A 72,089-nucleotide genomic window follows, 5' to 3' on the forward strand; every position below is an offset into this window, starting at 1 on the left:
TAATCTAATTTATAGTTTTAAATATAAGAATATATTGCAAATTGTTTGCAAACACACAAGTTTCCTGATGAGGGCAGCAAAACATTCATGTTTGGTAAATAATCTAACTAAATGACATAATGCAGGATATAAATAACACGAATGTGAATTTCTTACTGATTCTTTACTGGTTTAATTTCACATAGTTTATGAAAACTAAACAAGCCTATTTACAAAGCAACAATATATTTAATATGATTAATATTTAATAGTATTACTTCACATTTATTTATAGAACACCAACAGACTCCATGGTGCTGTTACTAAAGATCCACAGCAAAAATTATCTTTAAAACTGACAATAACATTAACACATATTAAGACTGTACACAAGGAGCTTATAATGCATTTATATACTTTTAAAAAGTTTCTCTCGTGTCATCCTGGCTATGATCCATCACTGTCAGATTCAGATTTTCTAAATTTTTAAACTAATTAAAACTTCCATATAAAATACCTGACTAACCTCTGGACCCCTCTTTACAAATTCCTTGTGAATGGTACCTCTGACCAGTTCCTAGAAATGTTTATCCACTAATTACAGCCTAATTCCTTTCTTTGACCTATCCCTACTATCCCTTCCACCAACCTTAATGCCTATGACTTTGCCTCATATTTCAATAATAAAATAGTAACATGACATGTACAGTCACCACCCTGCCCTAACCCTCCCTCTGACTATGCGCCCTCCTACCCACTGACCTCTTTTCCCTTCACTACATTACATCAATTCTCTGCTGTCAAGTTCTCTTCTTCTTTCCTCTTGTCCAACCACATGCCCCCTTAACCCGATCCCTTCCCATCTCACCCAGTCTCTTTCATCTACTCTTGTCTCTACTCTAGCTCACATCTTCAACCTCTCCCTTATTACTGGATCTGTCCTTCAAGCATGCTACCATTACTCCAATCTTGAAAAAGCCCTCCATTGACCCGACTGATCTGTCCAATTACTGTCCCATCTCTCTACTTCCTCTCACCTCTAAGCTTCTTGAAATAATTGTTTATACCAAATTAACTAAGTTTCTTGATTCCAACTCCTTACTTGACCCTCTTCAATTTGGTTTTCGCCCTCAACACTCTACTGAGCCCGCCCTTAGTAAAGTTACAAATGACCTACTAACTGCTAAATCCAAGGGCCATTACTCCATGCTAATCCTGCTGGACCTTTCTTCTGCTTTTGACACTGTGGACCACCCTCTTCTCCTTCAAACTCTTCATGCTCTTGGTCTCCATGACACTTCTTTCTCCTGGTTCACTTCCTACTTCTCTGATCGTACCTTCAGCATCTCTGTCTCCAGTAACACCTCCCCTCTCAGTCGCGGTACCCCAAGGCTCAGTTCTAGGACCCCTTCTGTCTCTCTCTACACATCCTCACTTGGCAAATGAATTGCATCATTTGGCTTTCAATACCACCTGTATGCTGATGACACCCACATCTATCTATCTATCCTCTCCTGACTAAACGTCTCGCTTCTGTCTCTTCCTGAAACTCAATCTCTCCAAACCGAACTTCTCATCTTCCCTCCCTCCAACGCTAAAGTTCCCCCATCAGTTTCCATCAATTTTAATGGTGCTATCATCTCCCTGTCTCCTCATGCCCGCTGTCTTGGTGTCACCCTTGACTCCGACCTTTCGTTCACCCCCCACTTTCAGTCTATCTCTAAAAACTGCCGTCTTCATCTTAACAACATTGCCCGCATCCCTCCCTTCCTAACGTAATAGCCACTAAGGCTCTTGTCCATGCCCTTATTAACTCCCGCCTTGATTATTCTAACTCTGCCTTAGCTGGTCTCCGTCTCACCCCTCTACAATCCATGAATGGTGCTGCCAGAGTTATCTTCCTCTCCCATCACTTCACTAATCCGAGGGGACTCTGTCAGTCTCTTCACTGACTGCCTGTGCTCTTCAGGATTCATTTCAAAATCCTTCCTCTTACTTTCAAAGGCCTTCACAGTGGTTCCCCTACCTACATCTCATCACTCATCTATAAATACACTCCTAACCGGTCTCTCTGTTCATCCAATGATCTCATCCTATGATCTCCTTCTATCCTCTCCTTTGATTTCTAGCTTTCATGCACACTTACAAGATTTCTCAAGGGCTGCCCCTATCCTCTGGAATGCTCTCCCCCGGCCTATCCGTCTTTCTCTGTGCCTTTATTCCTTCAGAAAATCCCTCAAGACCCACTTCTTTAAGGACGTCCTCCCATATTCATTTTGCTCACCTTTCCTAGTCCCCCTCCTGCAATAGTTTTACTAGGGTGGCTGGTCCATCCCTAACAACACCACTTTTACCTATTGTGTAATATACCCTAAATCCCTCTAGATAGTAAACTCATTTGAGCAGGGCCCTCCTCACCTGTTGTCTCTGTAAGTCACATTGTTTCATACTACTTGTTATGTGCTGTCCACCCATTGTACAGCGTTATGGAATTTGATGGCGCTATATAAAACAATAAATAATAATAATTATACCCGAGCAATCTTTAAAAGCAGTAATTCATTTTTCACTTGTACAATTTTTTGGACAAAACATAATGCACACATGTTGCTCTTTTTATTATGATGGGAAAGAGATAAAAAGTAGAGAATTTTAGATCAAAAATCAAATTCTGCTTTAAACTATAGCATTTTAAAGTTCAACCATCTTTCAGCAAGCTTAACTAATTATTGTCAGCTGTTAAGTGTTAAAAGGTTAGAGTATTGACAAGACCTGGTTACCAGGGGATCAATGAGGAGAGCACAGATATGGGAAAACACTGAGCCAACAAGGTAGCATCAGAATACCTGAGCGCCCGCATCCAGGTGAGCTGGGTTTTTATAAGGAGGTGGGTAGTGACCACACCTTCCCCTCTATCTGGCCCTGCCCCCCGAGAAACCCCCATCAGCTGGGGGAGTAGGGTACACAGAGGAGGGTTCTTTCCCCTCCTTAGAACCCCCTGCCCTGCTATGAGCAGGAGGACAGAGAACCACGCCTCCCTCCAAGACGTCAGCGCTTCTCCTTCACCATGCTTCCCTGTACCCTGCGATGAAGCCATGACAACCTGCCAACGCACCCTCTGACCCCTCGCCGACGGGCACCCTGGGTGACAAGGGCTTTCTGGAGACCCTCTGGCAAACTTTTCCAACTTTGTTATTTTTTTTCCTGTCCTGAAAAAAGCTATATACCGTATTTGCTCGATTATAAGACGACCCTGATTATAAGACGACTCCCCAAAATCTGAATATTAACTTATGAAAAAAAGAAAAAGCCTGAATATAAGACGACCCTGTAGGAAAAAAGTTTTACCAGTAAATGTTAGTTCATGTAAACTATGTGAACAATTGTTTGTTAATAAAAGCTATGATTGAGAAAACTATTTTGTTTTTATGTCCTTTTTTTTTTTCAACCTGCCCCCCAGTTATGCACATCTGCCCCAAGGCTTGCCACTCTGCCCCAGAAATGCCTTATACCCCATATATGCCACTGTGCCCCATGATATGCCTTTTAACCCTCTAAATGCCACTGTGCCCCATGATATGCCTTTTGACCCCCTATGTGCCACTCTGCCTCCAGAAATGCCTTATACCCCTATATGCCACTCTGGCATTTAGGGGGTTAAAAGGCATATTATGGGGCAGAGTGGCATATAGGGAGGTAAAAGGCATTTCAGGAGGCAGAGTGGCATTAAAGGATCCAGGTCCCCTGCATCTGAGTCCCCAGTGCTTAGTCCGGGCAGCGTGTAGAGCTCTACGCGATTGTATCATGTAGAGCTCTACGCGATTATATCGCGTAGAGCTCTACACGCAGCCCGGACTAAGCAAGCACCGGGGACTCAGAAGCACCGGTAAATTGGGGGGGGGTTAACACAGGAGGATCCAGGTCCCCTGCATCTGGGTCCCCAGTGCTTAGTCCGGGAAGCGTGTAGAGCTCTACGCGATTGTATCGTGTAGAGCTCCACACACAGCCCGGACTAAGCACCGGGGACTCAGAAGCACCGGTAAGTTGGGGAGGGGGGTTAACACAGGAGGATCCAGGTCCCCTGCATCGCTGCGGGGGATCTGGATCTTAGTCTCATAATCAGACCTATTTGAGGTCTGATTATAAGACAACCCTGATTATAAGACGAGGGGTATTTTTCAGAGCATTTGCTCTGGAAAAAACCTTGTCTTATAATCGAGCAAATACGGTATATATAACTTGTGTGGGTACACTAAATGAGTGAGGAGAAAATTACAAAAGTGTTAAAACAGCCTTGGTCCCAAAGGGTACAAAAGGTAAAAAACAGCCTGATCCTTAAGGGGTTAAAGGTTCTCTGGAAAGCAGGTCTGAGCTGACCCAGTAAAAAGAATAGTTTAATTAAGGACATTATTTTCAAGAAATTTCCATACGTTAACCATGTGTATGGTGGGATTTATTCAGTAAATGTGAAAATAATACAGGAACGTTTGCAGGAGTGTTCTAGTTGTTTTTTTTTATTATTATTTTGTAGTAGTAAATTCCTAGGTTTCACTAAGTGTTATGAATAGCCCACACTGGTGATGATTTCCCATTAAAAGGGAAGGGTTTGCTCTGCATAACACACAGTAATGTTGGTCATTTATTTGAAAAACACCTCACTGACAGAACTATGGATTACATCGTGCCAATCAAGCACTTCTTGCAGTAGAACAGGACATAGGTTGCCTCTTCATCATGAAGCCTTGTCTCGGTGAGCTGAAACTCATGCAAACACTTAATTTAGTGGATAAACCCAATGGATTAATTTGTTAGAACTCCCAGTGACTGCACCTTTCAGAGGGGAGATGTTTGAGTGATTACTTAGTAAACATTTCAATCATTATTTTGAAGAGCCTGTGTATAGTTAAAAGGTTGATGGGCACAGTCCTCAAACTGTACATTAAGAAGCAACAACTTTCTCCATTTTACAACAGAACTATAGTTTAAGATGGAAAGTTTAGGCACATCTCAGTGACATAACTACAGAGGACAGAACTGCAATTGGGCCCTTCCCTCTAAGGGGCCCAGGCAACCCTTGGAACCACTTATTTCTGTTTCCTTGTGACAGTTCAAAATTGTTCAGAAAGGGCCCTTCCGAGTTGTACCAACTCTTTGAACCCCTTAATGACAAGACTGTTGCTTTTGTGTAGTACACTTGGGACAAAGGCTATTTTAACATTTCTGCGCTGCTCGTGTTTAGCTGTAATTTTATTCTTTCCCGTTTACTCAACCCACACAAAATATATATTGTTTTTTTTCAGGACAAGAAGGGCTTTCTTTATATGTCATTGTTTCGATTGTATCATATTATTTACTATAAAAAAAAGTATAAAATATGGTGAAAAATGTAGACTTTTTCTAACTTTTACTTGAAAAATCTTTTACTCATCTATGAAAGCTAATGAAAAAACCTGCTAAATAGATTCTACTCATCCTGAGTTTAGAAATACACAATGTTTTTATGTTTTTTTGCTTTTTTTTGCTACTTGTACTTATTGCAGGGCAATAAATACAAGTAGCGTTTTGCTATTTCAAAACCATTTTTTCCAAATCAGATAATTCTGCCATCATGTCCTATTTTGGGTATCTTTGAAGCCAGCCAATGCAATTTACCCCATCAAACCATATATTTTTAAAATCTAGACACCTCCAGGGTATTTCAAATGTAAGTATTTTAACTCTTTCCATGCACTAATTCTACCACCAGTCTTGAATGGGGTGTCATAAATAATTGGCCTGGAGGTGAAGAATGCAGAGAGGTAGAGCGATAACTAAAGGGCAGAACAAATAAACACAGGGAAACCAATAAACACATTAACACATCAGAGACAATAACAGCAATTAGACACATGTTGTACATTAAGATGAATGTTCATATGAAGTTCTGGTCCACATTAAGTCCCTCTTTAATGGTGTTGCAATACTCTGATTTGTCAGCATACGTTATATACAAACAGAAAACCAACAGCCTTTTTAAGGTCCCCCCCTTAATTCATAATGCACCTTACGTATAGATATGCCCCTCTGCACCCTGATATGCCACTCTGCCCCCAGATATGCCACTCTGTGACCTAGATATGCTTTATAACCCCTGATATGCCACTCTGCCCCCAGATATGCTTTATAACCCCTGATATGCCACTCTGCCCCCCAGATATGTTTTATGCCACCTAGAAGTGCCACTCTGGTTCCTAGAAGTGCCACCCCCCGACTTACCAATGCACCCCCAGACTCCCTGGTGTCTAGCGGGGCCGGCTGGTGGTTATGTCACGCCGGTGCTCCACCATAGAAGCCCCGGCGGAAGTGCCGGCAGCGGAGGTTGTCTATGCCCATCGCGCAGCTACCGGAGAGGAGGATCCAGGTTCCCTGCAGCGCTGCGGGGGATCTGGATCCTAACCCTGCTGCTTACCCACAGCAGGGATAAATTATTATTATTTTGTTATTTTTCATTTTATTTTACTAATCACATTGTGATTAGTGAGCTGGCCTTTATTGACCTGCATGGTTTAATGCAGTACCTGCAGGGGAAGCTCGAGAGTTCTCAGGAGGGTCTGGATAGACCCTCTGTGAACTCATTGATGTGACAGTTTGCGCGCCATCTTGTGAATGGCAGCAATGCCATTCACTAATGGCGCTTCTGGTTGCTCTTCTGAGCAATTACAAGGTGATCGGGGCAGGGAGTTGTGTTACTGACATGACTCGATATCGAGACATGTCAGCAACACCGATTATGCTCAGGAAGCGATTGCCGATCGCTTCCTAAGCACTGTTTTAGCCAGCCATTTTTTCAGGGGAGGGCTTTCCTCCTATGATCCACGTACATGCACGGGCTTTGTCGTTAAGGGGTTAAACAATTGTAAACCGGCAAGGGAAGACATGAACCCAGTGGGGTCACTTTACATTATGTTACCCTGCAGGGAAACTGAGGCTGTGCGCGCAGCAGACTGAAAGTTTCAGGAGAGGTAAGGAGGTACAGGCTGGAGGGTGTTTGTGTTTTTGTATGTATGTGTGCATGAATTTTTTTATGTAAGTGCATGTGAGCATGTGTATGTGAGCATGGATGTGTAAGTAGTGTGAGAGGGAGTATGTGTTAGAATGAGTGTCTAGATGTGCTAGTGAGTATGTGTGTGTGTGTAAGTGAGTAAGTGTGTGTGTTAGCATGTTTAAAATTGTGTAAGTGTGTTTATATATGTGTATGCCCATGTATGCTGGAGGGGGAAGGGACAATGATGGCACAGAGAATCTGTTTGTGAGCAAATATGGCACAGATAAGCTGTTTGGGGGGTTATGATGGCACTGATAGGTGGCTTGTGGGCAAAGCTTGCACTTGTTGCTTGGTGAAGTTGGGGGCCCCTGGGGCATGTTTAACACCTGTCCAATTTTAAGTCACCTTCAACTCTTTGTTTATGGAATAAACCCCCATAAGCCGCTGCTTTATAGTGTGGGAAAGATTAAAACATGGTTATTATCTGTACACACATAAATCCTACAGTAAAGTAAAGAACACAATATATGATCGCCACAATAGTAAGACTCAGTGAAAATTTTAATATGTCCAACAATGCCACCTTTGACACAAAACAGCTTGTTAGTACCTAATTTGCCCCCAATTAGCTTGTGAGTGCCACTTTTGCCCCGAGCAGTCTGTCTTTGTCTTGCCATAATTGCTCCTTGCCCCTCCCCCAAGATACACTCTGGCACACATTTGTAAACACACTTTTGTTGCATAACAACTTTTACACATGCTAACACTCACACACACATCCACATCCATGCTCACACACTTTTACATATACATCAATGCTCACGCACATTTACACATAGACACCGATGCTCACACACTTAAAATAGACATCCTTGGATATCCGTGGATATAAAAAGTCTACATACCCCTGTCAAAATGCCAGGTTCTTGTGATGTTAAATAATGAGACAAAGATAAATCATGTCAGAACTTTTTCCACCTTTAATGTGACCTATAACGTGAACAATTCAATTGCAAAACAAACTGAAATCTTTGAGAGGGAAAAAAACAAAAAAACTCACAATAAACTGGTTGCATGCGTGTGCATAAGTGTGCACACCCTTTTATAACTGGGGATGTGGCTGTGTTCAACATTAACCAATCACATTTAAAAAGGCTCCCACCCAGACTGGCTAACACAAGGAAGAACAGTGCTGATCATGAAAGACCCCGGTAAGAGCACAATACCCTCCAACTATTGGCCAATAATCTGCTTCCCCACAACATGGAAAGTCCTATCAGGCATCATAGCCACCAAGCTACAGGACCACATTGATGAATACATAAGCACAGCTCAGAAGGGCATTGGGCTTCAAACACCAGTTGTTCATATACAGAGCAGTCACCCAAGACTCAAAGTTCAGACAGACCGACATTAGAACAGCCTGGATTGATTGCAGGAAGGTCTATGATTCAATGAGACACACATGGATCTATGAATGCCAGGAGCTATACAAAGCAGGTAAAGCCAAGTGGCCTCATCAGCCTCTTGCCCATAACATACGCACTGACACTTGCATACTCATACTCATACTCATTAACATATGCTTACACACTAATGTTGACACACACTCACAATTTACACACTCACTCATGCTCACATACACTTGTTAACACACACATATGCACACATTCTCACATACATACATTCATAGATACTCTCTCCCTGTCAGATATTTTATGCTAGAAAACATGTATTCTATATATTCTGTATTTACATGAGCACAAAATGGAGTCAGAGCCATTTTATTTTATTTAATCATGTAGTGATTATTTCTTTTTGTCCTTGTTCCCTCTATAATTGAGAACAAAGGAGTATTCATGTAAAATGATGTTTCAGCGTATATATGATCCAATTAATGTTATCTTCCATGAGAAAGTTAAGGAGTAGACACTGCATATCCTTAGGAATGTAAATTGGAATGGGGGATACGTCGTAAGACCACCAAAACCTAATTTACTACCTAGGAGGCAACATCTGGAGATATGGGTGACTACAAAGACCTGATTTACTACCTAGGAGGTAACATCTAAAGATAAGGGTGACCATGAATGAATTCCTAACACATATGTAACGGTCTTAAGTTATTTCTTAGACCAGAGCGTCTCTCGCTGGTAAATTAAGAAATTACAACGGTGTAAATATGAGTAGAAATCCTAATTATAATGGGTAAAACCCACCGTTATGATTGGATAATTCCAATCAAGAGGTGGAGGCTATGATAATAAGCTATGTCTTTAAAAGCTTATGTCTTTAATAATTTAGGACCTTAAAAAAAAACGGAACCTAAAAGGCTGACCTGAGAAATGCCCCCTGAAACAGACAGACCCTGACGGACTCATTTAATTTACCCCAAAGAATTGGAATCTCAAGATCCTGGCACCATAATCTTACTCTTAGAATTAATTTGAGCCAACCTATATAACTTTTAGTAAGTTATATTTCTTTCCACTTAATTTCTTGCCACTGAACCTGGATTAACTTCTACAAGGACCAGTTGGACAACAGCAACAAGTGGTGGTAAATATAATTGTTTTATTATTCTAAATAGAGGTGAATTTTGTCTTCTTCGTATAGAATTCCCTGTTTCTGGGAAGTACTATATTGCATTATTGTATATGACGGCTTGTGAGACTGCAGCTTATAACCCGTGATAATGACAATAATGAAAAGGTATTTTTACCTGTAGATGAAGTTTGACATTATTTGCATCTATTAGGAATTTCACTAAATACTCTTAGACATTATTAAATTATTTTTAATTGTCATATAAGTTAAACTAATATAATAGAGTTAGTGATCTTTTTATTACCGCCCTGATTATCATTTTTGGTTGCTGAGTGGGATGGAAATTAATTGTGTGTGTTAGACTCATAAAGTATTAATTTATATTGATAACTTTCGATAATATACCGTATTTGGATATACTGTAATTTGACATGTTTAAGAACTTTGTATTTTGTATTCTGCACTGTGTGACTTATATATAGATTTTATAAATTGCCTTCACAATAAATAATATTTTTGATTGATTATCGTTGTGATATATATCTAATTTGAATTATAATTTCGGCGATCTGAAAGGATTTAGGATCGGAGATAAAATATAGGGTATCTCCTTAAATTAATATTGTGGATGTGGTACTACAATATTTGGTAGCGTCGTTATTTTGCGTGTGTGATAAAATATTGGTTTTACCGATTTTGTCTCATTAATATCCCTAACATACTTGGAGGCACTGCTGAGATATTTCACGTAAAAGAATAATTCAAATTATTGATATACGGTAGTTGTTGTCATTTTCGGTTGTTTCACATAGTATATTTTTGGTACTGTGTCTTGTATACTGATCAGTGCATAAAACATGTCTGTATCTAGCAAATCGAGTGCTACTTCTGATGAAGATGTTTCGATGTATAAAGCACAAATGCTGGTACATGTTAATAACATTAAACAGGATATTATGAGAGGTTATCATAAAAATATGAAAATCAAAGAGACTTATGGAGAGTGGCTCCAATCCCTTAAGGATGATGTACAAGTGACCCTAATAAATGGATGGTCTGAAGGATCACCCTTGGTTGGAAATTTGAATGCTATTGTTCAAACATCTGATTTAAAGGAGAGAGAAGGGTTAATCTTATCATCCTGGCCCTACTTCTTTGCATTGGCTTCTCGGTTGTTGCGAGATCGTGAAACTAGAGAAAAAGAAGTGTCTAGTCTCCAGAAAGAGGTGAATGCTTCTAAAGCAGCCCTGGATCAGTTAAATGATACCCAGGCAGAGTACAAACAGTTGAGACTAAAGTTTGATGATTTAAATGATAAGCATTTGGCACTTCATGGCCAGTACCTTGATGCTAAGAGCAGGGTAACTGATTGTCAGTATGATCTTGTTAATTGTCGTGGGGAGATACGAGAACTCCAAGCCAAATTGTCTAACCAGGATAGTGTGCAAATGCCTAAGCTATCTTTGTTTGGTGAAGGTGATGAAGGGGTTAAAACCCACACCACCGTAACAGAGTCTGCTGTTCTGAGTTGTAGTAAGCAATTACAAACTCTACAAGAACAGGTTAATCAGGTGGCTTCTGTCCAATCACAGTGGAATCATAAGGTTAAATGTTCTGATACACGTGATTCCTCTGATTCTGATGAGAATCAGAGTAGTGATGAAAGTGATAGTGAATCTTCCGTTTATTCAGAAGGTCATGTTTCAGGTGAACCCTCTGTGATGTTACAAGGTGCCAATACGGCCAGAACACACAGATCAGACGGGCGCTCCCGTAACTTTAAAGGAGTGGTAAAGGGTACTAAGAAATTACCCGTACCTGTCTATGATGCCCCTAAGGTAATTAAATTCCTTAAGGAGACTGTTGCTGAATTTTCTAAAAAAGGTGCAGCTAATATTGCTGATCATTTAGAATCATTTGAAAGGGCAATGCAGTTTTTGGGAATGGATGATGATATCCATAAGAAGCACTATGTGTCGTGGACTTTTTCAAGTCATCACAGACATTACTTTGAAGGTTTACAAAGTATGCGAACCCTATCTTGGTCTAAAATGAAATATGAGATTAAGATTGAGTTTGGACAGTATAAAACTGTCTCAGCTGCTAAAAAGGCTGTGTATAATCTCAAATGTAGGCCTCACCAAAGTCCTAGAGAGTTTTTAACTGTTCTAAAGAACGCTTATTCTCTTACAGAACGTAAGCCCAGATATGATTCTCGAGAATTTCGTGATCTTTTCTTTTATGCAATGCCTTCTCCAATTCGGACAAATCTTGCTAGAGATTATGATAGCGATTGTTCGTTAGACTGGCTTGTTAATGAATGCATGACACTGTATACAGTATTGCATGCCAATGATGATTTGTCTGATAAAAAGAGTCAGAAATTTCATGGACAAGAGGTGGCAGAAACCCAAGTCCATCTGGGATTAGAGTCACAGAAAAAGAGAAGCTATGCTGAGGTGGTTAAATCCCCAAAACCTCAGAAACAGGAATCGGCTACAGCCTCACCTGTTGTCAGGCCTAAAACTCTTAATGTGGAATCCCAGGATAACAAAGGAAAAAGTCCTACTGCCAAAAAGAATCCACAGTGGAGGAAGGGTAATTCCCAGTGGAAGAAAAACCCTCAGGCAAGGAGGAAATTTTACAGGACTAATAGGGACAGATCCAGTCAGTCTGAGTCTGATAACTCCCAACAGCCTCAGCCAAATAACTCCAACCCTAACAGGCAGTACAGGAATGGGAAAAACAATTTACGTCATCATGTAAATCAAATGAGTGACCAAATCAAATTGTTAACGGAGCAAATGACTAAATTAAGTCAAACTGTGGCTACAGCGACCACCAATCCTTTTTTAGGGGCAGGTCCTGTCACAATGCCAGCTCCTCCGCAATAGATCATAACGAAGTTAAAGCCGATGTGGCAATGCAGGGATGGTTATCAGATGATATAATTCCTAACCCTGTTTTACTTCCAGATCCTCATCATCTCTCAGATGATTGTGTTAATGATGGTAAAACCTATGTGGTCCCTCCACTTTTGGCTAGGGGGGACGTGTCTGTAACCTTGTCTTCTATATTGCAGCCAGACCAAATGAGTCCACAAGCTAACTTGTCTTTAAAAGCACCTAGTTCCCAGGAACCGGCTCTGAAGGAGTTAACCGATGAGATGCCGACCGCTAGTAACAGCTTGAATGCTCAAGACATTCCTGAGAAGGAAGAACTAGTGGGTAAGAATGTGCACACATCAGTACAGGTTGGAACTACTGCTGTGACAGGTAACATATGGAAGACAAGTGATATGCTGACACATTCTAAGTTCTTATGTGAACTAGAAGAACATGACGGAAGATATTATGTCTCTGTAAATATACAGGATTCATTACCACAACCCTTCATGGGGTTAATAGACACTGGGTCACAGGCAACTATATTGTCAAATGTGTACTTTCAGAAGGTAATGGACTTAGCAGCAGAAAAGCCGAAGCTAAGAGACTTTCCAAATACTCTACTGAGTGTTGGAGGTAATTCCCTTCATGTCTTAGGTTCAACCTGGTTAAAATTTACCATAGGTAATAAGACCTTGAGACACCCGGTAATAGTGGTAAATCTCCCCTATGACCGATTGATTCTGGGTATAGATATACTCAGAAGACTTAATGTAATCATAGATTGCGTGAATGGGATTGTATGGTCACAAACCAAAGTACCCATTCCATATGATAAGTCTCATCAGCAATCCAGGCGTAATGGCCATGTGATTGAGGAAAGGCCGGACTCTATTGAAATTCATTTTAGGAATAGTCAGTCATCTGATGTTACTGTTTTGCAGGTTAATGATTTTATTTCCCCTGCAGATGATCATTCCATAAAAGTTCAACCGGAGAGGATCCGAAATGTCTCTCTGGAAGGCGATGTTTTAACCATTTCTCTTCACAGGAATTATGTGGAATCTGTGGAATCAGCAGGTCATGTTCAATTTCTTGACAAAATTGAAAGGGTTAATAACAATTTATTTTTCCCTGTTCAAGTGAATGATCTAGGGAGAAGTAAGAATGCCAAGCTAAACTTGGAGATTGAAAACAGCTATATTAGCAAGAGTCTGTTAAAACAGATCGCTAATCCTAAAGTGATCCGGTATCTTTCTCCCCAAGACAGGTGGATCCATAATCTGGACGGCGAATCGGATAGCCATAATATTATTGCCAAATGTGTGTTATCCATTTCTATCGGAAATAAGACAGCCAAACATTTGTTTCTGGTGCTGGACGAACCTCGTTACCAGATTTATGTGGGCAATGATATTATACATCGCTTTGCTATCAATCTGGATCTGATTAATTCTAATCTTTGGACCAGGTTAAAAGGCGATCCTTGTGAATTTCAGGATGAAGATGAAGCACTGAAATCGGCACAGTTATTGCCATATGCAGTCAGTGTTCAAGTTCCTGAAGATGTAACCATTCCACAAGGGAGCAGTAACTTTCTTCTACCCATACAGGTTAAGAAAGGCCAGAGATTGAGAAATCCTAATGCATTTATCTGTTTATCCAACCGGATGCAGCAGCTAGGTGTCATGGTAACACCTACACCAATGGTAAATATCCATGGAAACCCTATTTATGTTGTTATAAACAACATTGCACCTCATAATATTACCTTATCCAAAGGTACTGTTGTAGGTTTGGCATTGGATTCAGAATATTATACTTTTGGATTTCAAAATTATGTTATAGGTCTCATTCCTGAAGAATACCTGACAGAAGAACAAATAGTGGAACAAACGTTTAATTCTATTCCAGAAGGTTTATTCACTATCCAATCTGTTTATCCTTTCAATATAGGTGAAGGTTCGTGCAGGATTGAAGAATCCTCCATCGTCTTTGACCACCTAATTGATGAACAAGAATATCATGACCAAAAGAAAGTTCATCCATCTGGAGAGGACCTAACCTCTAAACTTGAGGAATCCTTTGAAATAGGTCAACCTGAAGTTTTTCCTGGATTTCAGGAAAGGGTGGAAGAACAGATATCCATGGCTGATGCTTGCGCTAATGACAGTGAACGTCAACAGTTAAGGGAAATTCTAATGGAGTTCCAAGAGATCTTTGCCAAAGATTCTTATGATTGTGGTTTTACTAATCTTCATGTCGCTAGGATCCAGACTGATCCCGATCTACCACCCGTATGTATCAAGCAATATAGACTACCTTTAGCGTCCTATGATGCGCTACAGGATATCATTCGGAATTTAAAGGACCGTGGTATTATCCGTTCAGTACACAGTTCGTATAATAACCCCATCCTAGGAATTCTGAAGCCTAATGGTCAATGGCGTTTGTGTGCTGATTTAAGACAGCTAAATAAACGTGTGTATATGTCTGGATGGCCTGTACCCTACATAGACCAATACTTGGTACAAATGCAAGGATCCAAAATATTCACTGCCCTAGATTGTGCCCAGGGATACTGGACTATTCCGGTACACAAGGAGGACCAATACAAGTTGGCCTTTACATTTGGAAAACAGCAGTATACTTGGACCCGGATGCCTTTTGGTTACATAAATTCTGGTCATGAATTTGCTGTATTCATGCATAAAGTTATGCCTGATGCATTTGAAAGGGGAACCTTGGCCTATGTGGATGATATTTTACTCAAAAGTACTTCTTTTGATAAACATATTCTGGAGATCCGACATGTTCTTAATCAATTAAGAGAAGCAGGAGTTAAACTTTCATTACAGAAAGCCCAATGGTGTCGTACCAAAGTCAACTTCCTTGGACATGAGGTAACTTCTGAAGGATTAAGTCCACAGAAGAAGAAAGTTGAAGCCGTTCTGAATGCCAAAACTCCTACTAATGTCAAAGAATTAAGATCGTTCTTAGGAATGATTAATTATTCCCGTAAGTTTATTGATAACTATGCAGAAATAACAAAACCTCTTTTACAGCTGCTTAAGAAAGATGTAAGATGGAACTGGGGGGAAGCCCAGGACAAAGCCATAGCTGAGCTGAGGAGAAAACTCACTCAGGCACCCTGTTTGGCATATCCGGAGGGAGGTAAGCCTTTCTATCTGGAAACAGGATTTACTAACTTAAGCATAAGTGCGGTTTTGTATCAAAAACAGGACAATCTGAACAAGGTCATCGCATATGCAAGCAAAACCTTGTCACCGGTTGAAATGAAATTCAACAACTGTGAGAAAGCTTTATTGTCTACAGTATGGGCATTACAGAATTTTCGGAGCTATATCCACGGCGAGAAGATTATTGTAGAAACTGCTCACCAACCTCTACAATATTTGCAGAGCGACAGGATACGAGACGGTAATCTTTCTAACAGTAGAATTACTGCATGGACTTTATTCTTACAGGGATGGCCGTTAGAAGTCCGTTATAATCAAAACAAGAAGAATGTAGTTGCCCAAGGACTAGCAGATCTACATGATTGTGTCGCTCTACCTCAGGATGATAACTCTACCGGAGATGATTTCCTAGAGGAACAATTACTTTCTCCTTATAAAGCTTATGACGAGGAATATTGTCGACCACTATCATGTGTATACATAGATGGTTGTTCATATCATATCACTGTTGATAATGAACGAAAATTGGTTGCAGGTATTGGAATCACCTGGACAGGTGATTATCCAAATATATCTGTAGGATACAGCATTGGTCACAAAAGCAGTCAGATAGCTGAACTTTGTGCCGTATATAAGACCATTCAAATGGCAATTGAATATGGTATTAAAGAGTTTGTTATAATAACGGATTCTAACTACGTGCGCAACAGTTTTGTCGAGTATCTGCCTAGCTGGAAACGTAACCAAATGCTGAGAAGTAACAATAAACCTGTGAAACATGGTAAGCTGTTTTGTAAGATTGATGAATTGGTAATCAAATATGGTTTGACCATTTACTGGAAGAAAACCAAAGGTCATTCTAAGATACAAAGTATCGATAAAGAAGGTAATGATTTGGCCGATTCATTAGCAAAACAGGCAGCCATCAATGGAGAACTTTTTAACATTGATGATCTTACTGGATCAATTCAGATTGAAGCCATAACTAGACAGCAAGCTAGAAATGAAGTGGACCTTAATACTGCACAATGGAGTCAAGAATTTCCCAATGAGGATCTGATCACTAGTCAAAAGAACGATCCCGTTATTGGTCGATTTTATGAGTATATAAAAGATCCTATTGCCAATCCTATCACTGACGATGATTGTAAGAATAATGAAGACTTGCGAATCTTGATGAGATATAAAGTCCAATTCAACTTGATGGATGGATTGCTGATCAGAACATCCAAACATGGCCTACAACAATGGGTAGTTCCTACCGCCTTTAGAGGTTTAATGTTGCAACACGCACATGATGCACCTACTTCTGGTCATCGTGGGGATAAGATCACCTACGAAATATTGCGTGATTATGCCTATTGGCCACATATGCTAAGAGATGTGCAAACTTATTGTCGAGGATGTTTGATTTGTCCGCAATTCCAACCTCATGCTCCAACTCATCGTGCACCACTTCAGAAACGAGGAATGTCTCTACCTTGGTCTGACATACAAATCGATTTCATAGGACCTGTAACTAGATCCTCAAGAGGTAACAAGTATATGTTAACTGTTACATGTATGTTCACCAAATGGGTAGAATGTATTCCATGCAGAGAGAACACTAGTTCTGTGTGTGCAGCATTACTAATCAATCATGTATTTTCCAGATTTGTCCTTCCTCAGAGAATCGAATCAGATCGTGGAAGTCATTTCACAAGTGAAGTGATGACAAAAATGTGGAAAATCCTAGGTGTGAAACGCAAGTTACATATCGCCTACCGTGCAGCTTCTAGCGGAGGGGTAGAGCGTTATAACCAGTCCATAGTAAATATACTCAAGAAGTATGTGAAAGAATCTGGCAAGGACTGGGATGTTAAATTGCCTTTGGTTCTAATGGCTATTAGAGCTACACCTAGTACTGCTACTAAAATGTCACCTTTTGAACTGATGACAGGCAGGAAGATGGTTTTACCACAACATTTGCTATATCGTACATCTGATCATAATTTGATCAACGCTGCAACAACCCATCAGTATGTTGAAAATCTACGTAAACATCTTCAACATGCATTTGCTTTCGCACAAAAGAATCTAGGAAAAGCAGCAATCAGTGCTAAAACCTACTATGATCTGAAGACTACTAAGAAAGAATATGAAATCTCCGACCAAGTTTATCTGTATAACTTTGCACGAAACCAAGTGAAGGAAAAGAAGTTTCTACCTTCTTGGAAGGGTCCATATGTCATAATTGACAAGATTTCACCAGTAGCTTATAAGATCAAGATTCCTAAAGATGGTAATTTTGTGGAAAAATGGGTTCACATTAACCAGTTGCGTGTTTGTCATCCTAGATCTCAGTTAAGAATTATAGATAATGATTCGGAAATAGAAGACTGAACACCTGTGTGGAATCAGAAGATCCAAATCAACAATGTGGTATCGTATACAACTTGACAGATGTGTTATGTTATGCGATCATGTATATCCATATCATTAATTTCCATACCATCCAGCAACTATATCAATATCGATAGGTAGATTGGATAGCTATGTTTTAATGTCATGTGATATTACAAGTACGTATACTCATATCTTCTTCTTTTTGAATATTAAGACAAGGATTCGAGTTCTGAAAGATGTCCAAGAAGGATGTGGCGATTGTCTGGATCGTATTACTCCTGTGTCACGAGATGCGGATGGAACCGATCGCAGAGCCTGGACCATCCTCCGGCATCATGATCCAAGAGACTCCTGGATTCATCCTTACAGAAAAGAGGATCCTAACACAACGTGTGTTTGTCAGCTTAGACACGAAGATCTCCATCGAAAAACAGTACAACGTTTCATCGATGCAGCTCCCTGAATTAAAGGCCTGGTACCAGATGCATCTTGAAAGAGCACAAAGACGCGTTCAAGAAATTTTGGAACAAGCCAGGAAGCCGTCTGTATCGAGCTCCATTACAATGAAGCATCGAGCTAAAAGATTCCTTGTTGCTTTAATTGTTGCCTTGGTATGTACAGCCATAGGTGCAGTCGTTGCAACCGGTATGTCTGCCGCAAACTCTGTTTCTGTTCAAACTTTGGAGAACGAAATTCGAGGCTTAAAAGGAGAAATCAATGCTATTCATCGGGAAATGGAACGACAACGAGAGTATTTAGTCGATTTAATGGTTATGGTAAATGATACCATTGTAACCACAAATATGCATTCTAAATTAATCTCTCACTCCATTAATCTGCACCAAAGTCATGAACAATTAAAACGTGAACTTTTGTTTATGCACGACCCGATAATATTCCACACAAATTCATTTTTGGATGAAGTGCAATCTGGAATGACTGATTTAACCAGAGGACACATTTCTTTATATTTTGTGTCAGAGACATCGTTCGTAACATGATAACTGAAATGAATGTCGATACAGAAAGTTTTCATTAATGACTTCTCTTACAGGAGCAAAAGTGTTCCAATCCGTGCATTATACCCCTGCAAGTCCCATGTCGGACAACATGATTTGAAGTCGTTAATACGTATCTGACGCTTGTTTAGATCATTCAAAAGCAAACTGGATTTTGCTTTGTCATAATCTAAAGGGGGGATTATGTCAGATATTTTATGCTAGAAAACATGTATTCTATATATTCTGTATTTACATGAGCACAAAATGGAGTCAGAGCCATTTTATTTTATTTAATCATGTAGTGATTATTTCTTTTTGTCCTTGTTCCCTCTATAATTGAGAACAAAGGAGTATTCATGTAAAATGATGTTTCAGCGTATATATGATCCAATTAATGTTATCTTCCATGAGAAAGTTAAGGAGTAGACACTGCATATCCTTAGGAATGTAAATTGGAATGGGGGATACGTCGTAAGACCACCAAAACCTAATTTACTACCTAGGAGGCAACATCTGGAGATATGGGTGACTACAAAGACCTGATTTACTACCTAGGAGGTAACATCTAAAGATAAGGGTGACCATGAATGAATTCCTAACACATATGTAACGGTCTTAAGTTATTTCTTAGACCAGAGCGTCTCTCGCTGGTAAATTAAGAAATTACAACGGTGTAAATATGAGTAGAAATCCTAATTATAATGGGTAAAACCCACCGTTATGATTGGATAATTCCAATCAAGAGGTGGAGGCTATGATAATAAGCTATGTCTTTAAAAGCTTATGTCTTTAATAATTTAGGACCTTAAAAAAAACGGAACCTAAAAGGCTGACCTGAGAAATGCCCCCTGAAACAGACAGACCCTGACGGACTCATTTAATTTACCCCAAAGAATTGGAATCTCAAGATCCTGGCACCATAATCTTACTCTTAGAATTAATTTGAGCCAACCTATATAACTTTTAGTAAGTTATATTTCTTTCCACTTAATTTCTTGCCACTGAACCTGGATTAACTTCTACAAGGACCAGTTGGACAACAGCAACAAGTGGTGGTAAATATAATTGTTTTATTATTCTAAATAGAGGTGAATTTTGTCTTCTTCGTATAGAATTCCCTGTTTCTGGGAAGTACTATATTGCATTATTGTATATGACGGCTTGTGAGACTGCAGCTTATAACCCGTGATAATGACAATAATGAAAAGGTATTTTTACCTGTAGATGAAGTTTGACATTATTTGCATCTATTAGGAATTTCACTAAATACTCTTAGACATTATTAAATTATTTTTAATTGTCATATAAGTTAAACTAATATAATAGAGTTAGTGATCTTTTTATTACCGCCCTGATTATCATTTTTGGTTGCTGAGTGGGATGGAAATTAATTGTGTGTGTTAGACTCATAAAGTATTAATTTATATTGATAACTTTCGATAATATACCGTATTTGGATATACTGTAATTTGACATGTTTAAGAACTTTGTATTTTGTATTCTGCACTGTGTGACTTATATATAGATTTTATAAATTGCCTTCACAATAAATAATATTTTTGATTGATTATCGTTGTGATATATATCTAATTTGAATTATAATTTCGGCGATCTGAAAGGATTTAGGATCGGAGATAAAATATAGGGTATCTCCTTAAATTAATATTGTGGATGTGGTACTACAATATTTGGTAGCGTCGTTATTTTGCGTGTGTGATAAAATATTGGTTTTACCGATTTTGTCTCATTAATATCCCTAACATCCCTTACCCACTTACTCATTCCTTTCATCTCACACTCTACCTTACCTCACTTGCAGCTTTCTCTCTGGCTACTCACACATTCGCGTTCACCCCAGGCTCACATAACATCACCCCTGCTTCCCCACAGGCCAGTCTGCCCTATATACATATACATACACATTACAGTGCTAGGATTAAATGTTACTTTTCACTAATTTTATTATTACCAGTAAATATTTTTATGTATCACTGTATAAATCACAAAGCTTGCAAATGATTAGAAGTCTTTTTTGTTAAAATCTATATTCAGACTTTGTGTTTAGAGAGATAGAGTCTAAAAATCATGTTAGTTTGTTGTTGTGAATAAGCCCAAGTAATGTAAGGCCACATTCTCCGTTTTATTATTTCTTTTTTGTCTGCTAAAAACTTAATAATAAAATGGTGTTAAACATTTGATTCAGTTAATATGGGTATATATACAATATTTTACTACTTTTGATTCTAAAATTGGTCTAACCTGCTTATGTTCCTGACAAATTGGAAATAGAACTACCCAACAGATTCTAAAGATTCAGTGAATATGGGTATATATACAATATTTTACTACTTTTGTAATATTTTAAGATTCTAAAATTGGTGTAACCTGCTTATTTTCCTGACAAATTGGAAATAGAACTACCCAACAGTTTAGTTGTTCCGTTTTACACCATATAACCATAAGTATGTAGACACCTGACTATCACACCTATATGAGCTTGTTGGACATCACAATCCAAACCTTGAGCGTTAATGCAGAGTTAGCCTCCCTTTGTGTCTATAAAACCTCCACTTTTGTAGAAAGGCTTTCCACAAGATTTTGTAATGTGTCAGAGGCACAGAGTAATTTGAGGCTATTCAGACATTACATGATTTGTGAGATCAGACATTTAAGTTGGATGAGAAAGCCTGGAATTCCATTTCATCCCAAAGGTGTCTAATGGGGTTAAGTTCAAGGCCCTGGGCAGGCCATAATATTAACTTTCTCCTTTACTGGTACTAAGGATCTTAGACCAAACCCTGAAAAATAGCCCAGACCATTATCCCTCCTCCACCAACTTTGCAGTGGGTACTATGTATTATAGTATGTAGTGTGCTCCTGACATTTGCCAAACCCAGGTTCGTATATCAGTATACCAGATATTGAAGCATGATTCATCACTCCAGAGAACACATTGCCACTGCGTCCAGTGGTGGTGTGGTTTCCACCACTCCAGTCAACGCTTGGCATTACACATAGTGATTTTTGCCTTGTGTGTAGCTGCTTGGCCATGGTAACCTTTCATGAAGCTCCTAACGCACAGTGCTTTGTTATGCCAATGTTAGGCTGATTACTTCCAGAGTGAATGGTCTAGTGAGTAATGCTACAGAGGACAGGTATTTTTCACATGCTACGTGCTTCAGCACTCAGTAGCCATGCTCTGTGGATGGTATACCGCTGAGCTGTTGTTTCTCCTAGATGCTTTCACTTCAGAATAATAGCATTCAAAGTGGACCTGGGAAGATTTAGCAGAGCAGAAGTTCACTCTCTCACACTCTCATTCTCTCTCTTTCAATGTCTCCCTACCTTCTCCGTCGACCCGTTCCGTGTCCCTTTCTCCTTTTCCAGAGTCTCCACTTATTCTCTTGTCTCTTCTTGTTCCTCTGATTTCATTCTTCTGTTTTTTTTCTTTGTCCGCTCCTCTTCCAGTATCAGCCCCTTTAACCAGTCCTCCCAGATCGCTTCCGCAATTGGAGGAATGAGGAGAGGCTGTCCCCCAGTGTCCTCCGACCCTTTTTTGTGGAAGTACTCCAAAAAGCCAGAATAATATAGACGGATTCACAGAGAAAGAGAAGCGCTTCTTCAACTCTATTTTCCCTTTCTTTAAAATTTTGCACAAGTCTAGTGCTGTGTTGTAACAAAAAAGTTGATATCTGGGAAGAATTTGACTTCGGAACGATGTGGTTCCAAAAAAATCAATTGTTCTCCAGTAGCTAGGGGTACTAAAATAATAACTCTATATGAAATACAAGGAACTCATGGTAACAAATGGCGTGGGAGACATTTTTGATAGTAAGTGATTTAAATATAGTTTTTCTTTTAGAAATGGCAACTATAACAACATTTTATTTTCTTTATCAAGAGACTACTATAGCAGTATTTATTTGCAAAAAATAGACTTATGTATGGAATGTAACTGTAATTGGAACAGTACCACACATAATCATTGCTATTAGACAGTGAGATCGCAGAATGCCTTCCTGATTGCCATAACTATGGCAATCAGTACTAAAAGTATATCCATCTGAGAAAGTTGAACAAGAAATTGTAAGATTGATTAAATAGTAAGTTAGTGTGATATAAAACTTACCTTATATAACTTACCTGGTTTATGTAGGGCTTGTTGTGTGATGATGATGTGTTTCTAAATAGTTTAATAGTGGCGTTTATTCACTAAAGAGAGCATTGCCAGGAGAGTTGTGGTTTTAACTCTTTCAATTTACTATTCATTATGGAGGGCTTACACTACTAAATTTCTTGACACTTTAAGGGAAGTCCTTGATTGAACTAAACATTATACAAGGTCAGGCAACCTCTTCCAGCAGAAGCTCACTGAGGTTGTCCCTATATAATGTAAAGGGAGGTCAAAGCTGTGAAAACTCAACTCTCCTGTCAACTGTAAATTTAGTGAATAGACCCAAGTAAGTCAGTCCATATGAAGCCTCAATTTAAAAAAACCTACAGAGATAAAAATACTATTCATTGAGCCAATACATTGCCTCCAACTTATAAAGATGTTGTTCTAATTACTTTGCTGAATTTCAAACTGAATACAGCATTAGAAACATTATTGAATAGCAGTTGTGTATGCCCAAGCCCCACCCCCTCCAAAAAATACCTCATTTAGAATTTTTGTTGGGGAAAACAACACTTTTCATTCTCTCTAAATATTGATCTACCTGATCCTATGGACTAAGGGCTTCATGCTTATTGGCTGCATATTAACAACACCCCTTCTATAAAAAGCACAGGGAAGGAAATTAAAAAAAAAATGTGAAAATCTATCTAACCATTATTTATTATATGAATGCATGTTAACTCTTCATGATATGCAGAGTATATTCTTAAAGCACTATTATTGTACCAAATTAAATTAACTAATTGTCTAGTGGTTTTTAAAAGCCCAAAACAGTCTAAGCACATACATGCTTACACACAAAATTACATATCCATGCTCACATTCATACATACAAACAACCCCGCTTAACTGTCACCGCTCCTGCAGCTTGTTATCTGGGTGCTGTGTGGGCAGCCTCGGTTCCCTTCCGATCTGGAGAGGTGCAGTCCAGGTCAGAAGCACCCATACAAGGAGACAGGAACATGGGGTCACGACCCTTGTAGTTACAGCAGTGCTGGTCTCATGAAATAGTAACATACAGACTTTTTGCTGCAAATTAGCAAAAAAATGAAAGTTTGTAGCTGAAAAAAGCAAGATTTGGACTAAAGTCCAACTTGTATATTTCCCATTGACAACTTGCACAAAGTAACAAAGGTAACCCTTTGTTGAAAAAAAACAAGAAACTCATGGATTCATTAACCCTCTAGTACACCGAGGTGCAGATGTGACCCATTCAATCGTATACAAATTACATTTAAAAAAATGTAATCGGTATATATGTATACTAAAAGGATATACAGCCTACCTATACCCTTTTCAATGGGTATAGGTTAAAATATAATAAATAACCCTATGGGAGACCATGCTTTCCTTTTATAAAGTATGCACACTCATCATTCAGAGGGGTTATCAAAGATCCCAGCAGGGTCTGGGTGTACCTTACTCTGTCTCTATCCCTCTCCTCACTGAAATTACCTCACTAGTGAAAAATCCTTAGGATATTTGGGCCACTTTTCTTAGGACATAACACTTTTTCCTAAAGTATTTAACCAATGTCTCTTCCTCTACTCACTGTGATCTACCATGTAGCTTATCAAACAGTGATCAGGATGTTGGACCGTTACGACTTGCATTCTTGCTTTCAATACATGCAAATAGCTAGAACAGGTTATCAGAGATCCCAACAGTGTCTCAACAGATGTGTGTGTTGGGTTGCGTTGATGCCAAAACCTGGAGTAAAAAAAAGTTTGTCTGACTTCTAAGTTTATAATATTATTAATCTTATTAAGTTTATTAGAGGATTTTTTTCAGATGTAACAGTACTCATTTTGAGTGATTGTAAAATTTAAGCTGCCAGTTTAGAACCATTAGTTTGTCCTCAATCGGCAGAGGATGATCCAGGTTACCAGAAAATAGCATACTAATAATGATAAAAACATGTTGAAGCATTGCCATGATTTCGAATCTGCATTATAAGATGTTTAAGTTCTGTTCATTTGCTTTATTGGGGGTGACATACATGGCACACCATTGACTGTCAACAGATGTGTAATACTAACCAGTAATTTCTGTGAGATAGCTCACTAAAAATAGTTCAATTTCAGAATACTCATTATTGACAATCTGTTAAGATTAAGGGCGTTATTTTCTTTAGGTATGAGCATTTTGTGACATGTTCTTGTATCTTGCAAGGACAAAAGCCCAGTGATGAAATATACTGTTTACCCGATCAAGCATTTTGTCAGCTTTTACCAGATGTTGCTGACGTCCGATGTTGGTCTCTGTAACATATGAAAATTACTCTAAAAAAACATTTTGTGTACAATATGTACATTTCATTATTTTCTAAATGCACAGGTGTGATCTACTTGACAATATTATGATCAGCAGAAGAGATTGGAGAACCCAGTTCTTTGAAAAGTGCTTGTCAAATCCTAAATAAGGATAAAGTTAACTGTTGGGTTGCAACTAGGACAGAGTGAAGCAAAATGCTATTATGTTCACAATGTTAAATTTAAATGGTTTGAGCAATAGTTATTGTATTTTTAGAATGTTAATTGCTGGATATTTCAGGTCGTCATGGAAACTTTAAACAAATTATTTAATTGTACTCTTTCTACCTACTCCAACTGACTTCTGATGTTCTGAAACAGCCACTTCATTCAAAAAACCTCTTCACGAAACTACATTCGTCTTCTCCAAAGCCAGAGTCCACTTCATATAAAAATAGTTCGGCAGAAGTATCTAAAGATGTTGATTATAAATAAATACTTAATGTTTTAAAATGCAGAGTATACATGTATAGGTTAAGGAATATTTTGATCTTTCATTGTAAAAACATCAGTTCACTTTTGTAACATAAAGCACTTTGTGAAATCTATGCACATCATTGGGCCACGGTTTATTAAAGTATTGACATAATACAAGATTTTAAAAAAAGTAGTTTATAGGCAAGATCTGGCAAGGAACTAAGATCGACGAAAAACACAAAATAAGCATGTTAACATTGTCAATATTTTAATCAATTATGCTTTTTTAATAAGCTAAAAAAAGATTGCCTTGTTGAATTTGATTGCATTCAAGAAACCATTATGCTCTCTTCTTCAACATGATGGCAACAATAAAGATATATTGTGACCATGCTTAGCTACTTACATTCATGAGTAATGGCATGATGGACTTCATGAATGTCTTTCAACACGTAACCTTGCATTATAATCAAACACTCATTTTCACCATTTAATTAATTCTGCTGCCATTTCATTAAATATATTAAATTTGCAAAGCATCACATTCCACAAGAATATACATCTCTTAATCTAGGCAAATGTTATTATTAGTATTCAAATACAGGTTACGGAATGTTTTATTTTGCTTACTTCTAAGGCATTCAGCCTTGAATTAGAATAATTATTTACAGAAGAATACACTTGGTGTTTTCTGTGTATGAAGGACTATGATATTCGTGATTGATGAAATTGCATTACATTCATTGGCTTGGAAATGAGAAGGGTCAGACTTGTGGACCGAACATACCCATTATTCACATATATTTATTATACCCTCTTCCATGAAGTACAATGAATGCTTGCACTCAACTGTACATGTTTTAGATTGCTCATGATTGTGAATGAAACATAAAGATCACAAAAAATTTCATCCAATGGTGAGTTAGGAGTTTTTAAGGGTTCCTAACTTAAACCAGAACTCCCAAAATGAAAACCAGAAAACAATGAAATAAAATCTGTACAACTAATATGTTACTTCAATAAATAAAATAATAAATAAATCATTTTGCTGAACCCCTAAAATGTAAAGTTTGCAGAACACAGCTTCAGCTTTTATTGTACAAGCCAGTCTTTAGTTTTATAACATTCAGTATATAGCCTATTTTTCATGGGTCTTATTGATTTATTCTTAGAACATATGACTTAGACAGACAAGCTGTCAGATCCAAGATCAAATCAAAACAGAAACTTTGTTTCTCTGTAGCAGTAGCATAGCCAAAACATCTCACAATCATCCTTATTTCCCATAGTATTTCAGGTTAAGAAAGCATTGTCTAGGTATGAATTTCTACTTTTCTATTTTTTGACTTTTACATTACATTTTCTTTATGGAGCACCATCAGATTCTGTAACATAAAACGGAAAGAGTGAAAATGAACAACATTACATCTAACAATATACAAAACTGATAATAGCATTAAACACATTAAGACATACTGACACTGGAGACAAAAATGGCCTTGCTCTTCCAAGCTTTGGTTGTAGCAAGGGTGATGTGGAGAAGCCAGTGGCAAAATCAGGGTAGGTTTTTCAAAATGGAGAATTATTGGATTCCCTATAACAAATCCAATAAAGATAAAGTGTAACCTTTAATTAATTATCTCACTAAAAAATGGCCAATGTGCCCTAGGAATCATTTCAAAAGTTAATCAATACATGTATTACACAATGTAATGATCATTTCTACTCCCTGTCCCCTCTCTTCTATTGAGCGTCCGCCACTATATGTCTGGAGGCACCTGGAGATTCGGGGCACACTTTTTTACTACCTTCTCTTTTGTGCATTCAACACCTGGGGAGGAAATATTGATTTGGACTGTATTGCACTATTGGTTGTGTTTATGTTTTTTTCTTTAAGATATTTGCTTTAAGATTGACTGAGCCAGACACATTTGTATAAAACAGGTCCTGTTTGATTAGACTTAACATTGAGCGCACTTTATCACAGTTTTGGAAGTTTGCTGTGCATTGTTTTATTGTATGTGGATGGGGAAACCACGCGAATAAGGTGCCCCTGGTATTGTAAGGCGCAAGAAAGTCACCTTTTTTCTTTCGGTGTGACATTGTGTATTATTTAGATTAATTATGTAACCAACCAGTGAACCCAAAATCCAGACATACCTCGCCAGCAGGAGAAAGGACAAAGTGCATGTCATGGTTCCCAAAGAGAAAGCAACACCCAGTTACAATGTAAGACCCAGCCTGAGGAGTGAGCAGAAATTAAAGGAGAGCTTATTGCTTAGAAACAAGAAAGGCAGAGTTTATTTTATTTCTGGTCAATCTTGAGGCTGACCCTGTGTTGTGGATGTGTGTCTGGATTATATCCCATATTTTAGGTTTACTGGTCTGTTCTTTAGATAATCTATTTTTTTTTTTTTTAGCAAGTGTTTAAAAATAATAGAATAAGAAGAGGAGAGTCTGGCAGATTGGGGTAATTGCTATGAGTGAATATGTGAGTGAGAAGAAGTCATGAAGAGGTTAAAGAGAGATACGCGTTTTGGGAAAGCCAGATCAGAAGACAGAAAGCAGGTCAAAACTACTGGATCAAACATCAGGAATAAAAGCCAGAGGATGTTCAGAGCTAATGAAGGCAAAAGACAGCTGCAGCTGCAAAATGGCAATCACCTGACAGTATACATGACAACATCATGTAAGCACTAACTGATGAAGTTACACACATGCATGTGCAGCCTTGTAGCATCATCTGCATGCCTGGTGTCATGATATTATATGAACATAGGAGGAGATAACAAGAGAATCTCCCTCAACCGGTGGAAGTTTTACCATAGGCATTAATCCTGTCATTTCAGAGACATAGTGATGGAGTTTAGAAGTAGGGTGAGAGACCCAGGGCCGTCTTTAATGCAAGGCAAAAGGGGTCCCGTCATTCCTTGGGGATGTATAGCAGCTGCCCCTTGAGGTTGCAGCTGCATCCGCTGTGCGACTTGTGACCTATGTCTGCAATGTTGGGTTTTAATGCATTATTTATTTGATCTATATCTCCAGAGGCGTATCTACCGAAAATAGCGCCTATGGCAAGCACTGAAATTGTGTCCCTGTCCAAATATCTAAAACCCATTTATTAGCCCCTGCTGCCCATATATATATATATATATACAAACCAAAGGGAGCGGCTGCACACTCAGAGAATTTATTAATATACACAGGCTTTTATTTGCCCAGGTGCTCCAAAAATAGCCAGATATATGAAACCAAAGAAAAAATGGGCACTCACGGGTCTTTGCAGTAAAGTGCATTAAGCACAATTTTATTTCAACCAGCACAGCCAACGTTTCGGACCACCTCCGGTCCTTTCTCAAGGCAAGTGCTGTGTGGCAAAGTGAAACAATTTATGCAGTGCAGTGATTAATGTGATAAACAACAGGAGTGGCTTACCCCACCTCTCAAACGATCATCCTGTGGGAATGAAGACTGGAATCACCAGAACAGCATGTGCATATCCCCAGTTAAACATGGTGTGTACCTAGTAAAACATCCCCATGCAACACACGGAACCTATAATCGTTCCGTTCAATACATTGAATTTCCTTTGGTCATGTGAAATAATATAAATAAAAGAGAAACTTCTCAGTGAAATAGCAATTAAATAGTGCATATAGAATGAAAATGTGTACGTTTAAAAAATACATAGTACCATACCCCATGAATCTGTAATGGACAAAATTTAGTGAAGGCAGAGACTTCTGCAGGCTGCAAAGAAGTATTATGCATGCAATAAATAAAAACAGAACATATAGGGATTTCATAAGTGCCGCAAGCAAAAGTCCATAAAAAGGTATGATGCTCCATTTCATCGAGTATCCAAAAATGAGGAAAAAGAAACATGTTCATTTAGTCCCATTGGTGTGAGGGTGTTGAGAGTCTTGATCCAAAAGGTCTCGCGTTGAAGCAATAGCTTAGCCCTGTCACCTCCTCTTCTCAAGGGGGGGACCATATCAATGGCTACAAAGCGTAAAGAGCTCAAGTGATGTTTCTCGCTCAAAAAATGTTTAGCCACTGGCTTATCAGTTGTTCCATCTCGGAACGCTGTATTGATAGCTGACCGGTGTCCCCGGATTCTGTCCCGTAATGTCAAGTCCGTTTTTCCAATATAGCAGAGGCCACATGGGCATGTGATTTTATATACAACAAACTCTGATTTACAAGTGATATGATGATTAATGTCAAACTGCTTATTTGTATGTGGATGTTGAAATGATTTCGTTTGAGTCATGTGGCCGCAGGTAACGCAACCACTGCATTTATAGCACCCTTTTCGAGCCGGAAGTTTAGCCAACCAATTAGTATCATAACAGTGAATAGGATCAGAGGAAACTACCATGTCTCTAATGCTTTTGCCTTTCGAATAGCTCATCTTCGGTCGCTTTTTAAATGATAAAGGAAGGCTTCTATCGTTTGTTACCAGATTCCAGTTGGTTTTGATGCCATCTGAGATATCCTTTGAAGCCATGGTATATCGCATATTGTACGTCAATCTATCAGAGTTTTTTTGTCCGATATTAGTAGAGATATCCTGGCCCATCGTCTTTCTAGCTCTAGTTAAACATTTTCTTAGTAAATTCTGCTCATATCCACGATGTAGGAATTTGCTCTCCATCTCACTTAATTGTTGTTCCGTGTTGTCAATATTAGAATTATTTCGCAATACCCGCAGGAATTGTGCATAGGGGATGGCCTTAAACACATGTGGAGGATGACAGCTTTGTCTGTGGAGTAATGTATTTCGATCAGTAGGTTTTTTAAATAATGAAAAATGTAGTTGACGTTCAGAGATGGAGATCCTCAAATCAAGAAAATTTATAAAATCCATATTGCATTCTGATGTCATCAGAATAGGTGTGGGGAGTGAATTAATTTGGTCAACGGTCTCCAGAAATGACTGTTTGGTGCCCTTCCAAATTATGAGGCAGTCATCGATGTAGCGTTTGTACAACAAGGCTTGATCACCCAAGATATCCATCAAGTAGTCTTCTTCAAAACGATGCATATATGCATTAGCATAAGAGGGTGCCATAGATGCTCCCATAGCTGTTCCAGTGCGCTGTACGTAGAATTTATGTTCAAATTTAAAGTAATTCAAAGAAAGAGTAAGGTGTAAAAGTTCCAACAAAAACTCAACTGGCGGACCCTTATACAGTGGATTATTGGTGATAAGTTGCTTGACAGCTTGCATGCCCAGGTCATGGGGAATCACTGTGTATAAACTGGTAACGTCCATCGTCGCCAGTTGAATTTCACCTTCTGGTAGAGATGTATTTTTGAGTATTTGTATTAATGCTTGGCTATCACGCAAGTGACTCCTGGTGTTTTGGATCGCATCTTGTAGATGGTAATCTATCCATTTACCTAATGGCTCAAGAAGTCCACCTTTTGCAGATACTATGGGTCGGCCTGGTGGCTTATGTGCATTCTTGTGAAGTTTTGGTAACGTATACAGTACTGGAATACGAGGAAAGTCCTGAATCAGAAAATTGGCTTCATTTGGAGTCAAATAACCAGCTTCTTGCCCTCGCTGAATCACTATTTTAATCATAGCTGAAAATTTCTCCGTTGGATTATACGTGAGTGTCTCATATGTTTCTGGATTCGAGAGTTGTTTTATAATTTCATCCCTGTAATCTGTATAGTTAAGGACCGCAATCCCACCACCCTTGTCAGCGGGGCGAATTACAATCTCTGGGTCAGTGGATAAAGTAGTCAATGCCTGTTTTTGTGAAATGGTTAAATTAAAATGAGTTTTACGTTGATTCCAGGGGTAATTCTCCAATTGAGTTTCTTGAACCCTCTGGAATGTGGTGAGAGAAATATTATTTGAAATAGGATCAAAAGTGCTTCTGAGTTTGAACTAATATATATTAGTCCCTGTTGCCGATAGCAGGTATAGATCAACACACAAACCCAGATCAATTGAAATTCACTTGTGATCTCAGCACTGAAGGTATATATCAAATAAACAGAATCAGACATACAAATCCTATATTTGCAGGTAGACAATAATAATATATGAAACGTAGCATCGCAGGTACAGATCAAATAAATACATGGAAACAGCATTGCAGGTATTAATCAACTGAATAAGACATATTAACCCTTTATTTGCAGGTATACATAATGTATGGAAACATAACATAGCAGATATGGATCTACAGAATAACACAAAAGCCCAGCTTTACAGGTATAGATCAATTAGAATTCACATAAAAACACGGCATTTAAGGTATATTTAAACCCCCCTAAATTACACAGGTTGCACACCCCAAAGCCAGCCCTGGCGTCCACACTGCCCACATAGAACCTGACCAGCACCCAAATAACACACATAAGATTTGCCATCTTTGTCCCCAAATAGCCCAGCACAAGTCAGCTTTTTCCCCAAACAGTCTGGCCTGTGCCATCTTTGTCCCATATACACCCTGCCTGTGCTATCTTGGTCCCCAAGGCTCAAACCTCCTGCTAGTGCCATCTTTGCCCTTCCACAATTATACATCTATGATACACACAAACACTTTTACAGTCACTCACTAATTCACACTTTAATTCAGACAACTCATCCACACATTAACTCATGCTCTCCCTCATTCAGACAATTCATCCACATTAACTCATGCTCTCCCTCATTCAGACAATTCATCCACACATTACCTCATGTTCTCCCTCATTCAGACAACTCATGTTCTCCCTCATTCAGACAATTCATCCACATATTAACTCATGCTCTCCCTCATTCAGACAATTCATCCACATATTAACTCATGCTCTCCCTCATTCTGACAACTCATGCTCTCCCTCATTCAAACAACTCATCCACATGTTAACTCATGCTCTCCCTCATACAGACAACTCATCCACATATTAACTCATGCTCTCCCTCATTCAGACAACTCATCCACATATTAACTCATGCTCTCCCTCATTCAGACAATACATTCACATATTAACTCATGCTCTCCCTCATTGACTCAATGCTTCCACACATTAATTCACACTCTTTACTTATATCTACCCCCTCTCCATCCCCTATCACTTTCTAACCCCTCTCCCCCTTTGTAGTTCTCTCACCTTGAGGTCCAGCGATGGGAGCATGAGGCTTCTGTCTTACTGCACTGCTGCGATGCCCGCTGCTTCACTGCTGTATGTTGCTAGGCGCCCCTCTCTCTCCTCCGCATCAAAAAAAAAAAAAAAGACGACGTTTGAAAGCCACTCACTGGCACCCCCCTTTCAAATGGCGCCTATGGCACGGGCCATAGGTGCCATACCCTAGATACGCCTCTGGTAGTAGAAAAAATCAAAATTTCCTCCACCAAGATCCCAGTATCAAAACTCTCCTAGGAAAAAAAATAAATAATCGTGATTTTTTTATCAGTAAAAACCTATATGAAATAAAAAAATAACCTTATATGATATCTCTACGTTAGTAATACTGTACTGGACACATGAGAAATCAGAAAACAATGAAAAAGCATAACCTCCCTTTAATTCCTTATTTTTGACAGAACCCACACAAAGGCATTTTTGTAAATATTTGATCGGCTGTACATAGTAATGTAGCTTGATATACATTATGTGGCTTTTTATTTCAAGACACCTTAAGTAAAGAGATTCAAAATTCCAAAACATGTTACCATATACAAAACAAGAGAACTCAGGATATCTGTAAGTTTGCTCAGTTTGTCTTTTTATACATTAGAACACCATAAGATATCTGTGTACACTTCCATAGTGTAGACAAACATAGGTTTTTTCACTGCTTATGTGGTAGTTCTACCAAGGAGCTCACAAATTAGTTATTTAACAAAATATTTAACAAAATAATTTAAACAAAAAAATCATCATGTTTTCCAAATTATTGTGTGGATATGACTGTACAGAATATAAATACTAGTCTGTGGTGGTATGCTCCTACCTAGATTGCTGCAATAACATTTAAAAAACATAATTGAAATAAAAAAATGCAAATCACTTGCCTAGTGCACATTGGCGATTCATTGTTGAAAACCATTTGTTTTCCCAATAATTAATATTCAAATGTTTATACAAGGACTGGATCACTACTATTTGTGTTAATATTTTCAGAAAATAGCCTGCAAAATGTGACCGTACATTTCTCCTGGTTTGCTGTGAACCAGCTTTAATAAAATAATTTCCCTATCCATTCTAAATTATCAAATTTTGTTTGATTTATATATATATGCATTGAATTGGTGTGTCTAACATTAGAGAACGTTTACAGTGCATGATCTCATTAAGGAATCTAAATACACATCAATGTATTTTTATACATGTTGTTATAAATATAACTATTGGAATGGATTTAACCAATTTGTAACCCAGTGACACAATCCATAAATAAGTCACACTGGTTAAATGCCTCAGGCAGATAATGAAGTTATGAAGCTCAGAAACATATTGTTAACATAAAATGGTGAACCTCTATAGCTAGTTATATAAGACATAGCCTCTAGAAACCACTTTTTCAGGCTCCTATTAACATGAAATTTTCTACATACTACAGCCATTACTTTGGTGCTTAGTGTTTAACCACGTAATCCCTCGGTGTGAGAATCTGTTAAGGACCCCCCCACCCCCAACAAAACATGATTTTTACATCATTTTTTTTCAACAAATTACATATTGATTCATATCTGTCAACTTTTTCAACTTACTTTATCTTCAACAATGCAGCATTCAGGATAGGAAAAAGTCACACGTCACAGCCATTGATGGTGTGGTTCTGCAAAAATAAAGGACAACCATTAATCAGCATTGTTTATTAAGCATCCCTCCCTTCAATAAAAAAAAATCATGATTTATAAACAACTATTTTGGGGGGTTAGCTATAAATAACACACAATTCATCCACATATTAATTCAGTCTCTTTATTTCAATATACTTACTACCCCTCTTTCTTACTTTTTATCCCCCCTTTGCTCCCTCTTCTCACACTATCTACCCCCTCTTCCCCCTTCTCACACTATCTACCCCCTCTCCCCCTTCTCACACTATCTACCCCCCTTCTCACACTATCTACCCCCCTTCTCATACTATCTACTCCTTAAAGGTGCACAGCATCCATAGTGTAACCAGGCTGTGTGAGGAGATCAAAGAGCTCCCTTATAATGGTCGATTGAGAAGCAGGACACAGTTGGGCCTAATCACACTAGACGGTAATCTGTCCGAGAAATGAACAAGCAGTGATAAAGGTCTGCACCAAAGTAGGACTGTGACTTGCCAGGCAGGCAGAACAGACTGGAAACTGATGGACAGAGCAGAAACTGGATAGTCCTCAGGACAGAGTGCTTGGCAGGAAAGTCCACAGACAGGAGGGCTTGGCAGGATAGCTCACAGACAGGAGGGCTTGGTAGGATAGCCCACGGACAGGGCGACTGGCAGGATAGCCCACGGACAGGGCGACTGGCAGGATAGTCCATGGACAGGGCGACTGGCAGGTTAGCCCACGGACAGGGTGACTGGCAGGATAGCCCACGGACAGGAGGGCTTGGCAGGATAGCCCACAGACAGGAGGGCTTGGCAGGATAGCTCACAGACAGGAGGGCTTGGCAGGATAGCTCACGGACAGGAGGGCTTGGCAGGATAGCCCACGGACAGGGCGACTGACAGGATAGCCCATGGACAGGGCGACTGGCAGGATAGCCCACAGACAGGGCGACTGGCAGGATAGCCCATGGACAGGGCAACTGGCTGGATAGCCCACGGACAGGGTGCTACAAGTAGCAACAGAGTCAATGTCAATGTCAATGTAAATGTCAGAACACAAGGCTGCAACACTAATGCAAAGGCCCTGTTTACAGACAACAGCAGGTATTTAACAGCCTGCACCAGATAACAAGTTTAATGAGGCCCAGCTGAAACAATTAGACCATAGCCAGAGTTCCCAAACCTGCTAGGCCACTAGAGACTACAAGTGGAAATAGCACCATAACTGGTATAATACATAAAGTAGCCTGACAAGCAAAGTACAACCGTGACACATGTAAGTGTGTGTAAGTATGCTACTGTGGGTGTGTTGGTATGATATTGTCAGTGTAGATATGTTTACTGTATGTGTGTAAGTATATTAGTATGTGTGTGTTTAAGTATGTCAGTAAGTTACTGTATGTTAGCATGTATGTAAGTATGTTAATTCATGTGTGTGTTAGAATGTGTTGGTATATTACTGTATAAGTTAGCGTGTGTAAGTATGTTAGTGTGTGCAAAATATGTTAGTATGTTACAGTATGTGTAAGTAATTATATGTAAGAGGAGCATGGATGTCATAATTGTACGTCTTGCAGGAGGGCCCTTGCATTTATGCAACTGAGTATACAGAAGGGAGCAAAGAGGATGAGTAAGGTGTATGCATTTGTATGTGGTTGGCATGTCTGTGCAAGTGTGAATGGTGTTAGAAACTGTGTTACTGTAAGGTGTTTTTTAACATATGATGTTTGCATGTGTGTGTCTGTTACTGTATGATGTTTGAGTGTTTAAGTGTATGTTAGTGTATGACGTTAATATGAGTGTGTGTCTTAGTATTTGGTGTTAGTATGTTGTCAGTGAATGATATTATCGTTAGCTTTCTGTGTCCGTGTATGGTGTTGGAGTGTCATTGGTGAGCCTAGGGTTAGTGGCGTCTGGGAGTAGGAGAAAGAATGTGTATGTACATAAGCTATCCCTACCACAAGAAACAGAAAATAAAAACTTCACTACCCCCATACCCCCCAAATGTGGTCCTATAGAACATAACAATACTGTGTGTGGCATTGTTCTGCAATCTGGGAAAGCTGATGAGCATAAATTGGGAGAAAAACCTGTTGTAGATGGTACCTAACAACTAAAAGTATCCGTAGAAGATGTCTCACTGGTCATCCAGTACAACCAACCTATGCTCCAAAGTCTGGACTCCCTGGTTTGAGAGCAATGGGTTTGCCTCTCTATAGGGACTGAGTCAAGAAATAGTTCTCTATGATGACAATATTAGTTTTTCCTTTTACACCAATATACACCCCTAGCCGCTCTATTCAGTTATGCAGCAAATTGGCAGTGCCTGGCTGAACGAACAATTGATTGAGAATCATGTCTGCCAGACAATGATTTACACATGTATACATAGATCAAGATATGTGTGGTTTGGTTGACTTTTCTCATCACCTAATTCAGAAGAGTTTGTATTAATAAAGTATGCAACTATGTATCTTCATGTGTATTCACACTATTCATGTAACTGAAAGTGATTGAAGAATATACACACAAATGTCTTTATTCTCATAGACATTGTATGTGACAAACCAATAAAAATGTCATTTTACAAAATAGTACTTGTGTTAATTTGGTAGTGGTTTGGAGGTGGCAAGGCAATGAATGGATCTACCTGAGAGTGCATTCTCTACCACTCAGTTGTCCTTTAAATGTATACTTTAGTGTCCCAGACAGGATCATGTACACAAATGCATTACATTACTGTGTTAGACTTTAACCCCTTAATGACAAAGCCCGTACATGTACGGGATCAAAATGCATTGTTTTCAATGGGTTTAGGGACCGCCCATTGTCCTTAAGGGGTTAATATACATTTTATGGTGTTTATGATGTATGCTACAATATAGATATTAGTAGAAAAATATGCTCTCAGAAAAATCAGATACTTATGTTTGACTTAGAAAGATTTGGCCATTCATTCTTAAAAATATTTGCCATCCTTTATGTAGTTAATGGTTAACCTATTTTTTTTTTAAAAAATATATATTTTTTAAAATATATATATTATATTCCAGATCTGAAGTAGGAATTAAAAATAAGAATTATGTACAATTGACAATATGATTTCAATAAAGAGTATCTGAGTAGTGCATCCATGTGTTGAAAATGAGATACAGTTTTATAGTAGCTTAATCAATATTAACTAGAGGGCATACTTAAAGTTTATAGTAACATAACACACCCCTAGTAAATCAAATATTCTTGCATCTTTTCACTGTGTGCGATTACTGTTACAAGCAAATGTACAAGTTACTTTCTTGTTAGATTACTTGATGACTTATTTTTTGTATCTGAATATATTGGTGGATGGCTTATTGTGTCATGGCTCCATTTTGCTGAGCTCAAAGGCATAAAAAATAAAGAGAATGTATAGATGGGCTATTATACAGCTATATATAGCAAATGTGTGAATATTTTATACATTTATAGGACTCTGTTTTAACACTATTGCTAGCTAGAAGTTGTTGTCTAGCATCATTTCATGGCCAAAGTTAAATGTATATGTGTATATTTATTCTGTAAGGTTATTCTACAGCTAGGGGCTCAGCATGTAAGTATAAAATAAATGTGCTTTGGGATATGGCCTCGCTGAGAGACGATTGAAGAAAAGAGGAAATCTGGAACTGCTTAGGTTTGATGGAAGTGTTAAGATGTTAAGTCTCTAAAGCATCAATTAACATTGATTGAGCCCACATTTATTCATTTAGAAGTTAACATCTGAGGTTTAATGGGTGAACACGACTATCGCCTGTTGCAATTATTTTCTCTTGGTTCTGGAGTTGAGTGTTTTTTTTGTCATTTTTGTAGATTAAGCTTTAATGACTTCTAGTAAATGTAGGAAAATGTAACAGTGACAGGGTATAGGATAGCAATGTTTCATCAGCATTATGTTTCATAATTGAACTAGCAGAACATATATCTAGGTGAAAGAACTTTCCAAAATGGTTTATGTTGATGTACATACTACTGCACTTACTGGAATGATATAAATAACTTCAAATATATTGTGCTACTTTAATCGAGTATAGGCAAGTTTGGCAAACCTACAATGTTAATAAACGGAATATACTGTATATTGGTGGATATGAGTAGAAAAGCAGTTTAATTAAGAGGTTAAAAACCTTTAGTCCTTCTGATTAAAATAATAATTGACGTCCTCAATGTCCTCAGTATCCTAAATTTTATTAAAGTGATATTTGTTTTTAAAAAAAAGTCCTCTGTTTTCATTCCAGTGGTTAATTCAGCTTCCACCACTGTCTACTGGTAAGTCTCAATGTATCATTTTTATTTATATTGCTACATACTATCAAAATGATATGTTGGAACTTAAACCCGCCAGTGGTGGAAATTGAATTACCGGTAACCACTGCACTCACAATAAATAATTTATTTTTAAATATCTATTTAGTAAAATGTCAATTATTAATTTAATAGGAAGGACCAACGATTGTTTACATTTGTCTGTGGATGTAATTAGTTGCAGTAATTTAAAAAGGGTCGCATAAGGTCCATAATTAAACAATAAGTTAGAAACCGAGATCATCTCTAGTATGGGTGTAGGAGGTGGGCATGCGTAGCCACTCTTGTTGGAAACGCCGTAAAATCTTAATTAATTCACATTGATAAGGTCACTTGTTAGAATTGGTAGGATGTCTCATTTGTTTTAACAACTGCAGACTCTGAAAGCCTAGGTTTATCAGTATTCATAAGGAAAAGTCAAGTGAACATTCCTTATGGTTTAGACAGAGTTCTTCTATATATATATATAGACCATTTCATATTGGCCTTCTTCATACCCCATATGTGTTGCTTTATGACTAAACCATCAGTTTGTTTATGCTTCAACTTCTAGTGATGATTGAAAGTTCCCAAAGACTGTCTGCATCATCAGAATAAAGAACTCGGGGTATTATATTTACACTCTGACTTATGTCTCCTCTATTTTTAATAGGCAAATGCTAACTTAGTGTTATATAATTACCCACTGTGGATTGTTGTTCAAGTAATTAATGCTCTTACAGCCATGAGGACAGATTTATAATTAGAAAGAGGAAAAAACATGATCTTTTCTTGCATCTCCCTATTTGCTCTTGTGGTGCTCCTACTTGTTTTGCATAGCTCATAGAAACAAAAGGCATGGAGGCAAAGTAAGAGTGTGAAAGACTGCAGCCAAACCGAGAGCCCAATCTCAGCATTACCTCTGAGCAGCTTACATGAAATATCTACTGCATCAAAAACCACTCCCCCTCATACAACCAACTGTATAACTGCTTAGCCTTATTAGTCTGGGAATCAGATACAAAGCAGGGCAACAAGGAAAAGAAATCTGCCATAATGCAATGGGAAGCCTATCCTCCCATCTTTCTATTTATCTATGATCTTCTATCTATAATGGACACATTCTGCAAGTATTTATAATGCAGAAGCAAATAGCCAGAAACAGGTCCATGGCACTCAGTTTAATTGCATCTCATATAGTGTACAATGCAAAAAATACACAGAAATCTCTCTCATCCCATCATGCTCTCTCTCTCTCTCTCTCTCTCTCTCTCTCTCTCTCTCTCTCTCTCTCTCTCTCTTTCTCTCTCTCATGCTATCTTTCTCTCTGTTGTTCCCTCATTGTCTCTCTCTCTCTCCCTCATTCTCTCATTCTCTCGCTCCCCCCCTCTCCATCATTCTCTCTCTCCTCTCTCATTCCCTCACCCTCCCTCTCTCATCCATTCACTCTCTCTCTGTCGTTATACACTTATGTAAAAAGCTTGCCCTGGTACAATAGACTTGTGACCCCTTGAGTGCCTACGTTCATGAGGATTGATAGTAATATATATGTATATATATATATACATATATATATATATATATATATATATATATATATATATATATATACTAGGGGGTGGTGTGTGTAAATAAGGAAGACCGTGTGTGCGTGTGTGTGACATCACACAGTTGCACTTAGGCTCTAAACTTAGCCTCAAACAAAAAAAAAGAAAACCTACCACCCATTTTCAGTAAGCGTGTCAGTAGATCGCTGGTCTTTACTACCAACATTTTTTAACGCTTGCCCTGTGCGTTGATTGATTTTTTTTCAGCATTCCCTGAACAAATGGATTTTTGCCACTGCAGCTCAGCAGAGGGTGTCAGATCTTTCAGAGTGCACCAGGCTGGATCCAGCAGAGCCTCTTAGCAACTCACTTGTTCTCCCAGACACACACACGCACACACATATAGAAATATACACACACTGCGTGTGCTGTCATCCACAAGAAGCCTCCTAAGATCCAGAAGAAGAGGGATTGTAGGGGTGAAATGGACAGCGGAAAAACGCAGCGATTGCGGAAATTTTGCAGCGCCATTGGCTTGACGACGACTGCTTAGGCTGGGGCGTGATTTTAGCACCAAGAAGCTGTGAACAGCTCACACGGGGAATCGAGCTGTATGAGAAGGGAAAGGTAACCGGCATCGGGCAACCTACACCCGGCTCAGAGACAGGGAGAGAGAGACAAGGTTGGTGGTTTCAGGCACAGCCACACACAGCTCTTTCGCCCATTAGCCTGTCTGTCTGCGTCTGTAGCATGGCATTGCTCAACATTGGCAGAATGCGTGTTACCAGCACGATTTGTAAAACCTGACACAGAATATCCACCGAGCGATTATTCGGATGTTTTCTGCTGCATTCGTGATTCATCCTACGTGACTCCGTAATTTGTGGATATATTATTGACTACCGTCTGGGATTATTGCGGAGAAAGGCGAAAGGGATTCTTCGCGTCCTTTCGGTAATTCTATGGCTGCTCTCTCTCTGTAGAAATACTATCTATCGGGATATCTCTTATGGAGATGGATTGCTGATACTTTGCAATGAGATCGGGGATGAATTGCTCGGTTTAAAAATGCTGCTTTGGATTCTGCTGCTGGAGATATCTCTTTGTTTTGCCGCTGGGAACGTTACCAGAGACGTTTGCAAAGAAAAGATCTGTTCTTGTAACGAGGTAGAAGGAGATCTGCACGTAGACTGTGAGAAAAAGGGATTTTCGAACCTTCAGCATTTCTCTGCCCCCACATCCCAATTCTACCATTTGTTCCTGCATGGGAATTCTTTAACGAGGCTTTTCCCTAATGAGTTCGCTAACTTTTACAATGCCGTCAGTTTACACATGGAGAACAATGGTTTACATGAGATTGTTCCTGGTGCCTTTCTGGGATTGCAGCTGGTGAAACGTTTGCACATTAATAATAATAAAATCAAAGCTTTCAGAAGACACACTTTCCTTGGACTGGATGATCTAGAGTATCTCCAGGCTGATTTCAACCTGTTAAGAGACATTGACCCGGGTGCGTTTAGAGATTTAAACAAGCTAGAGGTTTTAATTTTGAATGACAACCTCATTAGCACGTTGCCTACTAACGTGTTCCAGTATGTACCGATCACACATCTGGATCTCCGGGGGAACCGAGTTAAGACCTTGCCCTATGAAGGAGTCTTGGAACAAATCCCAGGCATAGCTGAAATCCTCTTGGAGGATAATCCTTGGGACTGCAGTTGCGATCTGTTATCTCTAAAGGAGTGGCTAGAAAATATCCCAAAGAATGCATTGATCGGTAGAGTTATTTGCGAAGCCCCCACCAGGCTACAGGGCAACGACTTGAATGAAACCACAGAGCAAGAGCTTTGTCCCTCAAAAAATGCAGTGGATTCAAGCCTGGCTGCTCCCCCTGCCCAGGATGAAACCTGCGATCCTGGACCAATCCCAACCCCATTTAAGGTCAACGGGCAAGAAGATCCTGCCACCCAAGGCTCATCAGTAAGCGGGGGTACAAAAACCCCAGGGAACTGGCAGATTAAAACTCGACCTACAGCTGTTGTGTCAGAAATGAATTCCAATTACAAAGCCCCCCACGTGTTTGTATGCCCATCGTTCTGCAGTTGCGGTCAGCAAATCCTTGGCCCGGGTCTAAAAGTTGACTGCAGTAGCAAGAACGTGAAGAGCTTGGCAGATCTGGAGCCCAAACCACCAAATGTCCAGGAATTGTTTCTAAGGGAGAACAAGATCCATACCATAAGAAGATCGCACTTTGGGGATTATGGCAATTTAACTTTACTGGATTTGGGAAATAACAACATAGGCATGGTAGAGAACAACACCTTCCAGAATTTAACAGATCTTCGCTGGCTCTACATGGATAAAAACTGTATAGATACCCTAATGCCGGATAAATTCACAGGACTGCAGAGTCTGGAATATTTAAATTTGGAATTTAATTTCATTCAACTGATCCTCCCAAACACATTTAATCCAATGCCCAACCTTAGGATCCTGATCCTAAATAATAATCTCCTTAAATCACTACCTGTGGATGTTTTTGCTGGAGTCAGTCTTTCCAAACTGAGTCTTCACAACAATTATTTTATGTACCTTCCAGTGGCTGGGGTCTTGGATCAACTCACTTCTATCATACAGATTGATTTACATGGCAACCAGTGGGACTGTTCCTGCAACAACGTGCCTTTTAAACAATGGGCAGAACGCCTTGGCCCCGAGGTAATTGTAAGTGATCTCAAATGTTATTTCCCGGAAGAATTTTGGGGGAAAGATTTCAGGTTTCTTTCCAATGATATGATGTGTCCATTACTGTATGCAAAATCACCCACCACTTTAAATTCACTTAACAAAAACAGTACTGGCTTGACTGAAACCAATACTCATCCAAATTCCTACCTAGAGACCAGCCGAGTTTCAATATCTGTTCTTGTACCAGGACTCTTGCTGGTGTTTGTAACCTCTGCCTTCACAGTAGTTGGGATGCTCGTCTTTATCCTTAGAAACAGGAAAAGATCAAAGAGAAGGGATGCCAACTCATCTGCATCTGAAATCAATTCCTTGCAGACGGTGTGTGATTCTTCTTACTGGCACAATGGACCATATAATACAGATGGCACCCATAGAGTTTACGATTGTGGATCTCATTCCCTATCAGACTAGTTGTCTATGGCTGAGGCACAGGGGTGGTAGTGAGGGGAGGAGGGTATCATGAAAGCAATTATCCCTGCACCCCACAGCTTTCACATATACAAAAAGGGACACGGAGATGGATGTGTATAGCTCTAATATCTGCTCTGATTTTGCCAATTCCATCAAATAGAATTTATTTCAATGCTACCTTAATTGTGAATAACAAAAAGTGGACATCAGTAAGGAACCAAGTATCCTTCAAGAGACATATCTATATGTTAGGTACCCTTATGGGCTACCTGCAGCATTTGACATGGAACACAACGGCTATAGATGATGTAACCATTCTTAGAAATGCGAAAATATTTATCAAGGGGGTGTTTTGAAGGAAGATTAGAGGCTGGAGTTTGGTTGGGAGGGGGGCTATACCATGCAGCATTTGCTCACTGCTGTGTTGGTGCAGTTGGCTGAACATTGCAAGAAGGCATGAATGTAATGTAAATAAATGACTCCCAATATACCAAGTGCTGCATGGCTCGCATGGATACAACGTACGCTGGGGGGCGCTCGAGTGAACCGAAGATCACGTATGGGCATACAGTCTCTTTGCACCCCCCACCAAGGCTCATCTTGTCCAACTCTCTCTATACAGTATCGGTATACGAAAAGTGCCATTGCTTTATCTTTTATAATGGATACATAGTATGGATCATCATTACTGTGGGGAAACAAATATCAAAAGTACTGTTTAATTTAAGACGTGTCTGCATGAATATTCATAGCAATTACTTATTTCTCTTTCTTTTTCCTCCCCTGTCCTTATTTTTTAAATATTTTGCAGACAATTTTTGTGTTTGATTATATATTTACATTTGCATTATCTTTATGAATGTAAAAAAAGGAATTATCGTTTTTTTTTTCCTTTTCATTATGGTTACAGTAAACACTCAAGGGGGTATTCCGATGCAGACGAGCATCTGGATTTAACCCCATGGGGGCCGGGTGAGTGTACAGAAAATAAATATGTGGCTCATCTGTTCGACTTTCAAAAGGGTTAATGTCATTGTTGAGCTTAAGGTGAGAGTAAAACAATGGATGTACAAAAAAAAAAGCTCAGTTTTGGAGGTGCTCAAAAGAAAAATAAGGAAATAACGCTGAAATTCAGTAATTATATTGGAAAATTTTATAATGGCATATTTTTCAGTATTAAAGTGAAATGTTTCCAAATGTTGGCTGTGATTGTCAGTTGTTGGGGTTATTTTTGGTCTTGCAATTTATTTGGATTTGTAGATTCCTCCATTTTTTGATGAAGAAATGCAATGGGTTTTATATGCCCCCTCCCCACCATGATACATGATAAGTTAACACAGGGTAATGCAGATGCAGCATTCTAGAAGCTCCTCTGGAATTCATGTAATTGACTTGCCATAGACCAGTCTCATTAACTGATTCTAGATTTGAATCGTCAGCATTTCCAGCCCAGAATACAGCTTGAATGACTGACAGTCTTGTCTGCAGAATATTAGCATCTGCTGGAAATTTGAAAATGAATTAGTTAACCAAGCATCTCAAGTCTTGTTGTTTTTTTTTGTTTTCTTTTTTACTATCACAATACAATGTATGAATAAATCTCTTTGTTTTGAAACATTTTCATCTGGGTTCAGTCCTATCAATGCAACAGATACTGTATAACCCAAGAGAATCCCAAATTAAAAATACATAAATGATTTGATATGGTTAGAGCGTGTTAGCCTGGTTTTCTTTTTCTTAATAACCCTTCCAAAATAATTCTATACTATGAAATATGACAATTAGTCTAAATATGTTCTGGATAGGTAAACTGGTTTGTGGCCTATTATAAGACAGACACTCAATCAATGTTGATTTGCAAATCACTCTCCTGCAAACATCTTATCAGTGTACTGTATATAGCATGTATGGTTACCGGTCTCAGATAAAGGCGTTTGATCTGTATTTTATCTAGTTATTGGTGGTGGTAGGACTGATGTTAAGAATATGATTGGGACAAAACATGCAAAACAAGATATTTAAAAAATATATTTTTTTAGTGTTAAAAAAAAGACTATTTTGCATTTCTCCTGGTTGCCTACCCATGATCTTTCATGTTTTCGTGGTGTATAGTGTGGCCAGTGGGTCACAAACAATGTTATTTATGCAAAAAGGCAATATATGGATAAAAAAAATATACAACGTAAACTTTGAATATGGAATGTGAAAGGCTAAATTGGCCAATAGTATTTTGTGTGCGGTTTCAAACATCTTTCTGAATAAAGTCGGTAAAATAATATTAAAGATGACGGTCATCTTGCTTTTCTAGCTGGTATTGTAAGTCGCAGATCAATTTTTTTTTCTTTTGGTGATAACAGTGCTTTGTGTGGGGGTTCTGACTGTTGCTACTAGAAGAGTATTAGTATACTATTGGCAAAGGAAGAACCATATTTTAAGATTCCAAATTTTTGCTTCCAAATTGCATAAATTACAAAAAGAGTAAAACGTTATAACAAAAAACATAAAAATAAGCTCAAAACCTACTTAAGGTAGTGTTTTTTTTTTGTTTTTTTTTACATTAAATTAAGAACCTTCAAGACATTTTCTATTTATTGACACTTCTGGGTAAGCATCTTTATAGAATTGTATGCATTCTTAAAAGAAAGCTTGCAAAGTACAAATGCAACCAGGCATTGTATAGAATACCAAGTCTGTGTTAGCAATATATGAGAATTATTTTTTCCCAGAGAAAAGAAAAATAGTGTTAAAAATGTGTAATTATTACATTTTGGCCAGGAATGATGATTTCTTTGCTATGTCTTCACATTAAACTGTTTTGTATAATATAGCTTTGCTGTAATCATTTTTTTAAATACCCTTGCCCTACATGAATCACTCATGTTGCATCATTCTTGCCATCAAACCTGGAAGATAAGCATTGCTGTAGCGGCATTTTACAGTTCATTTTGCTTGCTAAAATAATCTGAGTGGGAATATATTTAATATGTAGACCGGTTATGTCCTAATAGTGTGCATATGTCTCTAAATATAATATATTTTAAATGAATTCTGAATTGTAAAAACAGGAATCTGGTCTAATCTAATGTTATGAAATAAATCAGGAATGGATAGCCCCCAGGTGATTTCTTGTAATTAACATTTTTGTGCATATTTAAAAATATATCAATTTTGAGATCATTATAAATATATAATATATTTCAAGCAAGTTATAAGGATATCTTCTGTAATAAATATATTGTTTCTTGCAAAGACAACACATTTGTTTGGAAGCCTTTTTGGCAAACATGTAATGCCATGTTTATTTTTTCAATCCTATAGGCATATACAGTGTAAATGCTGTTATATATATAAAAGTATACACAAGTAATCTATGCTCAAACAGTGTCTGTCCTTCCAACGATGGAAAAGTAATGTTTTTTTCTCGCAGTAAAACAAGATAAATGTCAGCTACAAAAAGATTTGTATTTATTACTAAGGCATTTTTCTATCTATCTGTTGTCTTAGATCACAGAATAACGGTGCTATTAGCAGTATAGGAGAAAATAAGAAAGCAATAAATGCTTCTCTGAGATTTTACAAATGCTTTACCATCATATATGGTCTACCATTACGTGCCACTGTTCTGATCTGTCACTAATGGGACAGAGTTGTATTCCCCTACTTGCTCAGTAATTGCTGCTGCTATTGGATTCCTGCCATCACTGGTGGATAGGCATGAGTCTGTTGGGGACGTCAATATAACTACTATCCTAATTATGTTCATGCTGTGGGTAGATGAGTATTACTGTTCTACCCGTTCACTGTATGACGCATTTACCAAGCCTTTATTGCTTCTACATATCACCCACCTCTCGCACATGCAACATAACTGGAAAAGGCTCATAAGCCCTATCGTAAGGATAGCATATCGGCATTGCATCTTAGAAGCAATGTTTATCAATATAGTTAAAAAATAAAAATGTGCATTTTGTAAGAAATGGCTTATGTTTAAATGTCAGAAATAGTGCGTTCACACACACTGTGGATTCTAAAGCCAATAAAAAATACATTTGATAAGACCATATATATCAATGGTTGTTGCCAAATAACCTTCCTAACAAAGTCAGTGTCACTGAAATTATATTCTTTTTTAGTTTTATTGCTTCTTTAAATACAGTTGTTCTACCCCTGAATGTTCTCCAGTTCTAAAAATTTGTGTCCTAAATAGCTTTTTTTTTTCAAGCTGTAGAACAAAAATGTCCACCCTATTGATTTTTGAATGCAGTAAGAATTCCTGAGGGAAGAGGGGAATGTGCCTTTTGTTTCGTGTTTGTGTCTTTTGTCAGTAGCTCCCCAATATACTAAAATAAGGAAATATTTAGGGAATCAAATGTAGAGCAGTACTCCTTAAACAGGCAAGCATTTAGGACAAGTCTATCTATCTATCTATCTATCTATCTATCTATCTCCTATAAGTACATCTACATGGGTTTATGTAATGTATAAAACTGTAAAATTTTTAATTTGGGAAATAACAGATCCATTTGTATTCCGGCAATGTGGATATTTTAGAAACGCTCGTTTGTCAGATTTGTGTGTTTTGTTCGATTACTTATATTGTAAAGTGTGTACATTTGGCTACCTTTTATGTCCTATATGCTGCCACATGATTTGGGGCATATCCCAACATTTCCTGGCAGTACAAGGATCTTGTTTCCCTCCATGCCTAGTGGATCAATTTAGAGACGAGAGCACCACTAAATCACCCCATGCCCAAACCCAATATTTAGGGTAGTCCGATATGCTAACAAATCAATAGCCTAGGTTTCCTGATTGGTGAAAAGACAGTGCCAGGGGCACTATCACAGCTGCTTCCATCTCCCTATAGATAATTCAGTTATTTTTTCAGTTGGCCTTCCATTCCCTTTAGTCGTCCTCTAGAGAAATAAAACCACAGTATTGTGTATTGTTCTGTTCCCTTTTTAGCTAAAACACTTATTATATAATGCTGTCTATAAAGTGAGGTGTTTAAAATACACATAAAAAAGGAATTCCTATAAAAACAGTCAGTGGAAGCTGAATGGGCCCTTGACGTACCCCTTCCCCCTATGTTGGTTTGTAATTTCAAGGACTGTGTAAAATTGAATTGTTGACAGAATGATCCTCCAGAGGTATGAAATCAGTTTATATGTGTGGGTGGTGGGATTTTTTTGTACAGTCTTGGAGAGCTGCAGGCACACTTAGTTTAATAGCTAATACTTTATATTTTGCTTGGTGATACACAGTGCTAATGGTTTGCTAGTTAAAATAAATTCTATAGCTCAGCAGATGGCCTATCTGGCTACCTAACTCAACTCTTCATTTAATATAACATTTGAAGATGCATTTTTTATTCCAATGAACATTCAGACTTTTTTCCATCTTTATAATAGAACATATATGCCATTCCATTGTATGATATCACACTGATGTTTTGTCAAAGTGAAATATTAGATTTATCGAAACATTTATCTAATGCAGAAATAACCGACAATTAGAATCCTCATGGTGCTCAGCCATACAAAGTGGCTCCTGTGCCCTAGTAGATTTGTTGTGGCAACAGCTTAAGAAATACATGTTGGCTACTACTAATATAATGAGTATCTATTTTGTCATTAAACAGAAAAAAGTGAGTAAATTGTATTTAAAGGTTACCTCTCTATTACAATACCCCAGGGGTTGTCCAACCAATACTTAAAATAATCACTATCAGGTGCAGAAATTAGGTTAGCACTTTCTGAGTGCAGGTGAATCAATCAAACTGGTAAAGCTTTTATTTAACCTATGACTACCTCATGCAGGGGTATTTTGAAATCCTGGTCTGCAGAGTTCCTTTAGACTGATTGAAATACCAATGTTTCATTTTCAATTGCATTCACTTTTCCAATCCATACTCATTTAACGACTGCAGCATCTCATCCTGATACCTTTTTCTTGCCCATCTACGTGGTACGATTCGCTCCCAGCGTTTAGTCAATTAACGAGAGATAGAAATATGGTTCTTTTGGTTCTTGCGGTGTAGAAGAATGAGATTGACATATTTTTACTTTGTTGTTTGTAAAAATTACTTTCTTAGCTAAATGAAAATGTTTCCCTTTCTTTACAGTGTGACTGTTGTGAATAAAACAATAATTATGATGATCATTATTATCCTCTTTTAGTAATGTAGCAGAAGGAGGTTGCTCGGTGCTGTAAACAACGGGTAACTAATATAATAGATACTGTTGTTCCTCTAAAAAGATATATGTATATGTTGCATGAGAGGGCGAGGGAGAGGGAGAGAGAGAGAGGGAGAGGGAGAGAGAGAGAGAGAGAGAGAGAGAGGGAGAGGGAGAGGGAGAGAGAGAGAGAGAGAGAGAGAGAGAGAGAGAGAGAGAGAGAGAGTAAAATAAATATTGGGTATATGGTTTAAAACAGTGGCTGATCAAGGGATTCGTGTTTGTGATATGAGCATTTTTCCATTTTTTTGGAGCTCTTTCTATTTATTGTCATTTATTGCCAACATCTATGGATACAGGAAATTCTTCAAAAGGAAGGACACATGTTAACATACTGATACTCTGTTCACTCGAGGGATACCTTTCTTACTCCTACTTTAATTACTGGTCAGGTTAAGTTATCAAAGTCTTCGTAATACTGCACGTTTTACACATGGTAGGTCAAGCCACTTGAGCCCCAATGGTATATTTTCCATCTGACAGGTTAAACTACAAGAGTCATTATAATATATTCTCTTATAGCCCACGTCACTAGACTCGTAAAAATACATTTTATACCTAATAGCGCAAGACCCCAGAGTTGTAATAATATTTCCCCATATCAAGATAGCAAACAAATTGGACACATTTTGTGTCATTCATATGTTACACAATTAAAGAAAAGAAAGAATGTAATGTAAAAATATTGGTTAAGATATTGGTTTGATGAACGTGGCATGGCATACTAGTTTCTCAAAATAATAATTTTGCCGCCATATGATCTGGGGGCAAAGGATGAGTCACCATACGCCAGTACATATAAAGTCCAAATAGCACTGCATGAAAAAAATCTAGAGAACTTTGTCTAGAAGTATGATATAAATATAGCAACTATTAAATGTGAAATTAGTACTTCCACATCCATCCACAAAAATCAAAATAAGTTAATTTACCTAAATGTTAACATTTTACTTCTGTGTGGTTTTAGCAAAGACTTGTTTTATTAATTTTGAAAACATATGTTAAGCAGTTTAAGACTAGAAAAAGACTAGAAAAAATCAGCAATGTTACATAAAACTGTACACTTTTTTTGCAACTTTTTCGGTGTTCAAAATAGCAGTTCCATAAATGAATATTAGAAACTGACAATTACAATTGTAAATTATATTTTACAAATTGTGCTAGAAACAATTGTGAGACTTTTGTGATAATGTCCTTTTCATGATATAAAAAGCATCAAAAAAAAATAGTTTCATACTGAGTGATTTTTTAAATGATTTGGCCTCACATGAACTGCTTTTCATATATCTGCATCGACTAATGATTGAGAGTTATTAATCTTTGTAATCATTCCAAGCCAAGCGGCTGTGCCATTATATGCAATTTGCTACAGTCATTGAATAACCTTAGGTCATCTGTACATGCACAATGATATTAACAGCTGACCTTACTCATGTAGTGAGCCTGTTTTTAACACCTTTCAGTCGAGTTTCACCCCATGAATTATTGTAAATAATATCATTCACTTGAAAGCTATGACTTCATGAACCCATGATCTGGATATTTTTCTTTTTGTGAATCAGGCCTTGCTGAACATTCTTGTTCTTGGCCTTGGATAACATTGTGAGATTAAAACTATATAATCTCTGTCTTCATGTATATTCACTTACAGTTATCTTACTAACTTTCTCCAATACATAACTGGAGACACTGCCAATACATTTTACTTTTGCATTTATTCTTTTTTTTAATCCCTTATCCCTTCGTAATCAATTTGTATATGGGGGAAAAATATGATTTTAGTAATATGTACTAGTTGTACCTTACAGCTTAGTTTCTCTGTTCTAAAACATTGCTTATTGTAAATGGTATAAATATTCAAACAATTTATAACATGTATTCAAATGTCAACAGAGCTATATAATAAGAATAGCTTACCCTGACGTCTTATTTACAGTAAGTATAAGTATTGGACTATATCATACTTTGTTTTACTGATTTTTTTTCACTTCTGTTTCACATTTTTTTACAGGTTATTGAGACATTAGCTTGCCCTCACTGTGATTTGATCTATAATGCAGTGTGTTAACCATATAGTAGGCTAATTAACCATACCAACTAGGTCGGTAAGAAAATAAGATTACACTCACTGTTTCCATGGTGTTCCCTTGCTGTTCTAGTAACATGTTACAAAATCATTATTAATGTGCTATACCTTTTAATGGAGTAATATGTTGAGATTAGGTTCACATAAAAAAACTGAGTTTTCAAGCTTCCTCTTCAAATGCATGGTAAAATGATAATTTTCTTTTTTTGAGCAATACTATTTTATTAATTATTGCACAAATATGAAACTGCTCTTATTTAGATTACAGCTGGGCAGAATGTTTGTTATCTTTGAAAATTGATTGATAATAGCATTTTCTTCTCAGGGAAACTCCTGTGAAAATAAATCCTGTTTCCGTGGGTAAGTTTCTGCCATCTTGTGCATTAACACTGAGCAGTTAATTTCTTGCAATGAGTTAATACATTATGCATTCTGCAGAGCAGCACTTTATATGTGTAGCCCGGAAAACATAGCCACCACTCAAATAGACTAAGCGCCTGCTTAGAGGGCAAGGTGATTACTGGGGGCTCCATTACCAACTAAGTATAACTAGAAGTACATTATCATAAAACTGGACATATTAATTGAGTTCTTAAATGTAGTTAGGTATCTAATATTCTGTGATTGAATATTTATTTTATTAATGGACCCTTAATAATCCCCTAATAATGTGGAATAATAATAATCTATAACCACCACAACCAATCAGGAATCATTGCTTCAGTTTCTAAGGTGAATGTAGTTAAATGTGAAATAAGCACTTTAGTATGCAGAGATCCCAATTTGCTTGAACCGAACTGCTTAACTAAATGATTCATTTTATGGTGATTTATTTTACATATTCAAAGGGAGCAAACTTACAACAGCTGTAGGCGGTAATGGAAAATGTAAATAGCATCAGGTAGGGCAGTGACAATGATATTCTATACAGAAATGGCAAAAAGTGACTAAAACAAGACAGTGGATTCATACAGTGGTTATATTCAATGAAGGTGAAGGGGGTCAGGTATAATTATGTTATAGGTTAAATTAAATGTAATGATTTATGGGGAGGAATTATAGTTGTGTTGCCAATATTTTTCTAAAAGGATAAATCGTGAATATGTAAAATGGCTATGAAGAAAAAAGTATCAACATAGGAAACTATGCAAAGTGGGAAAAAATTGAAATAACAACAATGTTTCAATGTTTATGTATCCATGCATTGAGACTTGGTGGAATGCTGGTCTTCGTAGGGGATTAAAAAATGGCCTTAAGAAAATGACAAAGACAGAAGTGAAAGCACGGTACCTGTTAACTCAGCTATAAGGAAGATCTTAATGGGGAAAGACAGCTAGCTAATTAAAGCTAATTGCTACCAAGTCATAATTAGAAACTGTGATACTAAATGGACTGCAACATGGTATAGAGATTATCCCTTTACAAAGTAGCAACAAATCAGAAAACAACACTTTGATAAAACCCATTTGAAGGTATTATGGCATCTACAGGACATTATATAAACACAAAGCTTGCAGCAACTTAGTATGATTTTATGGTTAAAATATTTTATCTTACTCGAACTTTGTACAAGCCTAAAAAACATCTAAAATGTTTGTTTATCAAAAAGCAAAATGTTAAGCAATCTTGTAAATTTCTAAACTATACGTTGTATTATATACCAAGTTCTTAGTATGGATAATTATTATTACTGCAAGCCTCCATAGTAAAGTTGCAATATCCACATCACCTAGTACCTCTACCATGTTGAAAAACCTATTTTCCATAAAAGATACAGTAGCATCACAAATGAGGCTCTCTTCAATTAATAAAATAAATCAGTTGGGATGGAAGGCACCAAAGATGTTTATATTCTCCCATTTACTCAAACTGGAAAATACCTGCCGACAAACAAGATGGACCAATAGCATTTTGACTTTATTCAGAATACTTAAACAATAATTGGCAAGCTAGTGTGTGTCTCCAACAGAGATCAGTAGGTGCCAGATAAGTACAGTCACCAAAAGTACAGTCAGAGAGACTGGATTTGGGCCATTAAAGAATAATGTCATGGATGACATAATAATGAAGGCTTTGCAAGAGAATAGAGTGGCCTATAGTATTGAAGGCTAAAGAGGGGTCCAAAAGGAAAAATAGGGAGAAGTGACCTTTTGTTTTAGCAGTGAAGTGATTTTGGTGAGTTCGTCTCAGTAGAGTCTTGTAGACAGAACCCATATTATAAAGAGTCAAGCAGAGACTTGGAGAAAGGTAAATCGGTAAGATAGTTGTGGATTATATGTTCTAGTGGTTTGAAGGCAGAAGTGGGAAAGGACACATGATTGTATATAGGGATGGTTTCTTTATGCTACCAGAGAAGAGTTAGGGTAGGTGTAAAAAGAAGGTAGGCAATGCAAGTAATGGGGCAAGCCAACAGGGAGTGAGGTAGAAGGACATAAGGACATCAGAAACATCATTGTGAATGACAGAACTAAAGCAGTGGAGGGAGACTGTTGGCAGGTAAAGGGCAGAGATATAGTGTAAGGAGTATCATAAGGGAGGTTATTATCCATGATGCCATTTTATTTTGAAAATGGTTAGAAGGTTCTTGGGCAGAGAAGTTAGAAGAGGAGGGAGGTACTTACTATAAGTCTAGCATCTTTGGCGGCCTTAAATGCCATGGAGGAAATGGTTTACCAGAGCTTCAGCTGCTTTGTAGTGACTGGCTTCCATATTGGTCGTGATTCTGAAGATGCCTCTGCTCTTAATGGTCCAGGTAAGCAATACTTCTTCATTTATCTTTTTGTCCTTGTAACATGTGACATGCTCAATATGTTGGATAAAATGGTCGAGCAACAACAGCACAGCTCTTCAGGCCACCGCCAATAAAACAATGGTGTACTGAGCATTGTTTCCTTTGAAAATGTTTGAGTATAAACAAAATCATATATAGAATTGGGTAATTCTATGTTCTAATACTACTCCTATAACATCCTACCTGAGAGAGCATTCCGTTTTGAAGAGCTGAAAATATAGGTGATAGAGCACATATATCAATTATTATTATTAAGGTCCTGCACAGATTTGGAATATGTGAAATCTGTACATAAGAGGTGTGCACAGTGTAGTTAAGGCATTAATTCATTCAAGGTGATACTGTTTTCAAACAGATCATTAGTGGCTTCCTAAATCCCAATTAGAATGAGAATTTTAGGATTCTCAATTTTTATTACCATGTTTGTGCCCCATTGAATCATCCCCTTTTCACTCACTCTTTGACCTGCCTCAAAATGAAAGTCATGGGACAGTAGTTTACATCTAGGCTAGCCTGAGTTAAGTAATTGATTTTTTAGAATTACTGTATCTCCTCTTTATATACCTGCTTCTATTGTTTTCTTAGGTAGTCTATTTTTCTGATTAACTTGTGAATAAGTGTGATATCTTTATGCATAATGTTCTGATCCTCAAAAATCTTTCCAGTTTTTTACCCTCATTTTTATCTTGTAGCAGCCTTTCTACATAGTTTTTATAGCTTGTAATGCAAGGTTTTTTCCACAATGGCTTGATTGAGCTATAAAATATTACATTCTGTCTAAAATATTACAATAATACTGTTGATACAATTAAAAATAACATGCCATCAAATGGATTTTTGGATGTATTTCCCATGATCACTGGATCATCATAGAGCAGTGGGAACAGAAGCCAATGTCCAGGTAGGGGCCTCCACTCAGGTGGCTCAAGAATGACTGGGGAACAGTCAAATTTTGGTACCAGCAGAAGAATTTGACCAGTCTGGCTAAACTGTGCCAATCAACCAACTAAACCAATCAAAGTTTAGACATATTATTCTTTATTACATCCAGTAGTGCATTCTCATTTTCCCAACCAGCTCTCTTACACGACGGAGGACTGTGTTGAGTCAGCACAGCCTCCATAGTAAGCAGTAAACTGCTGCACACAGAGCACCAGGATATGACATCATATGTCGGTGCTCAGCAGTGAGGATACCACAGTCACAGAGGGTGTGGGAAGAGTGCTGCTGCCTTGAGTCAGGCCTAGGGCACCGCCTAAAGTAAATACACCACACATTACTGCACGTTGATCCAATTTTATTTGTCCATCTACCATAGCCTGTGATAAAACAAGGAAAAAGGCAATGATTTTTGCAGTTACAAATTCAATTAAGTTATTGATGCAGGTCTATGGTTAATGTCTGTTTACTATGCTTTAAATAATTGTAATTGTATCTAAATTATATCTACTGAAGTTGCCAGACAATTCAAGTTCAATAAGTAAGATTTTACACATGAATATAAAAACTGTTAGAACAAATAAAATACTTTAAGGGACTGTACAACAATGAAAATCAAAAAATATTGCTCCCGAATAAATACAAATCCCTTAAATGCATCGACCGACGCAGGTCCAGGCAACATAGAATTTGATGGCCTACATAGTCTGCCCATTATTGCATCTGTAAAGCAGAATCAGTCCTTGTCATATCATATATAGGACAGCCATATGTTTATACAATACATTGGTTAAAATCTCTCACTGTATTAACCTTTATCACTTCTGTTGGGAAGGATTTTCAACAAATTACAACCATCTCAGTTAAGTAAAAGGTTGAGGGTTGGCATGACATCACAAATAGCTCTGAGAGAAAATAATCAATATTGTTTTGTGCAGAAACATTTTATATTCCTATGATAAAATAGTGTTCTAATATATTCCACTTTTATCTCTAGTGTCTATCACTCTACATACTAAACAAAGAACACAGAACAAAAGTATATGTATGGCATATCTCAAATGACTGTTAACTTTTAATATTAGCAACATGTTCATCCCAGTAGAATAGTACATACGTATTGGTAGCAAATATAGAGATGGCAAGCCATGTCACTCAATATAATAACTGCCTTCCACCATTAAAGACCAGATTAACCCCCTGAAACCTGAAGATCCAAATTTGGGTTCATTATCAATAAATGTTGAAAAAAGAATAACCCAACAACAGAATACATACTATGCAAGTTGTATAATTCCCACGATAACTCTAAAACAGATCAAAGGAGAAATAAAAGTACAGAATAATATATGAGAGATAATCATTAAAATACAAGTAACTTTTTCGAAAGGTATGTAAATTCACATCCCAAAAGTGAATATTTGAGGTCTTTCCCCAATAAATAGATTTTTTTTTTTTTTTTTCTTTTTTTCTTTTTTTTTTTTTTCTTTTTTTTTTTTTTTTATTCATATCTTATAACAATATAATAACACACATTCACAATACAACGACCAAAACATCAACATAAAAAAAAAAAAAAAAAAAAAAAAGAAAGAAAAAAAAAAAAGAAAAAGAGGCTTATGGAAGAAGAAGGAGAAAATATATTTCTAAATTGTCTAGCTTCATGTCATCCAACGTTCCGAATTTCAGAGTTTCAGAGAGGGGGAAACCTAGTGCAATACATAAATTTATTTCTAATGTCAGGGCAGCTCGTCTTGCTGTAGCATCAACAAACAATTCTCCCATATTTTATATTTTTCTAAGGAAATCATATTCATTCTGCTAATCCCCATTTCCATTTGGAATTGATATTTTAATTGCTTTGTAAACTTTAACCACTCAAATTCCCTCTTCTGCTTCCACTCTCTAGCTATAATTTTTTTTGTTGCTAAACAGCAATGTATTGTAAATGCCGTCTGGGACTGAGTTAGACTAGGCCAATTCATATGTAATAGAGCTGAAGCCGGGGAACTAGGAATAATTATATTGCCAACCCTCTTTAAATAGTCTAGTACATTATTCCAAAATTTATTAACTTTTTCACAACTCCACCAAATATGTAAAAATGTTCCTTCAAATGCTTCACATCTCCAACACATCTTATTGTTTTGTGGAAACATACAAGCTAATCTAGTTGGTACATAGTACCATCTATTGGTCAGTTTATAATGCGTTTCTAACAAAGATAAATCATGTACCCATTTTATAACTTTATACGTATGTCTATTCCATTCTTCTCGTACTATCTGTATGTTTATTTCTCTTTCCCATTTTGGAATACTAACAATCGTTGCTAATGATTGATCTTTTAGAATTATACACGAAACGCATTTAGTTAGTATTTTCTTATGATTATTATTTTGAAATAATCTGGTAATTTCCGAAATTACTTCTTCTTCAGAAAACTCGAAATGGTTCTTTAAACAGTTTTTTATTCTGAGATATTTAAAAATATTAGAGTTTGAGAGGTTATACTGTTGTTTTAACATAGCAAAAGTTTTAATCTTATTTTGGATTAATAAATTCTCAAGGGAGTTAATTCCTGCTTGTTTCCATTCAGCAAGAGAAAGATCCTTAATTATACATTCTAATGTATGTAGTTTCAGAGATTTAAGTAGTTTATCTTTAAGGTGTAATTTCTTTTTAATAGAAAACCATATAGGAATAATTTCCCCCAAGATCATATTGCTATCTCTAACTTCTTTTAATATTTCCGAGGAATTGATTGACCATATGATAGATTTTAAATCTTTCACCCCACAGACCTCAGCTTCGATTTTATACCATCCTTCTTCTGCATAAGCTTCTGAATTGGTCTTAACGATATGTGCCAGTATATTAGCCTCATACTGTTGTTTTATTAACGGCAAACCAATCCCTCCTTTAGCAGCCCTAATACTTAACGTATATTTACTAATCCTTGGTCTGCTACCTTTCCAGACAAAATTTTAAAAACTTGTTTGAACAAGGTCTAGCCAACTGGAGGGAATAGACAAAGGAACCATACGGAAAAAGTATGTCCATCTGGGCAATACATATGATCTTAGAGTATTAATACGACCCCACCAGGACAGATCTAAATGTTTCCATTCTTTCAGCAGCTTGTTCGTTAATATCAAAAGGTGTAAAAAATTTATCTCCATAATTTTGGAAATATTTCTAGGTATTTTAATACCCAAATAGGTAAATGCTCCTTCAATATTTTGTATCTGAAAATTACTTTGTAGTTGTTCCGCACTTCCTTTGGAGATATTAATAAAATGTGCCACTGTCTTATTCAAATTTAATTTGTAGTTGGAAACCAAGCTGTAGTTATCCACCTCTTCCAAAAAGAACTTCATGGATTCTACTGGATCCGTCAGTGAGATGATGACGTCATCTGCATATAACGCTATTTTTAATTCTGTCTCCTTAGTCTGAAGACCTTTAATATTTATATTTTGTCTAATATTTATAGCAAAGGGTTCTAATGCCAAAATATATAGAATAGGGGAGAGAGGGCAACCTTGTCTAGTGCCGTTGTGAAGATCAAACCATTTTGAACAAATGCCTGGGCCCACTACCCGAGCACTGGGGACAGAGTATAATGACATTATTGCAGTATATATCCACTCTGTCAATCCAAACGCTTTTAAAACTATACTCATATATCTCCACCCGACCCTGTCAAACGCTTTCTCTGCGTCCAACGACAGGGTCAATAGGGGAATTTTATTACGTTTTGCGTAATCTATAGTGTCCAGTACTCGTCTGATATTATTTGCAGAATCTCTTCCTGGCACAAAACCGATTTGATCTCTATGTATGATAAGATGTAAAATTGTTTTTAATCTCTGCGCCAATATAGAAGAATATAGTTTTATATCTACATTGATCAAGGAAATTGGTCTGTAATTCTTTACCTCATCTGAAGGTTTATCTTGTTTCAGAATCGGTAAAATATTGGCTTGAAGCAACTCCCTAGGGCATTGACCTGTTTGCGCTATCTCCTTAAATGTTTCTAATAAGTGGTCTATTATATCTTGTTTAAATACTTTGAAAAAATAATTGGTGAACCCATCTGGACCCGGGGTTTTAAATTTTACCAGTTTATCTATAGCAGTGCTTAATTCAGTTTTCTCTAGTGGCCTATTCAAGATTTGTCTCTGGACTTCAGATATTTTAGGAATGGCAGTTTTAGAAACGTATTCCATTATTACTTCCTCAGAAGGGGGATCGGACAGCATATACAGTTTTTTATAATACTCCCGGAAGACCCTTGCCACTTCATCCGGCGACCTATAGATATTATCTCCCACTTTCAGCTTATCTATTCTATTATTGGCTTGCTTCTTTTTGAGTTGATTTGTTAATAATCTATCAGGTCTGTTATTTTTATGATAAAAACGTATTTTCATTTTTTCCATATTTTTTAAAACTATTTCTAATTCTATTTTATTAATAGACTTCGAAATATTATCTATTTCCTTCATACCTTCAATTGTTGGGTTTAATTTATTTGCGGCTGATAAATTATAAAGTGAAATATATAAATCAGACCTTGATTTATTTATATTTCTAATAGACAACTTTTTCATTTTAATAAGATATCCTCTTATGACCGCCTTATAAGCGGACCATCTGTTAGTGAGAGTTGTATCTTCTGGTTTATTTTCTAAAAAAAAAAATTTGGTCATCTCTGAAATATAATCTTTATTTTTTTGAGGATAAAGAAGTGAGTCCTCCAAACGCCAAGTCGTTTTATGAGACTTATCTAATTTGTCTTTTAATTCAAAGATCAGCAAACTATGATCTGACCATAGATTGTCTTTAAGAGTAATCTGTTTGGTTAGTTTTATCAAAGATTGTTCTCCAAAGATCATATCAATTCTAGAATAAGATTGGTGAACTCTCGAATAATGGGAGTAATCTCTTTCTTTGGGGTGAAATATCCTCCAAATGTCGTATAAATTTGCTCTTTGAGTGATATTTTTGAAGGCTTTGGCTTTTTTTATTACATTTTTAGAAACAACCTTATGGAGACTCATCTTCTTATCTAATTCTATATCCTGTATGCAATTAAAGTCTCCTGCTATCAGGAGAACACCTTCTTTAAAAGAAAAAAAATGATATCCCTTAAAATCTTCGAAGAAGTATAGGTGTGTTGCTTTAGAGAAGCAACTTATGTTTCTTATATATATATTTATTTTTTTATTTGTAGTATGCCCTACCCTTTTGTAACTGCAGAAAAAGGGATAGTACATAGTTCGGAGCAAACAGATACCAGATATGCTATAAAATGGACATGGTAAGGAAAAACATTGATCTGATGCAAAGCTAGGGATGCATCAGGGATGCATGTATAACATGGCAACATTTTTTATAACCAAACCAATCATTTTCATGAGAGTTACATCTTTTGGGCTGCATACTGACACACTTGGTCAAGAGGTACCTAAGATGTGTCATAAATCCAGCCCTGTATTTATTTTATTTTTGTGATTAAAGTCTCCATATTATTGTGTCAATCAGGAAATTTAATGAGATTCAAATGAAAGCCATATAGTACTTGCACAAATGGAAGCACAACAATAAATCCAGATCTATGAAGTTGTTGTGATTGAGCAGATCATTTATAAGGCCTCATTGATTTAATGAGTAAAGTAATTGCTGTGTATGCATTAACCATTCAATAAGTGTATTTGTATGAGTAAATGCACCAATTTGTTTGCTTTTGCACTGGATAGGTATCACATATACGTAAATGGGTCATTCAGTGAAAAGGATGTAAACCTGTGACCTCCCAGTTCATTTTCTCCATTACTTAAAATAACACCATCAAACATATGTTATCATATACATACTATCATATTGCTGTGCGGTGCCTGAATCTACTTTAAAACATAAAATAATGCTTAGAAAACTAACACACAGTGCTTGGTTTTTTTTTAAAAAAAATGCATATTTTCCATTATGTTTATTATAAAAAAATATTTTAATGTTGTATTTTACTTGATATATAGGTTAATGAATGTCTACCATTGTTAAAAAAAAAATAACCAAGCAAACAAAGCATTCTTTTAGTTGGCATAATTAAAATAATTTTTTTAATAACCCCACTCATCAGGGGGGTGCTCGGTGGCCTGACAGCCGCTTAACGTGGGCCCACAGCTTACCGCTGTGGCACATGCGCACTGTGTGAACAAACTCTTTTTCTGCCCAGGTTCCTGCCCCTGCATAGACAGACAGACAGGCTGCTTCAGGGGCAGTGGTAAAGAAAGGCAGACTGCTAAAGGGCAGCAGTGGCACAGGCAGGATGCTAAAGGGGCAGCAGTGGCACAGGCAGGCTGTTTTAGGGGCAGAGGCATACCATGTCAATGTCTGGTGTATAGTGATAGGGGTTACGCTGTGTCAGGATCTGCTCCAGGTCCTAAATATTCTAGGTACACCCCTGGCTGTACTTTCATTTTTTGTGTGTGAAGACACGAGGGAGCACTGATTGACACTTCCAAGCACTCCCTCGCATCATCCTATCACCTGTGCAGCTTCTTACTCACATTGGGTGGACTGGCTGCATCTATGCACCGTCACCGGCCGCACCTGGGAACAGACACCGAGACAGCAGACCGTCGCATGGAGCAGGCACGCACTCAGGCACAGCCCCAGCCTCCCGCTTGTGAATTGGTATTTGGTAGGAGACCCCCCCAAAGCCTAAGAACCATCCTTATTAAAAGCTTAGTTTATTCACTATCACAAAGCAAAACTAAAATGTTAGTATGTTTGTATGACATGCCGTTTCTGGTAACAAATATCTTTTGCTCATGAATTTAACATTCCCAGCAGAACGTGAAAGAGATAAGTACATATGATGTAGTTAAAAATGTATGTCTAACACAGATTTTATATATATATATATATATATATATATATATATATATATATATATATATATATATAGTGTCTATGTAGTGTTTTATAATTGCCCCCTCCTACTTTGGTCCCTGTGCCCCCATGTTCCCCCCTAAATTCGAAAGCTCGAGATGCCACTGTGATTGGGAGAAATTATGCTAACGCCTCAATATTACATTTTGGCATATATTGATACCATCTCATGTTGGCATAACAGTGCTCAAATGCTATGCTTGGCCAGGCTGTGACAGCCCAGGCTTATGGTTTGTAGTTGGGGCTGAGTCATCTCATGGGTAAAGGCAGCCCTGATACTTAGTAATGGATGAGAAGGCATGGTGCTACCCCATTAAGTGGTACAAGCAATAAAACCAGAGAAAGTCAATATGTACTAGAGATGTTCTCATAGAGGTATTGTGCAATGTGTACTGTTCTGGCAATGTTTTCTTTTTATATTCTATAAATATATGCTAAGGTTATTTATTGTGCATTTTGTGTCTGAGTGCCTAATGTGTATGAATGCATCAAGTATGTTTTGATAGAGACTATAGCCATTAGATGTAAGGGCATTTAAGGAGTCCACAAGAAATGCATTTGTGTTAAAGGTTGTTTTGACAAGTGTTATCTTTTTGTGCTTTTTATTAGCCCATAAATAAGATAAATGAAAGGGTACATGTTCACATATGTGATAGCATAATCAAGTCTACCAATATTGAAAATATAAGCACCACAACTGCTTATCTGACATACATCATAAGAAATAATTTACCTTAACGAGAACCACCTAGTGTATCTCCTAAAAGCACTACTTTTAAGTGCCTTTTCCTACTGCTTCCAGATATTAGTAAATAACAGAGAACACTTTCTTCTTTTTGGAGAGATTTCAGTATTATTTTTGACCATTGAGGTAATGAAATTAAAAGCCACATGCAGAACCGTTTTCCCCAATAATTATTTCTTGAATTGTCCATATATATATATATATATATATATATATATATATATATATACATACACACACACACACACACCGTCCCACCCGTCATTTTGGAATCTGCTGCCATAGTGTGCAAAATAGATCATTTTTTGTTATCCTCTTATCTTTTATGTTTGCTTCTAAAAGTGTAAAAATTTTTCCATAGGCTGCAGAAGGGAAGTAAATGGACAGTGATTTACTGGTACCTAAGGTGTTTTTTTTTTATATATCTATTTATTTGTTTTTACAGAACAACACACAACCTTCAAAATGTATACAGTGTGTTTGACCAAATACTTAAAAAATAATATAAAAATGCATGCACATGGCTAACAGTAAACATATAGAAAACCAAATATTCATTAGAGTTGTGAATTCGGATTCATACAAACTTTTTTTTTTTTAACAAAAATTGGCTGTTTCATGCATTTGTATGAATTTCGACCATTCGTTGCCATGTGTAGCCACCATTACAAGCCATCTTGGTTCCATTAAAACATTTTTGGTAGGTAGGAAGATAGATAGGTAGGTAAATAGAATTAGCCAGAAAAACGAAAGGTGGTCTCATTGATGGTTATGGCTTATTATTTTTTTCTTTGGCCAATGAGCATTTACAAAGGGAAGGGGCAAGCATTAGATATATAAATGTGCTGACACCATATTAGCTCATTGATCCTCTACAATACTGAAAGTTAATTAATTAAGTATTAATAGTTTATTTTAGTGCAGAACATTTACTGGTGTGGGGTAGATTGGAGAAGCTGTCATGTATATGTAGGCTTGCGAATATCTAATGTATTGGTTTGTCTTAGTCTGTCAATTCTAGTCTTGTCATACCCCTTGAATATATAGATTGTAAGAAGTGCTCATAAATTGTTGCCGCTGTGATGGGTTCATACCTTTCCTCCCATGTAATGTAAAGTACTTTTTTGCATAGTTGAATCTTTATATAATCTATACATCTAATGCACAATAGTTTGTGGTATTTTAGCTTCATTGACAGGGGAGGGCTTGCAAGTTCATGAGTACGTCCTGAGTATAGTCAAGTTTTTCCCCAGCCTCTTGTGCCCCCAGTAACTAATATATGCACTAGAACACACACATTTACGCTCACTCTCCATATCAGACACTTATTGTTACACACTCACAAACATACACGCACACACTAACACATTTACTAGACTGCTTATTAATTTTTGTTTACTCATATTTTCTCTATGTATTCCACCTGGTAAGCAGGCTTGTAAAATATGTTTTGCTCTCAAATATATAAACAAATCTGACCCAGAGAGAGAGATCATGCTTATTTTGCAGCAGAGGAAATGATTCAAGAGTGGATTTGTCATACATGTATCCCAGATATGCATTTGTATATATTTTCAACCCCCCATCCCACTGAGCAGGGAATATGGAAGGGCTGTTGGGACCCATACCTTCCCATGGCTGTTTTAGACCCTACCGCCCCACTGCACACATCAGCCTCCCTTAAAAGGGGTCCTCAGGGAGAATGCAATTTGCATGCTTGTAAATAACTTATATTAACGAATTAGAGGGCATGCAATCTCATTGTAGTCTGTGCATTCGGGTTAACCCCTAACGTAACTGGCCTCAAGATCCGTGGTTATAATACATATTCATTACAACATATTTTTATCATATACAAATTGAACAGTTTAATTAAATTATTAATTCTGTAATCATTTTGATTCCATGAACAACCATTTATAAACTGATCAGTATAGAATGGGTACATAAAGGCTTTGGTATCCTTACAGTATTAAGGAATAACATTATGAATGTTATCACTTATGTTTTGTTTCACTGATTTTTTCCTTTTTTAGCTCGCAACTGTTATTTGTAAATGAAAAGATGTATGACTGTAGCTCACACATTAGTATCTTGTTAGGAATTTCATGGTAATTCATAAACTACTTATAGTATCTCACAAAAGTGAGTACACATTTTATAAATATTTTATTATATCTTTTCATGTGACACTGAAGAAATGACACTCTGCTACAAAGTACTGAGTGTACAGCCTGTATATAAGTGTAAATTTGCTGTCTCCTCACAATAACTCAACACACAGTCATTAATGTCTAAACCTTGGCAACCAAAGTGAGTACACCCCTAAGTGGAAATGTCCAAATTGGGCCCAATTAGCCATTTTCCCTCCCGGTGTCATGTGACTCGTTAGTGTTACAAGGTCTCAGGTGTGAATGGGCAGCAGGTGTGTTAAATTTGGTGTTATCGTTCTCACACTCTCTCAAACTGGTCACTGGAAGTTCAACATGGCGCCTCATTGCAAAGAACTCTCTGAGAATCTGGAAAAAAAATAATTGTTGCTCTACATAAAGATGGCATAGGCCGGGGGTCGGCAACCCTTGGAATGTGTGCCACTCATGGCACACGGGGTGCAAATGAGCGGCACGTGGGGCTGCCGACTGCTCATCCAGAAATGGGAAGCCATGGTAAGAATCTCTATGGCTTTCAGCCACAGAACCTACATCGCATAGATCGCAAATGTGACCTGGAGTTCCGCCTATCAGCCTGCAGCTCTGCTCTCACCTCGGCTCCCGGGTGCTCCTGCTCCAGCACTCCCACTCTGCCAGCCGCATCCAGGGCCAGACTGGCCCACCAGGATACCGGGAGATTTCCCTTTGGGCCGGCCGGTCCGTGGGCTGGGCAGCCGACAGACAAAACAGCTACTGTTCGGCTGCGAGCGGAATTGAAAGAGGCCGTTGTGCGACAGCCGGGCCTAATGAAGTTAAAGGGGAAACCAGACGCCAGGGAGTCAGAAGCAGTGGTAATTCGGGGGGGATAAAATGGGGGGCATAAGACCTTTCTGGAGGCAGAGTGCCCCATGATATGCCTTTTAACCCCCTTTGTGCCACACTTCCTCCAGAAATGCATTTTAATCCCCTATATGCCACTCTATAGGGGGTTAAAAGGCATATCATGGGGCAGAATGGCATATAGGAGGGTATAGGGCATATCAGGGATGCAGAGTGGCATATAGGAGGTATAAGGCATTTCTGGGGGCAGAGTGGCAAGCCTGGGGGCAGATGTGCATAATTGGGGGGGGGGGACAGATTGGCAAATAAAAACAAAAATATTTTTCTCAATCATAGCTTTTATTAAATATGAAAAAATAGTTTACATGAATTAATAAAGAAATAAAATCACCGTTTTGTTCCACTGAATAAAATCAAACTTTTTCATCTGATTTGATTCCATTATGTGTAATGTATTTCATTTATTAGGGCCTCTTAACACTTTTGCTTTCTGGCATTTTAATACAAATAATGTGATAAAAAGAAGGTTTCATACTCATTCGTGTGGCAAATAGTGTGACTCGGGTATGTATCAGGGGTGCGTGTGGGTATAAGAGCTCGACCGCGAGATAAGCTATTTGGGGCTGGTCTCCAAATGTTTTCAGGGCTGCTTTTCCTTCCCAGTCCAGCCCTGGCCGCATCATCTGCCTGGCTGAAATATTTGGAGGTCACAGAGGGGCAGAGCAAATCTCTGTGAGGCTTTTTCTTTGTGTGAGCCAATCAGAAGCTGCAGTGTGCATAGGGGTCACTGCTGACTGTCTCACAAGACTGGTGATTACCTCTGTGTGCCACTACTTCTGTGTCAGGTACATTACTTTAATTACATTACATTACTTTTAATTAAAAATTAGAATTTACATTTATTTACCTGCTGCTAGTGCCACTGTCCTAGCCACATAGACTTGTTCATCAGGACATATAAGGATTGTCCCCAAGAGCTTGCAATCTAAGTTAGCATTTCCTAAATAATTTAAGTAAAGATTATAAACAAATGCTAGCTTGAGTTAGATTGCAAGCTCTTGGAGCCATTCCTGCAGTGATTGCAATCTGTGAGAGACCAGAAGAGATTAGATATGATAACGTGTAACTACACACTCAGCCGAAACCTCCCCATCACACTCCAAAACACAGAATTCACTATGTCAGCCACCCACACACAACAGCTATCACCCCCACACACATCACAATCAGCCACACAATACACAGCCATTCCGGATAACTTCTCACACCGTCAGTGGCGACTCTAGAAACAATATATAGGGGGGGCACACAAGATACCACAGTCAAACTGGGGGGGGGGCATTCATAATTTCCAAAAGTAATGTGCTATGGAATTATACTTTTGTTATTGGGCTAAAATAATACTTGATCATTCAACATGAGAAGCCTGAAGCCACAATTGAGTGCGACTAATCCTTGAAATAAATATTATAACACAAAAAATAACTTTTCCACTAAATGATTTCAGGGCCTTGAATGTTTTGTCCCCTGAAGTCACTACAACTTCAGGAGGGCATTTTATCTCTGGATAAATTTAAATTAAATAATTCCTACTGTAAGTTAAGTGCCAGGAAACAGATGACCAAACACACACACCAACACAGGCTCTGTCACACCAACACCCAGACACACACATCAGGACAGGCTCTGCCACACCGACAATCAAACACACACACACACACACACACACCAGGACAGGCTCTGCCACACAGACACCCACACACATCAGGACAGGCTCTGCCACACCCACATCCAAACACACACACGCCAGGACAGGCTTACACACTGACACCCAAACACACACCCTAGGACAGGCTCTGCCACACTGACAACTGAACACACACACCAGGACAGGCTCTGCCACACCAACACCCAAACACACGCACCAGGACAGGCTCTGCCACACCAACACCTATACACACACACCCGAGGACAGGCTCTGCTACACTGATAACCAAAAACACACAAACAGCAGGACACAATCTACGTCACAGACGTCTACATCAGGATGGATTTTTCACACTGCATTGTCGTTTATACCCCCCTTAGTGTTTTTGCCTCTTGTGTATTGATGCCCCTGCTGCCCATATATATATTAATATTAGCCCCAGTTGCCGATAGCAGGTATAGATCAACACATTAACACACAAACCAAGCTTTACATGTATAGATCAACTGATATTCACTTGTGATCTCAGCACTGAAGGTATATATCAAATAAACAGAATCAGACATACAAATCCTGTATTTGCAGGTATACAAGAGTATATGAAACGTAGCATTGCAGGTATAGATCAAATAAATACATGGAAACAGCATTGCAGGTATTAATCAACTGAATAAGACATACAAACACTGTATTTGCAGGTATACATAAATAATGTATGGAAATATATAGATATGGCTCTACAGAATAACGCAAAAACCCAGCTTTGCAGGTATAGATCAACTGGAATTCACATAAAAACACGTCATTAAAAGGTATATTTAAAACCCCCTAAATTACAGGCATAGATCACAGGTTGCGTCCACACTGCCCACACAGCAATCACACTCCTATCATACCAAGGCAACCAGTAAATGCTGGTACCTAGGCAAGATGGGACTGTGCTTGCTGTGATTGCTGTTAGCTGTTAGCAATCACACTCCTATCATGCCAGGTCAGCCAGTACATGATGGTACAGGGTGGCTGTAAGTGATGTGTAGACCCCATACTGCTGGCAGCATCAATACACAAGGGGCAGCTAGCTAGGTTTCAGCATGTACTGGCTGACTTGGCATGATAGGAGTGTGATTGCTAACAGCAATCAAAGTCCCATTATGCCTAGGTTCCAGCACTTACACATCCAACCAGTAAATGCTGGAACCTAGGCATGATGGGACTGTGATTGCTGTTAGCAATCACACTCCTATCATGCCAAGTCAGCCACTACATGCTGGTACAGGGTGGCTGTATGTGATGTGCAGACTCCATACTGCTGGCAGCATCAATGTACAAGGGGGGCAGCTAGCTAGGTTTCAGCATGTACTGGCTGACTTGGCATGATAGGAGTGTGATTGCTAACAGCAATCAAAGTCCCATCATGCCTAGGTTCCAGCACTTACACATCCAACCAGTAAATGCTGGAACCTAGGCATGATGGGACTGTGATTGCTGTTAGCAATCACACTCCTATCATGCCAAGTCAGCCAGTACATGCTGGTACAGGCTGGCTGTAAGTGATGTGCAGACCCCATACTGCTGGCAGCATCAATACACAAGGGGGGCAGCTAGCTAGGTTTCAGCATGTACTGGCTGACTTAGCATGATAGGAGTGTGATTGCTAACAGCAATCACAGTTCCATCATGCCAAGGTTCCAGCACTTACACATCCATGCTATCACACACACACACATTCATTCATATACTCATTCATTCACAGATTCATTCCCTCAATCACCCATACTCATTCAAACACCCTCCCCACCCCCTTACCTGCACTGCAGCTCCTCGATGCCGCTCACAGACTTCAGCAGGGGGCGCGGCCTCCCTCTGCGTTCTCTGCTAGCTTCCGCTTCCTCTATGCAGTACAGAAGACCCTCCCACAGGTAAGTAGCAGGGCTCGAGGTGCGGCCCAAGTAAGATCGGTTGCACTGGCTGCCGATCTTACGCGGGCCGCTCTCTCTCCTCCACATTAAAAAAATAAATAAAAAAAAAGACGGGATTTAAAGTCACATTGCGACTTTATTCCAATTTCGGTAGGGGGGCAACAGGGGGGGCAAGGATTAACCTAGGGGGGGCCCCCTGTAGCGACGCCACTGCATACCGTCACTTTTACAGTAGTAGAGCTCTGTGATGCAATTTGCACCACAATACTGAGTTTTATTGCTGTGGAGCTCTGTGATGAAATGATGCACTCACTTTGATATACTTAAATGTGAGTTCTATCTCTGAGGACCTCTGTGATATGTTCATACACTGCATATTACTGTGAGTTTTATTACTATTGAGCTCTGTGATACATACATGAACGTTTTATTGCTATGGGGCTCTGTGGTGAATTGATGCACTCACTTTGATGTACTTTAATGTGAGTGGTATCTCTGAGCAGCTCATTTGCTCTGTACATGAGTATGAGTCCTGTAATAAACTCAAATTCTTTAAATTACTATGCGGCTTTACACCAAAACAGGAGTGGCAGACAGTGGGAGGCTAAGAGTGTGAACTGAGTGCTCTCAGTCAATCATTGTCCTAATAAAACATTTACTTTCTCAACCATTCGCTCCTCTTTTACTTTGGCACACCACTACCAAAAAGTTGCCTACCCCTGGCCTAGGCTATAAGACGATTGCCAAGACCCTGAAACTGAGCTGCAGCACGGTGGGCAAGACCAAACATCGGTTTCACAGGACAGGTTCCACTCAGAACAGGCCTCGCCATGGTCGACCAAAGAAGTTGAGTGCACATGCTCAACGTCATATCCAGAGGTTGTCTTTGGGAAATAGACGTATGAGTGCTGCCAGCATTGCCACAAAGGTTGAAGGGGTGAGGGTTCAGCCTGTCAGTGTTCAGACCATACACCGCACACTGCATCAAATTGGTATGCATGGCTGTCGTCCCAGAAGTAAGCCTCTTCTAAAGATGATACACAAGAAAGCCCGCAAACAGTTTGCTGAAGACAAGCAGACTAAGGACATGGATTACTGGAACCACGTCCTGTGGTCCAATGAGACCAAGATAAACTTATTTGGTTCTGATGGTGTCAAGTGTGTGTGGCGGCAAGTCAGGTGAGGATTACAAAGACAAGTGTGTCTTGCCTACAGTCATTGAGGGAACCATGAATACCAAGATGTACTGTGACGTACTGAAGCAGAGCATGATCCCCTACCTTCGGAGGATGGGCACAGGCCAACATGAGAAAGACCTCAAACATACCTCCAAGACGACCACTGACTTGCTAAAGAAGCTGAGGGTAAAGGTGATGGACTGGCTAAGCATGTCTCCTGACCTAAACCCTATTGAGCATCTGTGGGGCATCCTTAAATGGAAGGTGGGGGAGCGCAAGGTCTCTAACATCTACCAGCTCTGTGATGTTGTCATGGAGTGAAAGAGGACTCCAGTGGCAACCTGTGAAGCTCTGGTGAACTCCATGCCCAAGAGGGTTAAGGCAGTGCTGGAAAATAATGGTGGCTGCACAAAACATTGACACTTTGGGGTGTACTCACTTTTGTTGCCAAGGTTTAGACATTAATGGCTGTGTGTTGAGTTATTTTGAGGGGACAGAAAATTTACAATTTTATACAGGCTGTACACTGGCTACTTTACATTGTAGCAGAGTGTCATTTCTTCAGTGTTGTCACGTGAAAAGATATAATAAAATATTTACAAAAATGTGAGGGGTGTACTCTTGTGGGATACTGTATATTTAAAAAAGTGGCAGTAACCTTGCTAAAAAATGTAGGTTTCTATTTTGAAAAACAAGCATAAAGAAATTGAGATGTAAAAAATAAATAAATGCATTTAGTTAATAAGTAACTATGGCAACACAAATAATCCTTCCAGTTTTGATATAAACTCTGATGAAATTTGATACAATA

General features: G+C 38.1%; 1 protein-coding gene across 1 annotated transcript; it reads left to right on the plus strand.

Moving 5' to 3' along the window:
• Positions 1 to 41,232: 41,232 nt before the first annotated feature.
• On the plus strand, positions 41,233 to 45,345 carry SLITRK1 (SLIT and NTRK like family member 1). Its single transcript, XM_053455376.1, has one exon. The coding sequence runs from the start codon at positions 41,636 to 41,638 to the stop codon at positions 43,724 to 43,726; it is 2,091 nt and encodes a 696-aa protein (XP_053311351.1). The 5' UTR covers positions 41,233 to 41,635; the 3' UTR covers positions 43,727 to 45,345.
• Positions 45,346 to 72,089: the final 26,744 nt, after the last annotated feature.

Source organism: Spea bombifrons, chromosome 2 (assembly GCF_027358695.1).
Source record: "Spea bombifrons isolate aSpeBom1 chromosome 2, aSpeBom1.2.pri, whole genome shotgun sequence".
NCBI classification, from domain to species: Eukaryota; Metazoa; Chordata; class Amphibia; order Anura; family Pelobatidae; genus Spea; species Spea bombifrons.

Coding starts and splice junctions, on each gene's coding strand:
- SLITRK1 (XM_053455376.1), top strand. CDS start 41,636: ATGCTGCTTTGGATTCTGCTGCTGGAGATATCTCTTTGTTTTGCCGCT.